Below are 69,359 nucleotides of genomic sequence, written 5' to 3' on the forward strand. Positions count from 1 at the left end.
CCCCCATGCAAAATGAGATGGTTCTATTTCTCCTTCTTGGGGTTGAAATGAGGTAATCTTAGGTGATGCATGTACAGGAGCTGACACAGAGTAGGCACTTAATAAATATATGTTTTTAAATGCCATCAGTCCTGCCGACCGGGGGCATGTGACTCACCAGGCCTCTGGACAGCCAGCGTGGGAAAGGCACCTTGGAGGACAGGTGAGTTCACCACCACCTTATTTACAGATGAGGAAGCCGAGGTCCAGAGAGGGCCAGGACTCATACCCTTGTACACAGCATGTAGGAGAGAGTAGGCCTGGGAGAAGAGCCCAGGTCTTCGTGTCTCCCGTCCAGGGAGCTTTCAGACCCTCCACTCTGGGCCTTTGGACACCGTAGGTCTGGAGAGCCTGTGGGGACTGTCATAAGTCACACAGGTGTCAGACTAACAGGAGTCTGACTATTTGTGACAATATCTTATACAAATCGGCTCTGGTTTCAGATGGTCAGGCAAATAATTTTTTCAATGCTTTAGTTGTCCTGAGACCCAGAGCCCCATGTTTGCTTCCAGTTTAGCCTGAACCCGGCATGGGAGTCACTTGCTTCTAGATGCTAGAGTGTGGCTTTCACCCTCAGCTGGGTCCAGTGTGGCTCATTGTGGCTGAGCCCTTCAGGCCTTGGGCCTGTCCCACTTGACCAAGCATGGTGGTGACAGGGAAGGTAGAGAAGCCACATTGCCTGGCCCTCCTCCTGGGCAGATGAGGTTAAGAGGGCTTTCCCAGAGTCAGCTGGCAGGTCTGAGTCCCAGGATCACCACACCATAGCTGTGTGACCTTGGCAAAGTCTCCTCACTCACAGGCCTCAGTTTGCTCATCTGTCAAATGGAGGGGACACTGGACTTTCCCTCAGAGCAGTGTTGCTGCAGGGACAGAGTGAGCTAGAGCAGGTAAATGGTAATCACAGTCATCATTACCATCTCATTTAATAACAGCCCTTAAAACTGGCATCCAAGGGCCCCCAAGCACCCCCTGGTACCTTTGACCTGAAAGAGGGCACGTTTGTATTGCTGCCGTGTCTCCCCTTGGCAGGCCCGGTGCTGTGCACACTCGGGGCGTTCTCTTGTCCTAACGAAAGGCACAGCCCAGCGGCGTTCTGGTGTTTGCGGAAGCAGGAGTGATGGGCTGGGTGCAGCGCTGCACAACACACAAAGCCCCTCTTCTCCGCAGTGCGTAGCTGCCCCTCACACACCTCTAGGCTTTACAGTTCAAGCATCACAAAGCACCGGCTGGGCTTTAGAGAAGCTGGCCCTCTGCTTATGATGAGGATGTGGAGGCTGAGGGAGTCCCACTTGGGTCCAAAGCCCTGCCTCTGGGGTGACCCTGGGGGAGTGGTCCTGGGGAGGCGGTGGTGGTTCAAACGGACACTACAACCCCCCTCCCAGTCCCCTGGGCTCTGCCTCCTTGCGCTCTCTCTCTGCATCCTGCAGAAGATGGAGTCTTCCTGAATGAGGCTTGGGAACGCTGCCACTGTTCAATGAGCTGATGGCGAAACTGGAAACTCAAGGGCTGGTAGCAGAGGGAAAAAAAAAGAGACAAGCTTTGATTCATGGGCAGGAGGATCATTGAATGGGGAAGACTCATCCTGCGGTAGTCGTAATGCGAGGAAATGCCTGAGTGGCACGTCCTTCGTCCTTCAAACTGAGTCCTTCCCAGAGAGAGGAAGGTCACGCCGCTGGGGACCTCTGTCAGCGTCGGGGGCGGGCAGGAGTGGCGAGGGAGCCCTCTGGTCTTAGGGCAAACCGATCTGGGCTCACATCCCAGCGCTGCCATGGGAGCAAGCCTGGCGAGCCTCAGCTGTGAAGTGGGGGTGGCAGTGCTCGCCATCACAGGGCTGCCTTACGCAGGCTGTGTGAACTGCCTGTCGGAGCGGGGCACAAAATAGGGGCTCACGAAATAAAAATGCCTGGAAGCTTTTTTTATTTAATTAGGGCAGAGTGGAAAGAATTTCCTGTGTCTTTAGAAGAGGGGGATAAATTCTCAGCTGCCTCCGTTGGTTCTGAATGAATGAATGAGTCAATTTCTATGGCATCGGATCTAATTTCTGGGGCCAAGGCGGGTGCAGGGGGAGGGGTAAGTAGCTGAAGTCATAAAAATGTTTCTAAAGGTAACAACTCACACTTCTGTGGGTTACCGCTTACAGGGGCTTTCCCATACTGTCTGTCTCATCGGCTCTTCGTAAAGACTCAGTGAGCTGGGGGCTGTGATCTCAGTGCAGGCGAAGGCTTAGGGATCAGAGAGGGGCAGTGATTCGTCCCACGTCACACAGCTAGTAGATGGCAGAACTGGGCCTCCAGTTTGGACCTGCTGCTTCCAAATCCCTAACTCCATCTTAATTTGTGAGGAAATGAAAACTCCTGAGAATAGAGGAGGAGCAATTACAGTGTGAGAAGGAGAGCATTTTGTTTCTGTGATCGGTTATAGAAGTTCCTTCAAACCTCCAGACTTGTGGATTTCTTTGCAAACATATTCTGTGATAGGAAAGCAGCTCAGCTGCAGCGAGAAAGCCTTCAACTTACCAATTTTTGGTTCTCATGTCAAGTTCCCAAATTAATAGAGGCTTCCTCTGAGCACGGGGAGGGTGGTGAGAAAGCTGCCCAGCCTGAAATGGGGCGATAATAGTAATTAATGAAGCCGGTTTGGGTGAGGAGCCTCGGCTTGCAGGGTAAGCAGGGAAAGGTGATATTATATATTTTTTTTTCTAGTAACTGCCCCCACTGTGCTCCATTGAATTTCGTCTTTCTTGCTGGGTAGCTGGAGAGCACCGCGGGCTGACTCCATAATTTTCCAATCACTTTCAGTTATTAAAAAAACAATTTCATCTTGGTTATTAAGACTCAATCCTTTCATTTTAAAATGTCAATCTTGTGTGAAACTTGGAGCTCCCCTCTGGGGTTGTGTGTGTGCATCCATGCCTGCACACATGTGCTTTGTGTGTGCACGTGTGCTCGTGCCCACACATGTGTGTGCGCTCTCTTGGGTCCAGGAGAAAGTTGCCTCCTCATGTGCTGCCTCTGGAGGGTGGGCTGTGCCGCCGGCTGGCTCGGACCTGCTGCCCCCTCGGCAGACAGCCCTGTGCTGCGCGGTTTTGCCCGTGTTTCTGTTCAATGCGCGGTACCTGTGAGGCTGATGCCCAAGGTCAGGCTCTTTGGGGAACAGTGTTGGTCAGATGCAGCTCGGGCTCAAACGCCCCCTTCTCTTGGTTTTAACGGGTGCCTGGGGACCCATCTCACAGCTCTGACCCCAGGGCCCCTGCCTGGTCTTGGGAGTGGGCCAGGATGTTGACGTCAGTCCTCTCTGCCTCCCTGGATGTCCACTCAAGCTGTGGGAAACCCGCAGGGCCTTGCCACACCTCTCTGTCCCTTTCTCCAGGCACCATGGGGTCGTCCAGCCTGGCGGCATGGGGTGTGTTGCAGTTTCACTGGCAGTTTGCTCGCCAGTGCCTGATGGGGGAGGAGCAGGCGAGGTGGTTTTGGGTGCTCCTGGCTGAGTAGACAGACAGCTGGATGTGCCCTCTGCCCTCCTCCCCAGACTTCTCACTGGTGAAGGCCGTCTCCTGCCCCTGAGGCTGTGGGAACTGCCAGGACTCCAAGAATCAGACCTTTCTCGAGATGGCCACTTTGTTCTGTGCAGTGAACCTCTGCAGCCCCTGCGGAGGGGGGAGGGGAGGGGAAAGCGCAGACTTCCCGTGAACAGCTAGAGCACAGCTACTCCAGCCCTGGCAGCTGGGCCTCCCCCAGGGTGGGGCTCCACAGTCTCAGTCCCAGCCGCGTTCTCCAGCCGGCCCATCCCTTAGCAAACTGGCCCGTGTCCTTCCACAAATCCCCTGCCCCCCCCTCATTTGTGTGCTCCAGTTGGACACAGTTTGCAGTCAAATAATCCCGCCTGCTGTCCTAAGCAGTGTCAGGGGTCTCGCTCTTTGCCCGATGGCAGCCCCGCATTCTCGGCGTCTCAATGCATCGTGACACATAAAGCACTCAGGACGGGGCCGACGCAGGCTGGCCCCCACAAACGGCCACTGCCCGTCATCGGGGCTGTTCTCCTCTTGGGCTCTGGTCCACATCAGGGACTGGGCGGGACGATGGCCACGCCTGGGCCTCCCAGGCCTCACTTGGCCTGAGCTGACAGGTGTTGGTTCCGTCCCTACCAGGCAGATGCTCCTGTCGTGTCAATTGGTCGCTCACCAGAGCTGGCCCTAATGGACCAAGTTACTGCATGGCAGCGGGTGCCGTCGGTAGAGGGCGGGCCGTGTTTGTGGGCTGCGGGTCCTTCTGCTGCCCGCGCTGTGGCCCGGGGCCCAGCCGGGGCTGGTCATCCCGTCCTGCACCCTGCAGCCTTTCCCAGGTAGGCAGGCGGGTGGGGTCTCAGCGGGAAGAGGGACTCCCCATTCACCTCATCACCAAGGTCAGCCTCTGCATTGTTATTAAGAGCGAAGCGACAATGACTGCTGTTCTGAGCACCTTCTCTGTGCCAGGCCCTTTATGAAAGCAAGAGCAAAATACACCATCACAGTTACTCTTCTCAGCACTCTTCCTGGGAAGCTTACGCCCATTTCGTGGATGGGTAAGCTGAGGCTCAGGGGTGTTGCTGGGGAAGCATGGAAGGTGCTTGGGTTCCACTCAATGTCTCCCCTTCAGCAGGGCTATGCTGGTTTTTCCTGATTTACTTCAAGGCAGACAGAGAAGTTTTGATCCTTCCAGAGACAGCCACTTGATTTACACAGAAACACATGCACTCTTCTTGTTAATACGGGTTTGATCCTGCTCCTCGTAAGCATAGTCCTGGCTCTGTGACACTAATGGGGACTTCATCTCCTTCCCGGGCCACATCTGGGTCCTCGGGGAAAAACAGCATCACCTCACAAATGCCCTCTACACATGGAGACCCCCAGATTTCTGCCCCCAGGCAGCACCCGCTCCTGCAGTCCAGGCTCACTCCTACACCAGCCTTCTCACCTCCACTGGTGTCGGGTGGACACTTCCCACTCTGCGCATTTAAACCCTCGGCGTCCTGTATCCCGCAGCTTCCTCCCCCGTGATTACCAGGGGCGCCATCCTTCCAGTGCTCAGCACAAGCCAGGGAGTCATCCCTGACCCCTCCCCCATCTCCCCTCCCCTCTAATCCATCATTCAGAATCGACCACTTCCCCCTGCCTTCCCCCTAATTTGAACCACAGTCCTCTCCTGCTTGGACGATCCTATGAGTTTCTGACTGGTCTCCCTCTCCGTCCATTTCCAGTGCGATGGCTGGAAGGATCCTTCTAAGACACAAGTCTGACCATGTCACCTCTCTGCCTAAGTCGGGGCGGTGACTCCCCACTTCATTCTGGCGAAAGTCAGAGGTCTAAGGAGGTCTCCAGGGTTCTCCTGACTTGGCCTCGTATATCACAGCTCTCCTCTGCCCACTCTGCTCAGCCACACCTGTCACCTGGCACACCAGGCACACCCCTGCCTCAGGGCCTTCACAGGGGCTGCTCCCCCGGGCCCCAGACACACACACAGCTCACTCCCTCACCTCCTAGAGTCTCTGCTTCTCCCTCCCTGGCCACATTAAGACCGTACCACCCAGCCCCAACCCCAACCCCAAACTCCCAGTCCCCCTTACGCCACCCCCTTCATTCTTGTTTCATACAAGCGTCACCGTCTGACATCCTATACAATTCACTTAAAGAGGTTCAAATTGTTTATCGTCTGACTCCTGACACCCCATGTTGGCTCCACAGGGGGAAGCTCTTTTCCTGGTTTGCTCACCCACATGCCACAAGCTCCTGGAACCCTGCCTGACACACAGTGGACACTGTATGGATGAATCCCTAATAGCTTTCCTCTGATCCTCAACTTTCCCCCTGAAACTGGGGACAGGAGAGCATCAGTTCATTCCACTGTACGAGGTATTGTTAAAATCTCCAGGTGGCCCACGTTGCTGACCTGCCGCCTGCCCCCACCTCCAGGCTCATCGCATTCTGCTCTTGCTCTCACCTTTAGGCTTCACCGCTATCAGAGCCCTTGTAGGCTCCTGCTCTGTCCTACCTCAGGGCCTTTGCATGTGCTGTGCTTCTTTCTGTCTGGAGGGCTCCTGGGTGTCATTCAAAGCCCTGATTAGGGGTTGTCTCTTCCCTGAGGTCCTCCATGATACTCTCACCCTCCTCAGTCCTGAGAGATGCCTTTCTCCCTTCCTTGGAATGACTTTTGTCTTCTGTGCATCTTCCAGTGTGTGGGTCCCATTGTCTTGCTGGGGCTCACATCCAAGTCCATTGCACTGTCAGACTCTGAGCTCCTTGAGGGCGGAGGCTGGGCTCTGACTCTGTGTCCCGAGCCGACCCAGGGCCTGACACATGGCAGTTGTTCAGTCAGTGTTTGTTTGTGGCTGACAATAGAGCAAATCTGAAATAAGCCAGGAGAGAACAAAGACTGTTCTAAAGACCCTTCAAGATCACCTACTGGCAGGAGCGAACAATGTCTCATTATTTGATCATTTATTTATACTCTATTTTCAAATAGGATTTGAGGCAGCCTGAGATGAAAGGCACAGACACGGCAGACACAGAGCCCTGTGTCTCGAATGCCTCCCCCTCCTTCTACGCCTGGCTCTTCCTAACTGGTGGATAAACATACCCCAGCCTCTGTCATCTTAATAAAAGCAGCCAAACCCTCCCACAGCTGGGTCCCCTGCAGCTGTCACCCTTCAGCCAGGCCTTCAGGAGTGTCTTCGCTCAGAGCCACTTCCTCACGCCACCACTCTAGCCAGGACAGCAGGGCCTCTGCGATACTGAATACAGGGGACACTTCGGACCTAAGTCACGGGAGCTCTGGGTAGCGCTAGACCTTTCTGCCCCTCTTCCTTTCTTGAGCACAGGGCAAGTGGGGTGGCTCTGAGTACCCGACCCAGCCTGCCCACTTCCTGTCCCGCCACTGGGGGCAGTCACCCTGCCTCTCTGAGCATCTTTTTTCTTGTCTGTCTGGAGGGCAATGGGCCACCCACCTGTAGACTGCTGTGCAGCTGCAGGAAGGCCTGGCCCCCCTGTGATGCTGATAGGGAAGTCCTTCCTGGACGGGGAAGGCTCCCCACCCCCAGTCCCACATTTCTTGGACCCAGGAGAGACCTGCCAATTGGCTGAACCCAGGAGTTGGGCATGTGGTTGGAAGGAGAGGGAGTCAGGAACCAGCCATGGGTGGCTTGCTGCTGGGGACTGTGCAGGGACACCTGGGCCAGAGGGCACCTCTGTGACTGGCTCCTCCTCTATAAATCTGTGGCCAGAGCAGGGGGCCTCACCCAGAGAAGTGACTGAGGCCCGAAGCTGGCGCTCAGAGACTGCGCTGGGTAGGGGCAGGGCTGATTGGCAAATCCATCACCCACAGTCAGCGGCATGACAGGGGGCACATGTCACTGGCTCTTGAAGCTGGGCAGGCTGGACCCTTGATCCGCTTCAAGGGAAGGAGAGCTCACAGCAATTAAGCACCTACTGTGTATCAGACATCCTCCTAAGTGCTTCACTTCTGTGATCATCTAATTCTCACAAAAGCCCTGGCAGGAGGGGCGGGTCACTGCCTCATCTCACAGATCATGAAACCAAGATTTAGGAAGCTTCACATTTGAAACATTCAGCAAAAGCACAGTGGCAGGGAGGGTGCTCAGAGACTGCACATTTCAAAGGCCCAGCAGCTTATTTCTGAACTCTGTTGACCCCTATCATCAACGCTGCCAGGCCCTGACCACAGAAAGGAAGGAGGCGTGGACTGGGAGTGGGAACACCTGGACCCGAAGTCCAGCGCCCCGCACTTACTAGAAGAGTCGTGTGATACAGGCCACTTTCACCTGTTAAAGACTCAGTTTTCTCATCTGTCAAATGGGCACAATCATGCTGCTCCCTCAGGGGCAAGTGAGAGAGCTTTACAAACTGTAAAGGATGGAGCGTCTTCTTTGGTTAAGCTGCTGTCATCTCTTGCTTAGATGTTTCTTTGGGGCCTTCTCCTATTTACTCCTGCTCCTTCCTCTCTGGCCTCTTCTCTGCACAGTTGCCAGAGGGATTTGGGGGAAATAGAAGTCAGTTCATGTCACTTTCTTGCTTAAAATCTTTAAATGGGTTCTCATACATTCCTGGTTTTTGTCTCCTGTCTCCCTAGGACCCACCTCTTGCCCTTGCCCCTGTCTTTGGCTCTCTCTCTTCAGCTCTCTGGCCGCCTTCCAGGTCCTTCATTACACTATGCTCTTTCCTGCCCCAGGACCTTTGCACATGCTCACCCTGCTACCTGGAATATGCTTTTCTCATGCTCTCCACCTGGACAACACCTGCTCCTCCTGCAGATTGCAACAGAAACCTCACTTCCTCAGGGATGCTTCTTCCTGCCTCTATCTAACTGAGGCTCCCGGTTTCTCTCTCCTGCAGCTGTGTTTCCTTCACCCTGCAGTCTGTTATTGTGTTCTTGCTTGTGTGCGTGTGGTTTCGTTTTGCTTCATTTTGTCTTGTTTTGATGTCTGTCTCCCGCTTAGAACGTGAGCTTTGTGAGGACGTTTTGTCGGTTCTGTCCACCCTCACGTCCCTGTCGCCAGCACAACCGTGCCTGGCAGAGAGGGCACGTCAGTTGCAGGAGTGAAGTTTCCCGCTGTTCCGGGGATGCCTGCACCTGCTAGTTCAGTCCAGGAGAAGACGCCCCCAGCAGCAGCTGCTAACTGGTAGAGCTCTTTTCAAGTCCTGATCTCACCGCACCCTCAGCCTCGAGGCCTCGATTTCTTCATCTGTAAAATGGGACTTGCTGCAGCTGCCCCACAGGTTGGGAAGTTAGCTGGGATACGGTATGAAAGTGCGTGGCACAGTGAAGGTATTCAAAATGTGCCATTTCTCCCCCACTTCACTAATGTCCTTGCTGTCTCTGTGGGTGTTATTTTTCCTATTTCATAGACAGGGGTGCTAAGGACCAGAGAAGTTAAGCAGTTAGCCCAAGACACACAGCCCAAGAACTGGGCACTTTGTGCGAGATCAGGCCAGCATGCAGGAGTGGTCCCAGCATCCTTTCTGAAGAAGGGCCCAGAAAAGGCCCACCTGTGCTCGCAGGCCCCGCGGAGGAGCAGCAGGAGCTACTCTCACCAGGGTCCTCTGGTTCCAGAAGAGCGGCCCCCCATCTCCTCCCTCCAGGCCCACTCCTTGCAGCCTCCCCGAGACCGCAGTGTGGCCACCTCTACCGAGCAGGCCCCAGATGAGGCTCTCCTCTCACGGGGACCCCTGGGATGCTGCTCAGCAACTGACCTACATTAACGGAAAGCGCTATTCGTCGTCGTTGCGGTCCCCTCCCACCCAGCACGGAACCCCACCCTGTGCTGACACCTCCATCCATCCAAGGACGTTGTAAAAATAAAATGATCACAACTGGCCCTCCGGGAACCTTGGCTTCACAGCGTGTCCTGCTCCGTGGCGGCATTCACAACCCAGTTTGACGAAGAGAAAATGCAGGGAGGCGGTGGCCAGGGGGAGAGAGTGGGGTGGATATGGATTTAAGGGGAGGGGTGGACAAGATAAGTAAGATGAAGGAGAAAGGAGCCAGGAAACAGAGAGACCGAAATGGGGACGAGGAGAACAATTAGCAAAAGAAATTCAGCAGAGATCGCAGGGTGGAAGGGCCTGAAATTCTCAAAGGAGCAAATGGAATCTGCAGAAAGAACAGCAAGTGCACGGGACCAGAAAAGGAACGAGTCCGGGAAGGAAACTGGTGAAAGGGGAAGAGTGGGGTGAGGAGGACGGAGGAAATGCGGAGCAGATTGTTGAAAACAGGCACAGAGAAAGTGGAATGGTACGAGAGGATGCCAAACTTAAAGGCTGCAGAGTTGGAAAGGGTGGGAGGGTTGGTGGGCAAGATGCAAAGCAGGTTCAGGCAGGTCCGGGTGTAGCTGGGGCCCCAGGCAGTGACTGGACCAGCCTGGGAGAGTGGGGGCCCCAGGCCAAGTGCATCCCGCCTACGAGCCCCGGCTCCTCAGCAGGGCCTCTCCCAGTCTGCAGGCCGGTGCCCCCCACCCCGCCCCTCTGTCCTGCAGGGCTTCCAGTCCTGGGAGTCCTCAAGAGCAAACTGAGGCTGGGGAAAACCCACGGATTCGATTCCTCTCTTCAACCTTCAAGCAGAGGATCTGGTGCGGCCAAGGGTTCCGTCTGGGAACTTGCAGTCTCTCCTGGGTCCATCCTGAATTTTGTCCTCAGACGCGCATTAAAAAACTCAGCGGCCTCAGACTTACAGTTCCTCCTTCTCCCTTTCCTTCATTTTTCACTAATCAACAAGTGTTAATTGGGCAGCTACTATGTGCTAGACTCACAAAATCCCTTCCTCGTGGCACTTCTAGTTCCCTCTTTTTCTCCCCCCTCCCATCTTTGCCTCCTCTCTTCTCTTTCACTCTCATGCTCTTGTTCACCCCCAGGTGCATCCGCTATTTTTGCTAAATTGCAACCTGTTCCAAATTTAATGACCAACAGCAATCACTTATTATTGTTGTTATATCTCATGGTTCTAGGGGTGACTGAGCTCAGCTGGGTAGTTTCCACCAGGGAACTCGCTTGTCTGGTGGCTGTGACCTCGTCTGGAGCTGGCAGTGGCCTCTCCCTGTGGTTAGGGCTTCCTCACAGTAGGGTGACTGGGTTTGAAGAGCTGTTTTGCTAAGTGACCTGCCTTCAGAAGTCACTTAGTGTCACTTCTGTTGTCCTATTGGCAATAGTGTTATAGTCTGAGACTGTTGGGTGCAGGTGGGGATTAAACCCTTAGGTGGAGTTCTTCGGGCATAGCTGCTTGAGAAGCACCCCTCTCATTAGCAAGGTCTGTGAGCTAAGAAGTGAGTTCCTTGCCCTGTCCCTGTCCCAGCAAACAGTGGTGGGACAGGCACAGGATACCCTCCACAGGCATTCCCACTGAAGGGGGAGATGAGGGAGGCATGTGGCAGCCACCGGCACACAGCGATTCTGAATTCCGCCTGCAAACGTGGGGTCCATTACTTGATTGGTAATTAGTCCCACTGCCCTCTGGGGTTTTGCTTCTCTCCTCTGAGTCACCCTGTTATTTCCACCCAAAATGACCAGTGTTTGCAGAGATCTGAGGGTCCAAAGGGCTCTCTTTTCATTTGGTGTTTTTTCTTTTTCATTTATAGCCCAAACAATTCCTTTAAAAGTTTCCTGGGTTTCTTATGAATCAATTTGTAATTCATTCCATTTGACAAAAGCTACATTCATAAATTTCTCTCTTTTTTTTTTACCTTGGGCTCCTGGCAAGGCTGCTCTTAAAAGTCTTCAAAGACCAACTGTTTAAAAGGACAGGTATTCAGCACCTGCTTGTCTGTCTGAGAGGGTCTATGGGACACTTGTAGCCTTTCTGAGGTCTTAACAAAGCTTCATAGTCACAGCCTTGGGGTCACCTTTAAGCCATTGTGCTGCCGGTGGCCCTGGCTGTGATCTCTGCCTGCTAGTCATTTCTTCTTTTAAGAATTGTTTGCCCTGTGGGTACATGGGAAGGAGAAAAGCTTCAAACCCAGCAAACCTTGGCTCCTTTAGATGTGATAGTTTGTTCTTCGGCTTCTCTTCTTGACAGAGGCAGGGTGTGCGCCCGGGGCCGCCTGTTCGGGAAGCCTGCCTTTGTGCGGGGGGCACCACGTGGATGAAGGAACCTCAGTAGAGGGGCACGCACCCGAGAGCGCAGGGCCTGTCTGTCCCTCTCGCCTTTGCCTTATTCTTCATGCACCTAGTCCCTACTGCCGATGCCCTCGTGGCCACCTTTTAGGTTCCTCTGCAGCGTGAGCCCTGCTGTGTCCTGTGTTCTACATGTCCCTCTTCAGCCCGTCGGCTCACAGGGGCCCATCTTCCCTAAGAAAGCCCTTCCCCCTCTTGCCCGTCACCTGGAGATGACTGACTGATCTGTCAAGGCCAAGATGGAATGTTACCTCTGTGTCCTCAGGGAGCTCGCAGTCCGGCGGGAGAGGCCGGGAATGAGCAGAGAATCACAAACAATGTGCCCATAAATTTGAAGTGACTCGGTGATGAAATACGCCAAACGAGAGGGGCAGGAAGGGCGCTCAGAGCATGTCCGAGAGAGAGGCAGTCTCACCTGGGGCTCAGGGAAGGCTTTCTGAGGAGGCAACTGGGCCTGTGGCCTGAAGCAAACCCAGATGTTGGCCAGGTGGAGGAGGGATGGGCAAGGGAGAGTGTGCCACCGGTCACAGCAAACAAGGCCGCTGTTCCTGTTATTGTCATCAGGTTCTCAGTGCGCACTCCGGTGGCTTTTCTCCCTCCAGTCTCACTCCCCCTGTGCTTCTGGGGTCACCTAAGAATAACCATTGGCTCCTGAACGTTTGTCACAGGGGCTCAGGGCAGCCGGTCAAGCGTCCCATTTAATAGATGAACAAACTGAGGCCCAGGTGAGTTAAGTAAACTGAAAGAACTGGAAGACTTTGAAACTAAAGTGCTGGGTGTGTGTGTGTGTGTGTGTGTGTGTGTGTGTGACGGGACAAGCTGGGGCCAGTGAGATGTGTGTGCAGGCCAGGACAAGGACCCGAGGTATTAACTTAGGGGCACAGGGGGCCTTTGAAGGGCTTTATGCCTGTGGGGTGACTCGTTCTGACTGGTGTTGGGACAGCATCACCATGGTGACCGAGGTAAACCTGGATCAGAAGGGCTCAGGCAGATGCAAGGGGATGGTTGGGGGCTCTGGCAGTCATTTGGGGGTCCCTGGGGAGCGACTGGGGCAGGGTCGCTGAGGTCACTCACAGGTGTCCAGAGCTCTGGGTGGCATACGAAGGCCAGGCAGTACCTGGGCTCGAGTGGGGCCCCGTTCCCTGCACGCAGCCAGCGTTCCTCTCTCAAAGGGGGACACACACTGGTGCTGCTGCTCCTCCCTTCCCAGGCCCCTTTCCCACCCTCTTAGGTCACAGAGTCCTCCCTTGCCCCCACCCCTGGGACCTCTGTCAGGGAGTGTGTGTGCCTGCAGCCCACACCCCCGCTGGCCAGCAGCTCTGGCAGCTGCCGTGGGAAGGCCAGCTAGGCCTCCTGACCCCGCGGGCACTGGAGGCCGGCACGTGGCCGGCCGGGTGCTGGCTCTTCCTGCCCCCGCGCCGGGTGCAGTCCGAGCCTGCCTGAGCAGATGGTCTTGGGAGGGAGTGGTGTCTGAGTGGGTTCAGGAGGGTCTGTTGGCTCCACATTGTCCTCCTCGGCCTCTGCTGGGCTCCACTGCCCTTGTCGCTGATCTGGAGGGGTTGATGAGCTCGGTGGCCAGGGGCACCATGCAGCATGGTGAGGAGTGATGCGCTGTGGTCGGGCATGAGGAGAGCCGACTTGTGAGATGGATCCTGGGTCTCTGGCGCAGCCATGGCAGGACTGAGGGGTGGGTGGGGGCAGGAGGGTGCGAGGGCTCCGGGCTGCTCTGCAGATGCCTCAGGGGCCCTGCTGGCACAGAGAGCCATTCATTGGGTGGCGTGTAGTGGCTGCAGGACCTCCACCGAGGCCCCAAAGGAGGCAGCTAAGGGCACTCACACTTGCTAAGGGCTTACCATGGGCCTGGCCCTCAGTACCCGTTACCCTGGACTATTGATTACCTGCCCCTCCTTGCCCCTTGCCAGCCCCTCCTGGGGAGTCTTTCTCTGGCTCCCAAAGTTCGGTGTTTATTACGTGGGTTTCCCCCGCTCGCCCTGTAGGACAGCTGCTTCCCTGCAGGTCTGTCCTCTGACGTTCCTGGCCATGGTGTCCTTCCTGGGGGCCTGCCTGCCTACCTGGACTGCTTTTCAGGGACCCGAAGAGCACAGGTTCTATGTGGGATCTACTTCCTGACTAAATGGAGTGACTGGCTTCACCTCTCTGAGCCTCGGTTTTCACATCTGTAAAATGGGCAAAGTCACGCCCACCTGGAAAGGTGGTTGTGAGGGGAAAAGAGGCGAGGTCTGTACGATGTCTGCACAGAGGAGGTGCGGGCTAGGGGCTCTCCGCCTTCCCTCCTGGCCGGCCGTGTGGCTGCGGCTGGTCGGTTCGCCTCCCTGGGACTCTCATCCTCGGCCCTGGAGTGAATTTGCCCTGTGCTGTCACCGGGTGGGGAGGGGAGAGATAAAGGGGAACGTGGAGTGTGAGCTGTGAGGGCTGTGCGCTGGGACATCCTGTGCCTGTAGGTTTCTGTCCACATGATGAGAAGTTGGGGTAGCTGAAGGTGCCTCCTCGCCCCGCCCAGCTACAATTTGAGGGCCTTAGGAGCCTCCCCTGCCCCATGTGGCGCTCACTCCCTCTCACCTCCAAGGGCCAGTGGAGGCCTCCCTCAGCCTCTGCCCTGGTTGTGCAGCCCCTGGATGGGCCTGGTGCTGGGTCAGTCCTGCGTGGGGCGCCCAGGCTGCCCATGCTGTGAACGGGTGAGCTGGAGCCCCATGCTAGCTCAGGGCTCATATCTGACGCCCCGTATGTGGGACCTGCTTCTCCCTCTGGGGTCGGTCTTCCTGTGCCGGGGAGAAAAGGTCCATGTGGGACTCTTGGGAGAGTGAGAGCTCTGTTCAGATCTGCTCAGGGATGGGGGTTGCTGCCTGCCCTGCCTCAGGACCTTGGAATGTTCTGCTTCCCCTGGCTGACACACAATTTCCCCATTTCACTGCTCAACCCCTTCCTGTCCTATCTCAACAGAAAGGCCTTTGCTAGACAACCTCCGCTCAGTCTAAGAGAGGCCTCCTTTGTAGTCTTGTTCAGACGGCTCTGGTCTTTTCCTTCAAGCAGCTTTCGGCTTGGCTACGTGTGTGTGTGTGTGTGTGTGTGTGTGTGTGAACTTGCTTCTTGTCTCTCCCCCCCACTGCACTGTGTGCTCCATGCGGCAAGGAGAAGGGTGTCACCTCTCTTGTTTGGCCCTGAAGAGCTTGCACCCAGGACAGGGCTTGGTACCTGGCTGCTGCTCAGAAAGTGGGGTGAATTGAGACACCTCTCCTTTGCACCCGGAGCAGCTCACGAAACCCTTCTTGCCTGCCTGCTTCGAGTGGAGGATCAAAGAAGTTTCATGTCTCGGGATTCTTAGGGATTGTGGGTCCGACCTTGTCATTCCGGAGGCCCAGAGGCAAAGGCCCTGCCAGTGTGACAGGGAGAGGTGGGGACTTGATCCCAGATCTCCTGGGCCCCAGTCCGGTCTCTCCCCAGACTTCTCTGGGGCCATGGCAAGCTACTTCCCAGGGGTCACTCACAGGGGACCCCGGCCTCCCAGCCCCAGAGCTGCTTTGAATGAAGGGAGGGGGCACCAGACTCGACTCCTTGGGACTGTCCGGGGTGGGGGCAGCAACGGCAACAATGATGCTGAAGCACGAACACTGACTGCCCCAGCATGGGCTGAGCACCCGGCAGCACTGCCCTGCTGGGAATCCTCAGCACCCACCTGAGGGAGGAGACATCAGGGCCCAAGTGACACGCTCAAGGTCACTCAGTGAGGACGTGGCCACGTGGCGACCCTAGGCCAGAGGCTGTTTGACTCCAGCGCCTAGACGGCCACGTGCAGGCACAGAGCTGACGCTCTGCTCCGAGTTGTTGGAGCAGGAAGGTGCAGAAGGAAGGCTGCTGGGAAGGACCCAGTCCTCCTCTAGGTGTTTCCTGAGGTTCACAGATCCTGCGAGCAGCGGAGGGCGTTCCTGGAAAGCTGCAGGGAAGGAAGGTCACAGCCCGTTGTGTCCTCGGCTGTGAAACAGGATCCTTGCCTCAGCCTCCTGGGTGGTGAAGGTTGAGAGGAAATGGCCTTGAAGGGGCCTTGAGGATGTCCTGGCCCAAAGAGGGGCTCACAGGGGACCTCCACTCAGCTCCTGAGCCCCAACACACCTGAGCAGGGGAGCTACTGTGGGGATCTGCAACAGAAAAGGCTCACAGATGCCGAGAAGGCAGGCAGAGGTCTGGGGAAGAGGCCTGAGTCCCAGGGAACCCAGGGGCAAGACCTGACCTTGACCAGCCAGGTGAGTCAAGTCACCTGCTCGGGTGAAGTCGGGAGCAAAATGCCCACTTCAAAGGGTTGCCACACAAATTAAATAGAGGCATATGTGAATTGCTGTGACATTATTCGTGAAACCGATCTTGATCTTCGCTCGAAAACTTTTCCTTTATTTTTCAACTACAGTTTCTATTCAACACTATTGTGATTAGTTTCAGGTGTTTAGCATAGTGGTTAGGCAATCATAGACTTTACAAAGTGATCCCCCCACTATTTCCAGTACCCACCTGGCGCCACAGATAGTCATTACTAATTATTGACTGTATTCCCTGCGCGGCACTCCTACATCCCCGTGACTATTCCGTAACCACCAACCTGTACTTCTCAGTCCCTTCCCTTTTTTTGCCCAGTCCTCCAATCCCCTCCCCTCTGGCAACCACCAGTCTGTTCTCTGTAGCTATGAGTTAGCTTCTATTTTATTTGTTCAGTTATATTGTTCTTTACATTCTGCATATAAGTGAAATCATATGGTATTTGTCTTTGACTTACTTCCCTGAGCATAATACCCTCTGGGTCCACCCATGCTGTGGCAGATGGTACAATTTCATTCTTTGGTATGGCTGAGTACTACTCCATTGTACAAATGTATCACAGCTTTTCTATTCTTCTGCTTATTGATGGGCACGTGGGCTGCTTCCATATCCTGGCTATTATAAATAATGCTGCAGTGAACATAGGGGTGCGTATATTCTTTTGAACTAATGTTTTTGGTTTCTTCGGATGTATACCCAGGAGGGGAATCGCTGGGTTCCATTTTTAATTCTTTGAGGAACCTCCACACTGTCGAAAACTTCTGTTAATACCAGCAGGACCCACCTTGAGCTGGGTCCCGCGCGCTCGTGGTATAGACATCGTCTTACAAGTGTTGCAGCTGCTAAGGGCGTCCTGGACTCAGCACCGTGAAATCGCCGGAGTCCGTATGTTTCCCCAGCCAGTGCTTACGGCTGGAACGCCTTCGTCAGCTGGAGACTGGACTTCGCTTCTGTGTCCGAGCCAGGCCCCAAGTGTAGCTTGATTTTATCTGCTCTCCTCAAACCTGGAATACATTTTCATTTTAAAACTATAGCAAAACAACAAAACAAAAACGAATACGTAAAATGAAGAAGCAGCAAGGCATACGCTTGCCACGTGTCCCAGGTGGGTCTCTTTCTGCCCCTCTCCTGCTGCCCTCAGCAAGAGTGAGAGCAGAAAGTCCCCAGCCTTTGGTGCCGGGGAGCCTCACCCCAAGCCGACTTCCACAGCCTTCAGCACAGCGGATGGAGCTCTGGCGTGGTGGGATTTCAGGAAAACATGCTTCGAGCACAGCTGGACTGCAGCTTTTTTTTTTTTTCCTGCCTTCAGCGCAGCAGCCTGCTCCTTTGGAAAGGCAGCTCCTAATTAGAATGGATCGAAGCATCTTTGCTCTGGCTTTGTTCTCGGTCTCCATTGAATGGTTGCTTTAAGACTTAATCTGGTGCAGTCGCTGGTGGGCTGAGCTCCTCTCGGGCTGGTGGAGGCCGGCACCTGGGGTGGGGGGGGGTGCTGCCCAGAGCTCCGCAGTGCTGCTCTGCAACCCCCACTGCAGGCCTCTCTTCCTTTTCTCTTTTTTTTCCCCACCTGCTTTCTCTGCCTTTAATTTTCATTCATTAACAACCCGAGGCTGCCCAGGGTGCCAGTCCCTGCTGGTGGGAGTATAAATTGGTACAATTTCTCTGGAGGGCAATTTGTCAAATGGTATTAAAAGCCTTAAACAAGTGCATAGGTTCTGACCTGGAAAGCTCCCTTCTAGGAATTGTTCCTGTAGAAATAATTGGACAGGGGTCCCGCACATGTGCAGAAGGATGTGGCCCTCAGTGTTTCCCATGAGTGACAGCTTGGAAACCTGGTGTCCAGCTACAGGGGGGTCATTAAAAATGATCATGTGATAAACCAACCAGAAAAGAACCTTTCGGAGCTAATTGGGGACATTTGCATCTGACTGGGTGTTAGATGCTCCTGAGGAATTACTGTGAATCTTTGTCAGGTGTGATAATGGCCCTGTGAGGTTGGTTTAGACACGTGACCGAGGGCTGGTGTTTGGTTTAAGCTGTTGTAACAGTAACAGTGATGGAAGGGGAGAGTGTGAGGCAAGGTGGCAGAATCTTCCAAGTTCTGAATCTGGCTGATGGGTAAATGAGGGTCCATGGCACCATTCTGTTTTGGGGTATGTTTAAAATTCTTCATGATTTACAAAGAAATGAAATAACCATGTAACACTGTATTTCTTGACTTGAAATGATGTCCACGAGATCGGAAGTGAAAGTGGCACATATGGCAGCGTCGTATTTTTAGTGTAAAGAGGATGTACCGAGTTTCATGTGCAGAGGAGAAAGGATAGAAGTGCATATACTAGAAGGCAATCAGTGGCTATTCTGGGTGGTAGGATTTGAATAATTTCCATTTTCTTCTTTATATTTTTTTGATAGTTTCTGGCTTTTTTTTTTTTTTGCAATAAGTGTACATCACTTTTAGGCTCATAAAAAAGCCATAGTTACTAAGGAAAATTTGGACATCACTAACTGCGCATTAGGCCGTGCCTGGTGAAAGGAGGTTTTACATCTCTGAATCCACACACAGGCATCAGTAACGTTGATGCTGTTGTGCCCACTGGATAAACGGGGAAGCCAACCATCAGAGAGGGCAAGTGACTTGTCTGCAGATGCACAGCTGCTCTGCTAATTCCGCCCTTCTGATGTAAAGCCACTGCTCTCGTCACCAAACCCCAGCTGCTTCTAGGGGACTTACGAGAGTATCAGATGGGGTCCCTGCCCTCCAGGAGCTGACGACAATGCTGTCTTTGCTCTCCTGGACACGGAGAGCAAAGAGTGTGCTCTTTTTGTCCACACTCATGCTGGGGCCACCTCCCTACTCCCCAAGAACCAGTTATTAATACATACAGCTTGGGCCAAAAAAATGCACTTTTTCTTCACATCACAGGCACAACTTGGACACAGCCCAGTCAGTATTTCCTCCTGATGAGCCCTCCCGGTCTTCTTGCCTGTCTGTCAGGGGAACGAGCTCTACTTACTGGCAGAGAGGGGGAGTGGACGGACGCTGTGTCCACCATTATCAGTGAACCCACTGAGGGCGGCGGGCGGGGTCCTCAATCCCGGCTCCATCACCAACAATTTGCAACCTAGCGCAGTTACTTGCTTTCCGGTTCCTCTGTCTCTAAAGTGCGTAAAGAATAACACCTTAACAAAAATCAATTGGTTTCTGCGGAAAAGGGGGGAAGGCAACTCTAAATTGGGCTGAAAACACGCTTCCCCAGTTTTTGCTAATGCCGGAGATGATAAAGCCTTGTTTCTGCCTCACCCCCTCAGCTCCTGGCTTTCTTATCTGGGATCCTTACCTCCAGGCACTTCCTCTCCCATCTGTCCTCCAGTTCCCCCAGGTTAATCTTTCTAAAGCAGAAACCCAGGTGAGTCACCTCTGTTAAAACCCTTTATTGGCTCCTCACTCCCTTCTGGAAAAAGTCCAACTCCTGCTCTGTGTGATAAAAGCTCCCTGCTTTTGCTTTGGCCTTCTCTCCAATCTCTCTCCTGCTGGGCACCCCAGACTCCACACCCTCCACTACATGCACAGTTCCCCAGGAGGGCCCCCAGCTGCATGCCGCAGGGCCTTTGCACATGCTACTTCCTTTGTCTGGAATGCCCTTCCCCCATTACCATCCACCAGACTTGAGCTCCTCAAGGGCACAGCCTCAGCCATCCCAATACCAGCTGGGCCCCTGCCCAGAGATGGACACAGGAACAGGGCGACACGTACAAGACCAAAGGCTTCTCTTACGTCTCTAGGGTGCAGTTAGTAGAATTTAGTTTGCATTCTGGGCTCAATGGAATCTGTGCTTCCTAACACCCCAGTTTGGGACAGGAAATTTTTAGTTTTCGACATTCCATTTTTAAAGACACAACATTTTAGCACCGAGACAGATGTATTTTATCCTAGACGCTGACGCAGGTTGCCTCCTGTCCCCGAGTCTCCTTGCAGAGGACAGTCTGACCAACACGCCGCCCGGGCCATGCGAATCTGCAGGGCTGGCTCTCATAGCAGGGGTGTCACAGTGAACCTCTGGGCTGGGGACAACCTCCAGGGTCTGCTCCCACACTGCCTGCATCCGAACAGGGACCCCCAACTAAGGACAGTGCCTCAGTGTCACAGAGCTGTCATGCTTGAACTGGGGAGCCAGTTTACCTTTCCGAACACCCACTCCAAAATGGGTCACCCTCTGCGCCTCTCCCCCACCCACTCGCCTGGGCTTCCCTGTCCTTCTGGCGGGTGGACCCAGCACTGTCAGCAGGCAGCCAAGGACATTGGAGAAGGGTCACCAGCACAGAGCCAGGGAGCAACCACTCCTCCCAGAGGGAAGGAGACCGTGGAGGACAGTGAGCAGAAGCTTCCCCAAGTCCCTAAGGAGGCAGCAGGAGAAGCTCTCAGCTCCCATGCCAACCTCCTTCCTGCAGCAGCTGGGGGACCCTGGCTGGGGTGCTTTCTGCGTTCCGCTGGGGTGTAGACATCCAGCTTTCTCCTCTATGGGTGGTAAGTGATTCTAGGGCAGGGCCTGAGTCCCACCCAGATCCATAACCCCCCGAAGTCCACACACGCAGGTATGTTGAACTTCCGAGTCCCAGTGCTGGGTGCCGGGGAAAGTGGAAGCTGGGCCACCGCTGCCACAGACCACCTCTGCGGGGCCCATGGGCCAACCGTGCTGGGGGTGCCAGGCACTCTGCCCTCTCTCAAATCTTAAATGTCGCCTCTTTGAGGGAGGTCTTTCCCGAGCTCTTTAGGGAAGTACAGTGATTGTTTCCTTCGGAAGTAATGAATAGCCACTGACGTTTCCAAAATCGTGCCAGGCGCTACAAGGACATAAAAGCAATGCTGTCTTTCCTGCACTGGCCTCCTGCAGCCTTTGTAAGAGAATCCAGATTCCCCCCAGTGCGGCCCTGCCTGCCTCAGCACCTCTGCTTCTCCCGGCACACCCCGACAGCATCCTCTGGTCTGAGGCTCCTGGACTCGCCAAGCTCGTTCACGCCTCAGGGCATTTGCACCCGCTGTCCTTGCTGCTGGGTGGCTTGTGCCCCAGGTGGCCACGTGGCTGTCAGACCTTAATTTCAATGTCACTTCTCCTTGGATCCTTGGAGTTCTTCCTGCGCACTGAACTTAGTGACCCCACAAATCACCGCCCGTCCAGGTTCACTCTGTTGTCTGTACAGCCCTCAGCACAGCCTGCAGTCACCTCCCTGGTTTGTTCACGGCAGAACCAGTTTGCAGGGGAATCTTGACTCAGTGGGCTCCAAGCCTAAACCATCTCTCTTTTCCAAACTGCTTCATTCCCTCACACTCTGCCGAGTCCCCTCCCAGCCAGGCCCTCAGGCTGGCTGACTGGAACCCTTTCAGGCATCCCTGGTTGTTGGCACTCAGACCAGGCTAGCTCAGAGCTCCCCAGAAGTGGGGAAGGGGCAAGAGCTTTCTCTCTCTCTCTTTCTCTCTCTGGGGTGCCTCCCCAGGGCAGGGTGCTTCTTTTTCCCTTGCAGGCCTGCTCCTGGTCTGGTTCCTTCTCTTGTGATCTCCCTGGAGATGTGGGTGCCTGGCAGAGCCTTCTTCGTGGCTGGCATTCCTGGCAGCTGTAGTCTCTGACCCTTCCAGGAAGCAAGCAGCTCCCTTTGCCCAGACCTGTCTGGAGAGCCCCCTGACTCCCCTCTCTGGTGGGTGAACCCCTTATGAGTTGAGAGCACATGTGCTCCCTGCTGGTGGCACAGGCTTCTCCCCATTGAGTCCCCCAGTTCCTAGGCCTGCATGCCAAGCTCCCCCGAGGACACCCTCATTGCCCTGTGCTTGCAGTTGGCCCCAGGTTCCTGCAGCTCAGTGAGCATCCAGCTGGGGCATGAGGTGCTGGCTGCCTCTGCTGGGCAGCAGCCTGTCTCAGAAGGGGTCTCATGGGACCTCCTTTGCTTGGTTCTGGGGGTGGGGCAGGGCAGGGAGCGGTGCCCACTGACCAACACCATGACCTGACCACTCAATGTTCTGATATAAACAAGGAAGAGCAGGGGTGAGAAGCAGTTGGGGGTGGCTGCCTATGGCAGGGACAATGCCACAGGGAAGGCACCTGGCCCCAGGCTCTTGTGATATCTTTAGGAAGTGGGTTACTTCGCATCTCTTTGTCCACAGCTGTAGTTCCCAGTGACCAGTTCTGGGGCAACTGGAGATGTCCCCTCCAAGTCTCCTTGGTTGTTTTTGCAGGTCTTCCCTTCAGGAGCACGTGACAGGGGACTGGCAGCTCGGCAGTGCTCGTGCTCAGAAAAGTGCCGGGCACACTGTCGGCCTCGGTGCTGTCTTCAGAAAGGATGACTCAGTGGGAAGACTGCTGTGGCCACAGTGAGTTCACGGTGAAAAGTAACCAGGGGAAGGGAGGGGCTGATGCCTTTTACCTGTCATTTCACTTATCACACTGACCTTGAGGGCAGCCTAACTATCCCTTTGCGGATGAAAAAAGCTCCACCTTCTCCAGGCCAGCTCCAGCTGTGGGAGGAGGGGAGAGGGCGGCCATGGGGACGAGCGGCTGTGAGCTGGGCTTGGCCATCCCTTGGCTAAGTCCCTCAGTTCTCTGACGCGGGTTCTTCATTTGTAAAGTAGAAGACTGTTGTACAGATTAAACGAGCCAGTTAAGGTACTTAGCTCACGTAGGGACACGGAAGGTCACACACAGTGACCAGTGCTATTCCCATTACCATCACCTCATTCAGACACACCCAGGTCTGCCTACCCCCACGCCTGGCTCTGTCCGCACGATGTCCCCACTCCCACCAGGCTAGAGATGTGGGCACTGAGGGTGACGCAGCCCTCTGGGCTCTAGAACCCAAAGGAGCCGAGACCCTCGGGGGAGGGCGACAGGCAGAGGCAGCCTTTGATGCCAACCCTCGGCCTGCATGCGGCCTGGTGCAGGAGGCAGTGAGGGGCCTCCGTGGGTCTTTAATCAGAGGAGTGGAAGCGGTGTTTTAGGAAGATTAATCTGGCAGCAGAAACAGGATGGAAAATGGTCCAGCTCGGTACAAAGAATTATGACTACTGCCTGGCTGTGAGAGGCGGGTCACTGAAGGAAAGTGGCCTGGTTCTGGGCTCCCTGGCGCTCAGGGTTCCAGGCAGCTGGGAGGGGCTGGCGCCTCATTAAGAGGCATCAAGGGAGGCCGGCAGAGGGCACTGTTCTATTCTGTGGGTGACAGTGGGCCCTGCGAGGGAGCTCTGGCACCTGCACAGTGCAGAGGCAGCAGAGCCTGGTGTGTGAGAATCGGGACTGGGCCGTCAGCCCCGAGCCCTGCAGCGAGTTCCAAGCCGAGCATCTCCACTGCGGCAAATTGTAAGCAGTTCCATCCCATTGTGGGGTGTGTGCTCCATGGAAGGCCCTTCAGGGAGGGTGGGAGCGCCAGTCCCCCAGGAGGTGGCCCACCCAGGTCCCCAGCCTGGCTCCCAGGGCTGCTCAAGAACCAAGAGGCAAAGCGCAAAGTGGAACCAGGGCTGCCCTGGCCAAGAATGGAAGGAGCTGCTGCTTCTACATGTTCTTATTTTATTTAAAGCTGTCATGGTAGGTGGGCAGGGACAAGGCAGCTCTGCCTTCTCTTGGCTTCCAAGGAGACTGGGGGGAGGGGGACACTGCCAGACCGCCAGCAGCACCCAGCCCCTCACACGAGCGTGCGGAAAATCTCCACCTTCTCCCGGTATAGCTGGTGGAACTGCTGGGCCAGATGCTGGAAGGGGGCTTCATAGTTCTCCATCTCCTTCTGTGGAGACAGGTTGGAGAGGCCGGCCTGTTACGTGAGTCATCAGAGGGCCAGCACGCACCCACTCCTACCTCATGTCAGCGGCCACACTCACTGCCCCCGCTTCCCCATCACACCATGTGGGGAGGCGCTGTCACTGTGCCGCGTTATCAGAAGGAAACTGTGACGTGGAGAGATTAAGTAACTTGGCCAAAGCCACACATGTGTCAATCATGGAGCTGGGTTTGAATCTAGATCTGTCCCTAGGGAGCCTATTCTTTCAGCCACTCTTACTCTGTGTGAGACAGGCTGTTACAACACTTTTTTCTGGCTTAGCTTTGACGGAGGCCCCAAAGGCCACAGCAAAATAACAGACAGCAAGGACACTCACACTAGAGGGAAGGCCAGACAGCACAAGCCACGTGCCTCGAGGGGAGGGTTGTGCTGTGGCATTTCCCTCCAAGTGGGGTGCCCCCTCACCTCTCAGTGGGAGGTTCCACGAGAAAGCCTAAGGCTGGGGGGCTTAGGGAAGAATCGAGGGGTGACCGAGGCTGGCTATTCTGGTGTCCAAGCCAGGAGTGGGTTCACTGGGACGGTAGCATCGCTCCTCTGTCCACCTGAGGCTGCAGCTGCCCTACCCTGGGCCTGCTAGGCTGGAGCTGTCTTGACAGGATTCTGCAGGGACAGGCTGTAGGGGGGTGCTGGGTCCCAGCAAGGACAGAGGGCCAGGAACCACAGCTGCAGGAGGAGTGAGGCGATACCCTGGCCTGAGGAGGATCTCCTGCCACAAGGAGACTGCTGGCAGGAGTGCCCTGCTGAGGGGCCGCAGCGGGTCCAGCAGAGACCCAGCTCTCGCGCCTCTCCCCCGTCCCTGCAGGCTGCGGGCTAAGCTGGGGGAGGCACAGGTGCAGGAATGCGGAAGCAGCCAGCCTGGCCGAAATAACATTTTTGTGACTAAAGGTGCCCAAAGGACTTTCACTCTGTGGGTGCAGACACATATTAAAATTTCTTAATTCAATTTATTTAAACTAAAAACAAACAAAAAAAAACCCCCAACCAGTTCACCCATTTCTCCCTCCCCTATTTGAACAACCATCAGTCTGTTGTTCTCTGTGTCTATGAGCTTTTTCTTTTTAAATTTCACATCTTAGAGAGATCATATGGGACTTATCTTTCTCTGACTCATTTCACTTAGCCCAACGCCCTAAAGTTCCATCCACGTTGTTGCAAATGTCAGGTTTCTTTCTGTTATATGGACGGGTGATATTCCGCTAGAGCGATCCCAGTTTCTTTGCTCACCCATCATCGATGGGCACGCTGCGCACAGTGCCGCCGTGACCGGGGGGCGAAGGTGTCCTTCCGGCTAGTGTTTTCATTCTCTTAGAGGAAAGACCCGGGAATGGGGTTGCTGGGTCATGTAGTAGTTCTATTTTTAGTTTTTGAGAAACCTCTATGTTTTTCCATTGTGGCTTCACTGTGTACACATATTTTACATTTTTTTTAAAGAAATAAGCTGGCAGAAGAGCCCACTGCTTGCCAGGCAGCAGCTCAGCTATGAACTCACGAGGACCCGTTTCAAACAGAAGTGCAGCCTTGATGAGAGGCGATGAACTATCCCCAGTATACGGAAGAATTTCCAAACCAAAGAATGGAACAAAGCCCTCAAGCCCAGGGTTTTACAGACAGCAGTCTGGGCCCCGGGGCGGTGGCCCAGCGGGTTTGTGCAGTGCTCAGCCTAGAATTCAGAGTCTGCAATTTGAGAGGAGCGGCCTCTGGACTCTGCCAGCTGGTGACAGAAATGCACCAAGCAACCAGCTCCGGTGGAGCCAGTCAGCTGGACCTTGTAGCAAGGGAAGTCCCAGGGCACAGGAAACAAGCTGGCCAAGGGAGACGGAGATGGCGGTCAGCGCTGAGCACGATCAGGAACGACAGGGTGGTGAGCAGCCCAAGGAGTGTCCGCACCACGCCCTGACTGCAGAGGCCAGCGGGGCTGTCACTCTCCCGCCGACATCAGAGAAGAACTGTGTCACACCTGCCGGGCACCTTGTGTCGGGCAGAGTGTGAACTCCTAGGCAATGCCAATGTCAAACAGTAAAACTGGACCCCGGTTTTACACCGCTTACAAAAATTAAAACGGAGTAGACTTGAACTTAAGACCTGAAACCAAAGAACTCCCAGAAGAAAAACACTGGGAAAAAAGGTGCTTGACATTGATCTTGGCAGTGATTTCATGGCTCTGACACCAAAAGCACAGGCAGCAACAGCGAAAACCAAGTGGGGCCACATCAAGCTAACAAGCTTCTGCACAGCGAGAGAGATGACCAGCGAAGTGAAAAGTAACCGTGGAACGCGAGAGAACGCCTGCAAGCCACACGTCTGGAAAGGGGCTAGTATCCCCCATGTGCACCTCAGGCATCTCAACAGCAAACCCACAACTAGCCTGGTAAAAAGTGGGCAAAGGACCTGAGTAGACTTTTTTTTTTTCAAAGAAAATATTCAAATGGCCAGTAGGTACACAAAAAGGCGCTCAGCATCACTAATCATCAGGAAAATGTAAATCAAACCCACAATGAGTTAAAACGGCTCATCAAAAGACAAGATACAACCAGTGCTGGCGAGGATGTGGAGAAAAGGGAACCCCTGTGCCCTGCTGGGGGGACTTCGAGCAGTGCGGCCACCATAGAAAACAGCATTGTGCCGGGTGAAGTCAGAGAAAGACAAGTTCCGTGTGATCTCCCTTGTGTGTGGAATGTAAAACAAAGACCTGATGGGAAAGAAAGCAGACTGGTGTTTGCCGGGGCAGTTGGGGGGGTGGGGGTGAAGTGGGTGCAGCTGGTCAAAGAGTACAAATTTCCAGTTTTAAGATGAGTAATTTCTGGGGATGGAATGAAAAATAAAAAAATCCAGCCAGGGAGCCATGTAGGCACCACGGTTAGGCCCACGGGACCCGTGCGCTGCGTTCAGTGGGGAGAGAGGAGGTGAGCCTGGCGTCAAGGCTTGGCCGTGTGTCAAACAGCATCTCACTATGTTGCCTTTTTAATTACAGCTTTCTTAACCCAGCTGCCGCAGGGGGACTAGTGAACTTGCAGTTCATACCAAGTGCTCCACCGAAGCCTCCTCCAGCACAGTTTATGCACCTGGGTCAATAGTGCACCACAAACACTGAACCCAGTTTAGCACCCGCAGCCCAGGAGCCTCTGCTGACCGATGAGTTGGGGTAGGTGTTAATTTGGGGGTTCCACCAAGAGTTCGGGGTGTATGGGATATCAGGGTGAGGAGGCAGCTGTGCAAATGTGAAAGTTGGAGGGAAACACGGAAATGCCGTTTGCTGTGGGTAGTGCGGCTTACTGCTCCGCCCAAAGGCGCACTGAGTGCAAATGTTCTATGCAGCAAAAGCTCACTAATCTGAACATCGTGAATTTAGCATTTGTGATCGTTGGGCCAGAGGCGAGAGTGGCTTTTGTCTTTGAACAATCTGTGGGTTCAAGGATTTAGTAAATATTAAAAGTATGAATAAGATCGCTAGGGGGAAATATACCACATTTTTGGACTATAAGACGCACCCTCCCCCCAAATTTGGGAGGAACGTGGGGGTGCGTCTTATAGTCCGAATGTAGCTTACCTGACTTGCAGGGGCTGGGGGTGGGGGGTGGAGTGGGGTTTTTTTCTTTTCTATTTTCCTCCTCTAAAACCCAGGTGCGTCTTATAGTCCAAGGAATGCGGTACTTTAAAAAAGCTGACATATACTGAGTGCTTACTGTGCACCAGACCTTGAGCTAAGTGTTTTCATATTCACCATCTCACTTAATTTTCCTACCTGCCACTCAGTGAGGGCCATGGCTTACTATCCCCACTTTACAGGGGAGGAGCCGAGGACCTACAGCTAATGCTGCCCCTCAAGTGGGGCTCAGGGCGCCTGCCTCTCCTCGCTATGCTTTCCTTAAGTAAGAAGCACGCCTTCTTGGGGGGATTCTGAAAGTTCACAACCATGCAAGTGAACAGCAGCATTTGTCTGTCAAGTTTTACAGATGCAACAACAGAAGTGTTGCTGCTTAATTTAACCTTCTGCAGCTGAAGTAGATTTTAAGTGGTGAATGAGCTCCAGGCTATCTACTAGTTAGCCCGCTGGCTCTTTGGGAGGGCCAAAGACTCAGGTCCAGAGGCTGCACGGCCAGGAGCGAGGCCCTGTTACAACCACGGGCGGGCCAGGCCCGCAAGCCTCCCCAGCAGCCCTGGCCAGGGGCACTGCAGCCAGCACCTGGGCCCCCGTGGCTCTGGAGTGGACGTTTCTTGGCTGCTCCCATGGGGCCTTCACTTTACTCCCCTCTGGGAAACTGTCACACAAGCATGTCTGATGGGTACAGCCTGGGTCACACGCCTGCACCCTGGTGGCAGGGAGGCTGGGACCTCAAAACCCCCAACATGGGAAGGGTGCTCACCAGCACTAGACGGCTAAAATCGTGTGTACTGAGGGTGCCGGGAATGAATCACCCGGGTTGGTCCCCTCAGTGAGGGCTTCTGCTGACTCTGCTGGAGCACGGCTTGTGGCCTGGGGTCCCCCATGGCTGCGGTGAGGTGGGGCAAGGAGCACTGAGGGGAATCAGATCCTACTCCTGGCTCAACCCTCCACTAGTCATGTGACCTCGGGCCAGTCACTTCACCTCCTCAGCGTGGAAGTGGGATGTGGGGGACCAGCTCCTGCTCACGGGACAGAATGTGAGTGGATGTTGCTGAAGTAATGTCCCAGCAACATCTAACCCGCATGCAGAGGTCAAGCGTCACTGTAACCGAACACAACCCACTTGTGTTTCTCCCTGGCTGAGACGCAACTCTCCCCAGGGCTGGCCGGCTGACCCGCTTTACTGAAATGCGTGTGTGACTCTTGCTGTCACGAGAAGAGGTCTTGGGCTAAGGGTGCAAACATCGGTTCCAAATCAACTCTGCAAGCGGCGGAGCAACAGCTCGATCAGAGCACGTGGGGTCACGTGAAGAACCGCTTCCCGCAGAGGCCCGCTCCAGCCTCGGCTACGGAGCCAGTGGAGACACTTACCACTGATGTTTCAAAACATTCCAGGCCTTGGCCCAGTGCCCAGGCGCGGGCCTGCGCCGACTGCACCGCCCGTCTGCTGGCCAGGTCTGTCTTGTTGCCCACAAGCACACCTGCTCGGAAGAAACAACCAAAGCACCGCACTGAGCTGGCAGTCCGGGCGGACAGAACAGGGCAAGTGGGCTGATTCTGAGGGGCGTAAAAGGTCGTGTGACAGGGTGCCTGGTTTGAGATGGTGCGAAAGACAGGGACACCAATGTGTTGACCCCCCAAGGGCCACAGCAGAGTAGGCTTTGCTTTCACACAAGCTTCTGCTTGGCCCTTTTTCTAGACTTCCCCTGTGTCTGCTGTCGCCTTAAGGCTGCAAAGTCCTGAAGGGGAGGGCCGAATCTATGCGAGCATCTGTGGTAAACTCCTAGCTCATGGAGCGAACTTTAAAAATGGTCATTAATACTAATCTAAGGACTGGGCTCAGAGTCAGGGATCTGGAGGTAATTTCGTTCTGTCCCCAGCTGCATGAGCTGCAGCTGATTTTTGAGCCCGTCTCTGGAGACCGTTCTTCCTGGTCTATAATGAGGAGAATTTGTTGATCTCACAGAAGGATGAAAAACAAACTGATTTAAAGCATTCAGAGGCGGCAACAGCACTTGCCTGTTTACTTGTGCCCCCACACAGGAGAAAGCGAGGCACTCGTTTGGGTCAGCTTCCCAGAAATACCAACCCATGTCCCCGCCACAGCCCCTCCCCTTGTTGCCTGAGTCCCCCCACTCCCTGCCAGGTGGGCGTCCTCGTGCTCATTTGACAGACTCAGAGGTGTGTGGGTACTTGCTGAGGTTTCTGTGTACAGGCCAGACCATCACCCTCAAAGCCCAGGGCACCCCTTTCTGCACCCACAGCCAGCTGTGCAATGACCTTGTGCTTTTCAACTTGAACAACAGAGGTGCTGCTGGCAAAACTGGGCACCCGCAGCTCCTACCTGGGAGGAAGGCGCCTGCAACCTGCAACTGCACCTTCTCCAGCCACTTCCTGCAGTTGCCGAAGGACTGCTCGTTGGTCACGTCGTAGACGAGACACAGGACATTGGGACTCTCCCACTGTGTAAGAGGGACAGGAGGAGCACATCAGGGACAGAGAGAGTGACTTCTAGGATAGGAGAGAATTGGGCCAGTTTTCTGGGAAGGGACCAAGGGAAATTAAAAGCCGTAAAGGTGACGAGAGTCAGGAAACTGAGCCCTGCCCACGGAAGAAAACAATTCACCCACAGGAGTGAATGGGCGGGCTCACAATGGGAGGTCGACAGCGAGAGCTCACACCTTAGGAGGCTCTCTGGGAGGGGCTCTGGGCATCGGCGTGAAACCTCCCAGTTTTGCCGGCTGGTCTCAGGGCCCCTACTGTGTAGCAGCTGTGCAGGGTGACTGACCACAGCTTCTCTCTCCCAGCCAGGGCCTCAGCAGTCCGTCCCTGCGCGCATTCTCAGTGACAGCCCGCTACGATGCGAGCTGGTGCGCCTTCCTGCTCTGCGGGCCTAGGACAGCAGCACCCTTTCTTTCCTCAGCCAGCCACTTGGATGCTCGTTTGCTCGCATCTCCTTAATAAGGGCCGGCTTTTCACAGTGCAGAGGGCGCTTCCTGCCTCTCCTGCAGTGCCTCGGCCCTAATCCAAACCAGACCACTGGACAGGGCCCCGGTCCCAATTAAGAACCAGTGCTCTGCTCACGGGGCCGTCACCTTCAGGGGCTGCTCAGAGTCCTGGGACATGCTCTCCTCGGCACAGGGCCAAAGGGCAGCACTGCTCAGACAGGCCATGCCCTGGTCCCCACAGACCCCCCACCCTGCAAAGTGAGAGTCTGGGTTATTTCTGGAGTGTCGTGACCTCCCAGGCTGTGAATCCTTTTCCCTCCAGTTGTCCTTGGAAGGAGCCCAGGGTCGCTCTGGAGGGCTCACCTCACTGCCCCCAAGGCCACCCTGGCTCTCGGAGGCCTCCTGGAGAGGGGAGCATGGACTACAGTGATGGTCCCCTCACATCTTCACTCCGCAGACCATCTCAGAGCTCACGATAGAATCACACTGACCCTGCCCCCCATGTGCCTGCAGGAGACACCTCCTTCCTCCAGCCTCAGTGAGGGACCCAGGCGAGTCCTAGGGTCAAGCTGGAGCGGGAGCAGGGAGCCTGGAGTCAGGGGGTAAGCTGATCACGGCCCTGACCTCCTGCCGGGCAGGGCAGCACCCAGCACCAGGCTGTGCACATAGTAGGTGGGCATAGGGTGAACATGAACTTACCACCATCGGATCTGTATCTCTTAGACAACAATAACAAAAAAGGGGGCAGAAAACAGTTTCTATTAAAATGTAGCTGTTCTTGGAAAGGCAGGGGAGGGCTCTGGAGAACGAACCCTTCTAATTAGCTCACTGGCCCAGATTAGTGCAACTGTTACCTGTGAAGGCACGGCAGGCTGGAGCCTGAGAGGGTGGCTGGCTGGATGGGCGTGACAAGCCCTGGGCAGCAGGGGCATATCCCAGAGCCAGACCCATGGGACCAGGAGTGGCCCAGGAAGGTGAGACTCATGAAGGGGCCTCTGGGGCACCTCACCCCCTGGACGGGGGTGGGGGAGGAAATGTTGGCCCCTGTTCTGGGAGGTCGGAGGTCTAGGAGGAGGGCTGAAAGGGTACCATCAGGAGGGGGTGCTCAAGAGAAGGGAGGCCCCAGAGAGGGCGGCTACGAGGACTGAGCCACCCACCTCTGGCACATTTGGGACCTGGCCATCCAGAGCTGGGGGCCAGTGTGGGGGCAATCACATGTGTGAGCCACTCCCACTAGCCAAGGGGCCACTAGTCCCAAGGCTGGGAGGGGTGCCCCTTCCAGAACTTTGCCACGATAGCCTCTCCCAGCAGCCAGAGCGCAGTGAAGTCCCCGTGGGGGTGTGGTAAGGGGCAAACCTTTTGGCGGGAGGTGGTGGCGGAGGTTAGGAAATAAAATGACAGGCTACTTGCCAATTTATCCAGCATCTCAGAAAACAGCTCCTTGCCGGCGGAGTCAAAAATGAAGAGCTCCTAGAATCAGAAAGGCGTGACCCAAGGATGTCCACCCACATGGGGGCGCGGGGGGTGTGGACCACTAGCGGCCTGGAGGCTGCACCTTCTCCAGGGGCACAAGGTAGATGGTGGGGAGAGGAGCGGCCTCCGGAATGCTGGCGAGGCAGCACAACGGCTTCCCGCACCTCCCAGCACTCTCTGTGCGGCGCTCACCTTCCCTAACCTCAAGAGCAAAAATACCAGGAACAAGCTGACTTCCCACCTGGCAGAACAGAATGCTAAACAGGCTGACAAGTGCTCTGGTTTCCAAAAGGTCATTCTGCACTTTGTTAACCAAATTGATTTTCAAGTCTTAAAACCATTCTTTCAAAGGAGGTCACTGAGAAGGCCTGGGAGGGAGTGTAAAGTAGGACAGTCTGTCACCATCCTGGATGGCGACGGTGCTGTTCCCACAGAGGATGCAGGGTGACCCTTCCCACCCAGTCCAAGCCTCAGCGGGCCTGCAGCAGAGCCCCTCCCCAGGACTGATGCCTCGGGGGTCTCCCCTAACTTTCCCCCTAAGCTCCCTCCAGACACCGGAAGCTCCTGGCTGGCTGCCAACCCCGGCCCTCACTGTCTGAACCTCAGCACCCTGACCTGAGTCGCACACAGGTTACCAGGGCATCATCTTGTCCCTTCTCCCTGCATCACGGACCTCTTTAACAATCTGGTGACCCTTAAATCTTCTCCCCAGGAAAGCACACGCAAACAACACCTTGCAATTCAACTGCAGGAGTTGTGGGCTCCCAGAGAGGGAGCCAGGTTAAGAAAGTGATGGGTGAGTTCTGTGAGAGCAAAGCCCCTGTTCCAGCCTCACTTCTTCTTCGTCCGCCCTCCCTAGGACACCTCCTCCCCGGCTGCCCCACAATTCTGTCCCCGATGCTGAGGCAAGCCCAGGCCCAGTCCTGGCACTGCATCTCCTGTAGGGAGGGGGATGGTGATGCAGGGATGCAGGGACCCTGGGCCCCGCTGCAGCGGCACTGAGCTCCCTCGGGGCAAGGGCACCACTTACCACACTGTCTCCCGTGTCAGGAACTGGCACCGTCTTCACCACCAAATCCGCCCCTGTGGTCTGTCGAGGAAAACCAACACCGCGCATCAGAGGGCCCCACGGGGCGTCGCGCAGGAGGACACGACAGGCACCAGCACCCAGAGACGTGTCCCAGTGCAGGCGTTTGTGTCCTGGACTCCCTGTTGGTGCAGAAGGCAGAGAGGACCAGCCGGTCTCGCCCAGCTCCCAGCCCAGGAGCGAGCTGCGCAAGGTGACAGTTGCCCACTGGCAGGTCTGCCCTGAGACTTGTGGGAAAACACTTCCCACGGGGTCATCCCAGCAGCCTCTGGGCAGAGCTCTCGGGGCTTCTTAGGGCCATTTGAAAACGTGTGCTATCACCTTGCTGCGCGCCTCGGCCAGGCCCTCGGCCCCCACGGCTCACCAGGGTGTAGCTCTTCTGGAAGTGGGCTCCGTCGCTGCGGAACATCTGCGCCAGGGCGGTCTTGCCCACTGCTGGGTCTCCTGGGGGGACAGAGTACCGCACAAACATCACTTCGTCTTCATCTGACCTGAGCACTTCCCACTCCAGAATGCTAGTCTAGAAACCACAAACTTCACTCAGATCTCTGAGAAAATGTGCTTGATTCCCACAGGAAGTTGCTGTGAGGTCGCTGGCAGGGCAGTGGGTGCCTGAGACCAACCTTCAAATCTCACAAAGGCCAGGGTCACATTTCTTCAAGGCCAGTCCTTTCACCCACAAGAGTGGGCCCAGAAGGTAACAGAGCTGGAGGGTTCTAGAGCACTGGAAACAGAACTGCCACTCTTCCCCGAAACGTCCCCCATGGGGAAACCTGTCCCTCTCAAACCAGAGTTTACTCTGAAGTCCTGGAGGTGAACAGGCGTGGCCAGGCCCACTGACAGGCTCAGCTGACTGACTGAACCAGTCGAGGCTAGAGCTTCCATGGTGAGGACCCTGCATACTGTTCTTCTCAGTGGGGGAGACAGCTGGGAGGGTTTCTGCATTTAGGGGAAGCAAGAGATGCCACACTCGCCATCCTGAAATCCACTTCCAAGTGACACACTGCCCTCCAGCTGGGTGTGCCGCTGCGACCACCGGTGCCCACCTTCCCAGGGGCCAGGTCTGGCTGCAGCAGCCGCTGTCTTCTCCGGGCTCACCTCCCACCTCACAGGCTTCTCTCCGCGGCATTCCTTTGTTGGTCGAGGGCCCCATAAATCGGTGCCTCAGAACTGAAGGTTTATGCCACAGTTCCAGCCTGAGATCTGGACTTCTCACAGGACTGCTGGCGGCAGTTTAACCTGGAGTGCCTCCCCTGTCCCCAAGGCTGCCGGTGGCTCTCCGTGCTCCCCCTTCTTTGCCCTGTGTCCTTCCCACTTCCCCGCTCATGGCCCTGCTCAGCCTCCTTCCACTCTATGCTCTTTCTATTTGCAAGACCTTCTGCACCTTGAGAGTCTTACATGACTTTCCACCGTCAGCCAGCGCCCCAAACAGGAGACGTGTTTCCCGCTTTCTCCCCGCGGCCCCACCGCGGCCCCCGGCTCGCACCCTCCAGTGTGACCCCTTCACTTTGCTTCCCAGTTTACAGTCAGCGGGAACACTTCTCTTTACCTGATTTCTCGATAGCCTCCCGCTCTGTTCACTTTTCAGTTTTGACTTTTCTCGCCTATAATCTTCCCCCGCGAGACAATGATCTGACTTATTTGTGGCCTTTCATTTCATGTTAATTCCTCTGGGTTTAAACGAGCTATTCAGGTCTTGCTTTTCTAATATTTCCACCACATCTTTTTTTTTTTTTTTTTTTTTTAATATATTTATTGATTATGCTATTACAGTTGTCCCATTCCCCCCCCACTCCACTCCATCCTGCCCACCCCCCTCCCTCCCACATTCCCCCCCTATAGTTCATGTCCATAGGTCATACTTATAAGTTCTTTGGCTTCTACATTTCCTACACTATTTTTACCCTCCCCCTGTCTATTTTCCACCTATCATCTATGCTACTTATTCTCTGTACCTTTCCCCCTCTCTCCCCCTCCCACTCCCTTAATGACAACCCTCATGTTCTAGTTGTTTGCCTAGTTTGCTCTCGTTTTTGTTTTATGTGTGGCCGTTAATAACTGTGAGTTTGCTGTCATTTTTACTGTTCCAATTTTTGATCTTCTTTTTCTTAGGTAACTCCCTTTAACATTTCATATAATAAGGGCTTGGTGATGATGAGCTTCTTTAACTTGACCTTATCTGAGAAGCACTTTATCTTCCCTTCCATTCTAAGTGATAGGTTTGCTGGATACAGTAATCTTGGATGTAGGTCCTTGCGTTTAATCTTGGGTAATGTAATTATGATGTGCCTTGGTGTGTTCCTCCTTGGGTCCAGCTTCTTTGGGACTCTCTGAGCTTCCTGGACTTCCCGGAAGTCTATTTCCTTTGCCAGATTAGGGAAGTTCTCCTTCATTATTTGTTCAAATAAGTTTTCAATTTTTTGTTCTTCCTCTTCTCCTTCTGGCACCCCTATAATTCGGATGTGGGAACGTTTCAAGGCATCCGGGAGGTTCCTAAGCCTCTCCTCATTTTTCCAAGTTCTTGTTTCTTCATTCTTTTCTGTTTGGATGTTTGTTTCTTCCTTCTGGTCCACACCATTGATTTGAGTCCCAGTTTCCTTCGCATCACTATTGGTTCCCTGTACATTTTCCTTTGTTTCTCTTAGCATAGGCTTCATTTTTTCATCTGTTTTTCGAATAGATTCAACCAAGTCTGTGAGCATATTGATAACCAGTGCTTTGAACTGTGCATCCGATAGGTTGGCTATCTCTTCCTCGCTTAGTTGTATTTTTTCTGGAGCTTTGAAGTGTTCTGTCATTTGGGCCATTTTTTTTTTTTTTTTTGTCTTGGCGCGTCTGTTACTTTAAGGGGCGGAGCCTTAGGTGTTCACCGGGGCGGGGTAATGCTGGTCGCTGCGCTGTGACGCTGTACGTGGGGGAGGGGCCGAGTGGGAGCAATGGCGCCCGCCTCACTCTCCTCCGGATTTCAATCCTTCACTCTGCTACCCACAATCAAACTGGGCCCCTCTGGTGCTGGTTCCCGAGTGGGTGGGCCTGTGCACACTCTAGGCCCCTGTGGGTCTCTCCAACAACCTCTTCTGTGATGCTTGGAGTCTCTCCTGCTGCTGCCCCAACCCCCAGGGGCGCTTTCAATCAGAGGTTTGAGGCTTTATTTCCCGGAGCTGGAGCCCTGGGTTGCACGGTCTGCTTCGTTGCCTGCCGTTCGTCCGGTTTATCTGTGGGCGAATTTGGTGCCGCAGGGTGCTACCTGCTGCTCTGCCTGCCCCACTCTCCGCCACTCTGAGTCCGGCCCTCTCGGTTTATCTGCGCAGATGTGGGGCCGCAGGGTCTGCCAGTGCTCGGACTGCCTGCGCCATTTGTCCCACACTCCGCCAGTCTCAGTCCCGCCACAGCCACGCGAGTCCTCTCCACCCCGGTGCCCGTCTCCGCCCCTCCTACCAGTCTGGATGAATGGTTATTTTCTATTTTCTTGGTGTTGGTCCCCCTTGCTGTTCGATTCTCTGTCAGTTCTGGTTGTGCGAGGAGGCGCAGTGTGTCTACCTACGCTGCCATCTTGGTTCTCCCCCCACCACATCTTATAAGGGAACTAACAGGTGGGGCCTGCCTCCTGAACCCACTCATACAATCTCGTTCAACAACTCCCCAACCCCCGCCCCTGGACCATCCTTAACCTCATTTGACAGATGACAATCTCCCCAGGATTCCAACGTCACTCGCTCTCGGCCAGACTCCGCTCCTCTCCTCAAGCTCAGGGACCCTTCTGACCCATTTTGAACACTGCCCCTCCAGGCCCTCATCGCCACAGCCTCCATGACACTGGGGGCAGCCACCGGCTGGAGTGCCACCGGGTACCCACCCATCTCCCAGTACTGTGCACGTACATCACTCTCCTTGCCTTACGATGGCTCCCACCCTTCAACTCCCATTTGGCTTCCAAATCTAGTAGGAAATTGGCTCTTCCTGCTTGTGAAATTCCCCACAGATTTGCTCTGGTTAATTTCATAAATCTTCCTTCCGACTGCCAGTTGCAGTCACCCACTCTCATGGAAAACCTCCTGTGTCAGCTGGGGAGGGAGCCGAGCACAGGGAGGGGAGAGAACTGATAAACACGTTTGCGGAGCAACAAGATGACAAGTGCAAATTCAAACAGCACAAGCTGAGAACCCGAGCGTGGAGGGCGCATCGAGGAAAGAATGGATGAGTCGTTTCGTCAGTGGGCGGACGGCCCAGCGGTGACACTGAGCCTGGGGGTAACAGCTGGGAGGGGCACTGCTTCAGCGAGGGTGACATCTAAGAAGGCACCGTGCAAGGGTGACCTCAAGAAGCGCCAAGTCCAATGGCCTTTTCTCAGTCCTCTTGCTGTCTCAGAGGATGAGTCAGCCTGAAACAGTCTCCTCCTTCCTGAGCCCTCTGGCCTGGTCCTCTTGCCTCTCTGCCTACTCCTGCCTCCCAAACACGGGCACCTCTGTGGGTCTGTCCTTGGCCCTCTGCTCCCATCTACTCTGTCCCCTTTACTTGCTACCTTGATTACCACTGTGGAGTGACAGGCCTCCCCCCAGTCTGTTGCCTGCAGCCAGGCTCAGGGTCCTGAGCAGCCTCGCCTCCACTCATTAGTTCTGTTCATGGTGTCCCTATTCACTCGCACTGTCCTTGGACTCCACCCAGTCACCTCTGACTCTTCTCCTTCCTCCCATGCTCAGTCGGCCTCCTCGTCACTCCTGACGCCCACAGGTCCTTGGTGTCACTGCCCACGCTGCCCTGGTTACCTCATACCTGGGCTTCTGTGGCAGCCCCGAACCCCCCAGCCCTGCGGGGAGGGTCCTTGCTGCAGGGATTCTCCGGGCTGCCCTGCTGTCCCCTTTCGTCTCCCCAGTCCTCCATGTTGGGTTACCACCCCACACTAAACGCTCACCATCAAAACACCTAGTGCAGCTGCTGCCTTGTGCTTGGCCCCTGACTTCCATAGCACTCGGGTACCAGGAGTGGCCTCAAGACATAGGTCCTCCGGCTGATCTGAAATCGCCTGTGTCTTGCCCTCAACCCAGGGCTGAGATCCCGGCTGGTGGGCAACAGGTCCTAGTGACCGGTGGCATGGGACAGCCTCACATGCTGGGGACAGGATCCCTGAGGCACCGCCCGAGCTGGGCATCCTCCTCAGAGGTCTGGGTCCTGCTCCGTGAGGCTCTTCTTTTCAAGCTTCCGGCAACCACCCCTCCACCTACCGGCTCTGCGTCACTGCAGAGTTTTCCTCCTGCCCTTTCGGCCTTCAACCCGTCGGACCGTCGGAAAGTTCTGTATTCTCAACCTTCTCTGCTGAAATGCCGAGTGTATTTTCTGTTTTCTTCACTGGGTCTTGCCTGACAACACTTCCCAGCTGGCCCTCTCCTTTTCCTATCCTCCCTGTTCCGACCCACCTGAGCTCAGCATCACAGACGGCCCTTCAAAACACGGCCCTTCATCCCGTCACTCTCCCATGGAGCCCGCCAAGGGCTCCTCCCGCCGTCCGCCTGCTCCCCGGTTGTCCCTGCCCCTCCTTCCCACTAGCTCTCCAACCATCCCTCACACAACATCTCCACTCCACACTTCTACTGTCTGTGTGTACCTGCAGTAGCAAGTACATATTTTCCTTTTTTTATTGAGGTAACGGTGGTTACTAACATTATATACAGGGCCCAGCAGAAGTAACGTCTGCTTGAGTGTGGTTGGCAGGGTAATAATATGGGTGTAATAATTTATAGTTTTAATTTGAACATTTCACCTAAAATTTCCTATACTGTGCTTGAGTGTGATATTGTTATGTTATAGAATTACACGCTTATGATTTTGTAATAGAAGGGGCGTTATTTGTGCCGCGCCCTGTATGTTTCAGGTATATAACATTATAATTCAGTATCTGTACACCAATCCTCTTGATCTCTGAAAACCCCTCCTCCTAGGTCTCCCCAGTCCAAGTCCAAATCCTGCTCAGCCTCTGAAGATCATCTCTCCCTCCTCCATCTCCCTGTGCTGCTCCTGTAGCTCAGTGAGACCCGACGTCAGAACAGACTTCCAGGGAGGCACGACCGTCACCCCCACGTATACTGAGAGGCAGTAACCACAGTACTCGGGGCACTGGCTCCAGCTCCGTCACTTACAAGCTGTGCAACCTTGGGTCAGCAACCTCTCTGGGCCTCTGTTGTCCCGTCTGTAAAATGGGGATAACAGCACCTATTTCATGGAATTTTTGAGGATTGAATGAGCTCATCAGTGTAGCACCTGATGGATGGTAAGTCATAGTTAGGTGATCTTTAAGTAAGTAACGTGCAGGTAAATGTCAAGGGCGGTTCTCTCTCCCGACCCGAGCTGGCACAATCAGCCGCTGTGCCCTGAGGTACTTCTCCTGGGCCTGCACACAGGGGGCGCTGCATTGTTTGCCACACCGTAAGTTACTCTGTGCATCTCCACGCTTCCTTGCGTGTAGGGGCTGGCTGACTCACCCCTCTATTCCCACCGCACCTCGCATGGTGACTCACACTTAGTAGGTGCTCAATCAATACCTGGGGAATAAGTAAGCGCTTGCATCGAACGCAGGTCCTTTAATGACTAGTTATGTGAGAGCAGAAAGGCAGATTAACTCAACTGAAACAGCAGGCCTGCGAGGGGAAAGGAAAACCAAAACCAGAGACGAGTGTATGTGAGGTGGGGCAGTGCAGATGGAGCTGATTCACTGTGCTGCCATCTTCTGGTCCCTGGAAATTTCCAAGAGGAGATACCCTGAGGCTTCGAAAGGAGGCTGCAGATTGAGGGCTGGGCTGGAGTTCAGCACTCACTCAGGCAGCGGTTGAAATCAAGTGAAACAGTACCTGAGGGAGGGGTGCAAAGGGCAGAGTCCAGAATGGAGGCTTGAGGACAGGACAGCTCGGGGCTAAGGACGAAGCCCTGGAAGTCAGATCACCTGGGTCTAGAGCTGGGTCTAGATCCCAGCTCTGCCACATCCAGCTGTGTGGCCCAGGGCAGGTGTCCTGACCCCCCTGGGCCTCAGCTGCGCCACCTGTAAGTGACGATGGCAATGATACTGACCCCAGAGCTGTGCCAGGACTCAGCGGGACGACTGCGGTGAGGGTCTGCACAGCGCCGGCTGTGGACAGTGCTCAGAAGTGAGCTCCGTGCTGAAAGGTGGATTGAGGAAAGAAATAGAGAACGAATGGTGGAAGAGAAAAGCCCATTCTGGAAAAATGTAACTTGAGAAAATAAAAACCTCCCCACCTTACCCGTGAGGAAACTGAGGCTTAGAGAGGTGTTCCAGAGGACAGAGCCAACGAGAGACAGAGTTACTTTTGTTGCGCAACACCGCCTCCCCTGGCGCTCCGGAAACCGGAGACCTCTGTTGGGGACCAATCATTTCTTTCGCTCCAAGATGATTTGAGTTACTGCTGTCAGTCATCTTTCTGTGTGACCCTTTTATTTCCAAATGAGAAAAGTCATTAAAAAGATCATCTATTTCAGTCTGGAAGAGATGAATCAAAAAAGAAGAAGAATCTCTTTTTGCTCTTTATGCTTTCTCCCTGCTTCTTTCCTGAGCTGGTCAAGAAGCCCTGGAAAGGTCGCGGGTTTCAGGAGTAACACAGGCAAAGAGTTGTGGAGTGGGGCTGATCTGGGGGTTGAAATCCTGCCTATGCCCTTCTGGTGACCTTGGGCAAGAGACTTGACCTTTCAGTAAGATCAGAAGAACACAGCACCCACCCCAGGGTGCTCCTGTGAGAGGGTGAAATGGAATGACCACACCCGGCAGGAAGTAAGGACTCAGCGAAGTACTTATGTGTTCTGTGGTCCTAGGTCTATAATCCAGGCAAATGTTGTCCTAAATGTTCAGCCTGGTACAAGACAGCACCACCATTGTGAATGCCACGTATTCATCCATTTGCAAATATTTACTGAGGACCTACTAGCTTCCAGATATCATTGGGGTGCTTGGTATGCATCAATTAACAAAACAGATTCCTGACTTGGGGGATTTAACATTTATGACCTCCCCAAGCATGGTGGCCGCACAGTAACTTTGGGCTTTAAAGACAACATGTGCACTTTTTGTAAACTCTGGCCAAGGGTACCGTCTCTAATCCCTGTTATCAGAGGGGGCAGGGTCAGGAAAACCCCCCTAAGAAAAGATTACCGAAGTCGTCGATGCCTAACACGTGGTTTAGTGGAGGGACCTTTGCTGTGCTTAGCCTGAGGTTTGTGGAGTCTACGCCTCCTGAGCACAGCTCACACTGGTGAAGGCGGCCTCAGAGTACGACAGGGAGCTGGGGAAATCAGCCGGAGCTACCGATGTGCTCTAGAAGACGGTTCTTTCACGCCTAAGGGAGTCTACACTATTAGCAATTGCATTAACTCGCTTTTGGGAATGAGAAAGGGAAAGAGGGGAGACAATTTACGTGAACAAAATCTCTCGATAACTTATGAGTCTCTGGACTTAGGACACTGTAAATTTCAGACTCACCTGCCAGAATGCATTTGGCTGCCAGCTTCACCATGGTGACCAACCACCTCCACGGACCGGAGCGGCCGCTAGAGGCCGTTGGGGCCTGTGGCCGCGGTGGGGACGGGGACAGTTGGGACCTGGACCTTCTGGGCAGGACAGGGGGCAGCTACGGGCGCTAGGAGTGGGCGAGGACGCAGCTCCAGATGGGGCCCGGCTCAAGGCCTCAGTAGGCAGTCTGGAACGTGCCAGCGAGGTGACGCGGCTCTCGGCTCTCGTTCCCGGCCCAGTCCCTGCCAGTGGGGATCATCAGGAAGAGTGACCCCGCAACTCCAGGTCCCCAAGCACCGCGCTGAAAGAACTAGCCAAGCAACCGCGCCCGCCTGCCCCGCCTCCTCGGCCTTCCCGCTGAGCCTGGATTGGCTGCCACCACAAGCTCCCTCCCAAAGCTTTCGGAGACTGGTGGAAAGGGGAGGCGGGGCTAACAGACCTTCCTTGTAAGACAATTCGTAGTAATGTCTGCTTTTCAAGCTGATATCGCTTGGCTAATGGTTGAGGAATTGTCATTCAATTCAATATCTTAGTCCTGCGCACAGCCGGAAAAGTTCAGTTTAAACGAGCTCCAACATCTCGTAGCCAAGCAGTGATAAAAAAGCTTTCTGATTGGCCAGAGGCTGGCTTGGCCCATCTTCAGCAGGAATGGGTATTCTCCGTATCCCCGCCTTGCTGGATGTGGATTCGCCCACTAGTGGCCCGGTGGAGAGCGCGGGAGACCCGAGCGGCGCCTGCGCAGGCCGCAGTTACTGAAGCGGAGCTTAGAGCAGGCTCGACGTCGCAGAGGTTCTTGTGGCTCCCCGAATTACCACGTAAGGAGCATCAAGAAATCCAGTCCTTGCTCCGTATCCCGCAGGGAAATCTCATTTTGAAAGCCGGTGAATGTTACACGCTTTAAAATCTAAAGTATGAAAGGAAGTGTTTAAAGTGGTGTCAGTGAACAAACGGAGAACAAGCGAACTTTGATGGGGGTGAGCGATTGGACCGAGGAATTTCAAGTACCTTTCTCTGGGCGCATTTCCTCCCTGGGAAAACGGAGGATGTATCACACATTGCATATTGAACGAAAGTGAGCATCCAAGACGTTGTGGTCATGCAAGGGAGGCCCCACTTGCTCCGTGGTTAGGAAACCCAAACTGAAGTCACTGCCATCTTGGCCCAGGCAAGTCACCTCACGCCTGAGCCTCTTTCCTCCTCTGTAAAGAAGGGCTGCTGAACCCACTTTAGGGGTTGTCCTGAGGCTTAAAAGAGCGAGTATGTGTCTGGGGACCCAGTAGGGGCTTGACACTCAACCGCTGAATGAATGCACGAGAAGAAATTTATCTGGTTGGACTGGTTTCTCATCGTCATCATAGGTTGGCCATGCACCCCTGTTCTCACTCCTGCTCCACCCCCACCAAAGGCTGATACTGAAAGGGAGGAGCAGCCTCAGGGATTTGCCACCGCACACCTAGTTACCTGAAACATTTTGCTCTCTCTCAGCTGCTCTGGGTCTCAATGCGGCCACCACCAGCCTTGTGCAGGGGAGTGAACCCACACTCCCTCTCTAAATGGCTGTGAAGGTTTCAGCCCTGAATCCGCAGTGAAACACGCAAATTGTCTGGAATTTTCTTGGGAAGCATTCCTGATATTCTGGTTCAAACCTGTCTCTCCTTCATCCCCTTACCCACTTTTTCCCTTGGAGACCTCATGCATGTCTGTCTCAGACACCCCAGGCCTGGGCAAATCAGGAAGCCTCTGCCCGGGCTTCCCGCCCCCCTCTAGGCTGTCCTGTTCACTGAGACCCCATTAGTCCCCTAAAGGATTTTATGGCTGAGTCAGCCTTCTGAGGCAGCTCCATGGAGCTGAGACACTGACAGACATCTGGAGACATCCTCTGGAGCCTCAGTGTCCCCTGTGAGGGGGGTGGCAGCACGTCCCGCATAGGGCTGCGCTCCTCTGCACCACGTCCACTCTTCACCTTCCATGGCTGCCACTCTGTGTGACGTTAGTCAGAACCACCATGACAGCATTCTGTCTTTCCAGGGAGATGGAAACCCTGTATGCTGAATTCTCTCCCCGTTCCAGGGACTTTCTGTACATTCTTGATGACTAGTGACAGCTGCATGACTGAGATTCACTGGCTGTAAGGTGGCCAGAGTGTCGGTTCCATGAAAGGCCTGGAGAGATTCTAACTAGCCCCTCTCTGAGCGGCTGTAAACAGTGACGGCGGGCATGTGTTGAGAGCATGCTGAATGCTGGCCCCATTCTAAGTGCTTTAAAGGACTGATTAATTTAATATTCACATTCATACTTGATATCCACAATAACCCCTATGAGGCTCTTATCATTCCCATTTGATAGATGGGGAAACAGACCCCAAGGAGATTAAGTCAAATGCCCAGGGTTGCACAGCTTGTGAAAGGCAGAACTGGTGGTCTATCACCCCATAGCCCCAGCAGGGACCTCCCCTGCCTCTAACTCCTCTCCCGGGTCCTCCCATCCTGGAGAGTAAACATGGTTTGAGTTCCTTGCCATCATAGCTCATGCGGATTGAGCATTATATGCCAGGCGTGTGCTAAGCACTTTGCATCCTCTCTTGTTTGATGCAATGACCCTGGGAAGTGAAAACTATTATTACTTCAATTTAAAGGGCAAGGAAACTGAGGTCCAGAGAGAGCTCAAGGTCATGCAGCAAGTCAGCTAGAATCAGAACCAGCCTCTGGTCACTTACTTTTGAAACTGACTTTTTTTCTTTTTAATTACTTAGAGTATTCTTTTCAGTTTCATTACTAAGCTTTTCCTGAGTGCCTATCCAGGACCGGGCACTGTGCTGGTTGATAGGGACACCAAATCCAAAGTGACAGCATCCCAGGCAGCTCTGGCAGATCACGGCTGTGTGAAACTGCCCGCCCTGACTTTTCTGGAGGAGCCCAGGATCTGGACTTTTGTGTGAAATCCCCCGACTCTCGAATGTTGGCAATGAACTTAAACTGAAAACACTGCCGCCACAGTAGAACACCTCTGCTGACTTATTCGGCCGGGGCCGGGGGCTCCTCAGTGTGACCTCTAGTCAAGAAGGGAAGGCAATTGTATGAGCAAACCCTGTGACATGAGTGAATACAGGACCCCCAGGGGCCCTCCTAGCCCTGGGTAGGTGGGAGGGCGTTGGGGGGAAGATTGTGGACGGAGAACCCTGAGGAATGGGTAGGGGTTTAGGAGGTGGGCAGAGAGGAAAGGCGTGCCGGCTAGACGGAACAGCATGTGCAAAGGCACGGAGTTGTGGGAGGGGAGTGCACTGAGCCTCTGTAGGACGGCAGGTGACACTCTCTGCTTGGGTGGGAGGTTGGTGAGTAATAGGTCTGACCCAAGCACCTGCTGGGAGCTAAGTACACAGCCGAATGACAAAAGAGAGCAGGGCAAGGCCTGGCCTGAAACCTCTGAGGAATTCATGCAACAAATATTTTAGTGAGCACTCTTGGGGCACTATGAACGGGACTGCCATCAGTTCCCAGGGCACATCCGACCCAGTGGGGAGGCAGATGAAGCGATGAGACCTACGACCGCTCTTGGTGAGTGCTGGACAGGGAAGGACTCGCTGCGTTGCGACTACACGGCCTGGGCTGTGGCTGCTGGACTGGTGGCACCCACGGCACACACTGACCGGTTAGAAATGCACATTCCTAGGCTCCGGCCCAGACGTCAAACCCTGGGCTGGTGACCACAGTCTACGTTTTCATAAGCCTTTCTGGTGATTCTGATGCCTGCTCACGTTTAGGAACCGCTGCTGCGAGGTCATGCCAGGACCCTCCTTTACCCACTTTCTCTGGCTGTTTTACGGTAGCTCAGTCTCCCCCAAGCCCCTGCCACCCGGGGCCTGTGCGCTTGCTGTTCTCGGCATGGCCGTTGACACTTTCCCTCAGGACCTGATCTCTGTCCAAATGCCGTCTCCGTCTCCGTGGAGAGGCCTGCAAACCCTCAGCGCGGAGACTCGCCCCCGATCTGTCAGCCTCAATCTCCTGTCTCACTTTTCTTTCTTCCCGGCGCCCACCGCTGCCTGACCGTGTACTCCAGGTCCATTTGTTTCTTCGGATCGTATCTGTCTCCCTCCGCCACCAGGGTAGCTTCGCGAGAACAGGGGCTTGGTTTCTTTTGTCCTTCAGCATCTAGCACAGTGCGCAGCATGGCGAGACACTCGGTAAATGGTTCTGAATGACATCTCGTGGGGTTTACCTTTCTGGACATTTCACACATTCATTCATCCAACGAGCGCCGATTCTTGAACCCCAGTTCTTGGGTAGGTAACGGGCTTACTGTGGGAAGGGGTGCCGTGGCCGTTCAGATAGGGGCATGCCCCCTCCCTCCAGGGCACAGCCAGCTCCATACCCAGAGAACCTCCAGACCCCTGTGGGCTCCACGGAGGAGGAGGAGTTAACAGCGCTGCTCCCCAAAGCCAGGGCCGGGCTGTTAGGGCTGGTTAGGAAGTGAGGGCTTTGAGTAAGAAGGAAACGGAGAGGCAGCTGCTGACGATTTGTTCCCAGGGACTGTTCAATCATCCTGGGGTTGAATGCCTCCCGACTGTGCTGACGGGCAGCATGCGTTCGAGCTGCGTGCGGCTCAGTGCCAGGGACAGCCGTACTATTCCATGCCTGGCGCCGGGCTCGTGAGGCCCGCGGCAGGTGCGAGTCCCTCCGCCGTGCTCCAGGGGCTTCTCCTCTGCCTGCGCTGCCCCTGAGCCCACCCCCTGTGGCGTGCAGGAGCAGACTTGTTGGACGCACACGATCCCTTTTGGTAAATAAGAGGCTTTAGGGGAAATGAGTGGGAGAAGACCTGTGTGTGGATCCTTAAGGATACCTTTCACACATTAGAGCAGATTTGTGCGAATGCCCTCATGTAAGAGGGCAATGCAAAAGAGAGGGCTAGCAGATTCACGGGAATTTTATGTAATTAGATCAGGGTTTCTCCACCTCGGCACTACTGACGTTTTGGACTGGGTAGTTCTCTGTTGTAGGGGGCTGTCCTGTGCCTTATAGGATGTTTGGCAGCATCTCTGGCCTCTACCCACTAGATGCCGGAATCGTTGTCCTCGTTGTGACAAGCAAAAATGTCCCCAGGAATCGACAAATGCCCCTTGGGGGTCAAAATCATCCACGGGTGAGAACCACTGACCTATGAGCAGGAAATATTGATTTTAAAATCGAAATTTGTGAGGACGGGGGCTCAGGCTGCCTGGGTTTGCAGCCTGCTTTGCCACTTAGGCTCTCCCTGTGTCTGTTTCCTCATCCCTGCCCTGTGGGTGCCCGAGGATCGAGTTAACACAGGTAAGGGGGCTAGAACAGCGCCCGACAAATATAATAGGCAGGCCCAGTGAACTCCAGCTCTTATTAACGGCCTTTGGGATGCTGTTGAATCCCCTGAGGGTGATCTCCACTGCGGCCGGTGGTGGCATCTGTTTGACGATTTTCCATAAGGCACTGTGTCGCATCTGCCTTCTGGTGCGCTGCCTGCTCATGGTGATGACTTTGCTGTTCGGTTTCCACGGTTCACGTGGGCCTGGTTGTTTGTGCCTCCGCTGATGCAGTGTTCGGCGTGGCCATCACAATAAAGGGCAAAGGAAATGTGACTGACTCACCTCCCATGCGCCCGGAATGCAAAGTGGAGCCCTGCGCTGTGGGCTGGGAATTGCACGGAGGCTGTGAGGTCCTCATCCCGTCAGCAGGGGGCAGCAGCTGCCGGGGAAAATGTCTACTGCGGGAGGGAGCCCGGGGCGGCCGCATTTTGATTTACTTTGCAGCTGCATGTTATTTAAAGTTGAGCAAATCATCCCTCCAGAGCCACCGGAGGCCTCCTTTAACAGCCTGCAATAGCTCATCTGCAGGATCCAAGAGCTGCTTTTCTAGAACATTCCACACTTAGCATGTCTGTTCATTTCTGGCTGGTTCAGTCTGAACCTAGGCCAAATTCGGCTAAGGGCAAAGTGAAGCTGGTTCCTGTCGCTCTAGGTTCCTTTCCCTGCTACTGCTCACCCCCCACCCTCACCTCCCCACCCTCCAAAAACCCCTTAGCAGTCAGTCCCAAGCCTCATTGTCTAATTCCCCCAATACGGTCTTGCCCCCTCCACTGCATTTTCCTCCTAGCAGCCAGGTCATTTTTTTAATTTTTAAAATTTTGAATAGACAGTCTCTTCCCTAGGTTTAAAATCTAAAAGAAGGCGAATGCACAGAGAACCTTCCCCCTCCCGACCACAGGCCCGCAGCCCCCACCTCCAGGGGCCACGACACTTGGCGGGGCGCGCGCATCCTCCCGGAGAGACTCTACACCCGTCCCACGAGCACGCGTGACGGCCCCTCCTACCCCTTCTCTCCTTCCCTCTAACCGGAAGCCGCCTCCCACACTCTTCTGCACTTCGCTGTTTCAATCGAGTGATATCGAGCGATATGCTTTGGAGAGGTTCTGTGTCAGACCCGTGATCCCCTCATTCTCGTGGGGTTTTGTTTTTTTTAATGGCTGTGTCCTGTTCAGCTGCAGAGTGTGATGCTTTTATGTCTCGTCCTGTGTCCACTGCAAACCCTCAAAGGCTTCCTGCAGTCCTTGGGCGGGGAGTGGGGGTAGGGTCCGCTTTTCTCAAGAAGCTGTGGCGCCTGGTGAGCAGGCCTTGCCCGTCTCCAGCTCCACCCCATGCTCTGTGCCTTGGGCAGGCTGGCTTTTTCCATTCGCAAACTGACCTGGCTCTCCTGCCCCAGGGCGTTTGGCCCTGCCAATCCCCTCCTAACCTGGTTTGCTCCTACTGCGCTTTCCTCAGCTCAGGCTTCGCCCGCTCCGTGGGTGTTGTACGTGCCATAGCAGTGCGGCCCATCACTTGCCCTTGCTGGCAGTGTAGCCAGCAATGTAGTGTAGATGACGGCCCGGCCTCGAAGGCCAGGCTGTTGGGGTTCAGATCCCAGCGTGGCCACTTTGTAGCTGTGTGACCTTGGGCAGCTTGCCACACTTCTCGCGACTGGAATGGGCGCGATAACAGATCCTTCGGCCTGGGCTTTTGGGGTGAGGATTCAAAGCGTGGTGAGTCAGCACAAAGCCAGCCTCCATGACCCCGGTGATCGGAGACCCCCCAGGACAGGGTTCCTCCTTTGCAGGGGCCCCATCCCAGTGCCTGGAGCGGAGGGAATTCTATAAAGATGGGCCAAACCTCCACATCAGAAAGATCTCTGGAGGGATAGTTGTCCTAACCCAGCAGCCTTTAAAGGGTGTCCCTTGTGATTGACAGTAGCTAAATAATAGCCAATGGTGACTGACCCCAGAGCCAGGCTCACCCTTAGGTTATTTCACGCCATTCCCACGGCAACCCTGACAGGTGGGTAGCATCATTATCACTGCTTCCCGGGTGAGGACACTGAGGCACAGGGAGGTTAATAATTTGCCAGAGGTCACAGAGGGGCAGGGCTAGCAGTCAAGCCCTGGGAACCTTTGAAGAAACAATAAACATTTCAAAACCACTGTCTTAACTCAAGACAGTGATCTCTGTGGCTGAGGGCGGGCTGTGCCCAGGCCCCTTCTCACCCATCTTCGCCTGTGTCCATTCTGGACAGGTCTGGATGTGCCCGGGGCCCCTTCTCACCCGTCTTCGCCTGTGTCCATTCTGGACAGGTCTGGATATGCCCGGGGCCCCTTCTCACCCGTCTTCGCCTGTGTCCGTTCTGGGCAGGTTTGGGGACCCAACTCCGATACCTTGTCCTTCCTCCAGCTGGCAGCCCACATCCCCATCTGTCTCTGCACCCTCGAGAGGGGCGGTGGCCGGTCCCTCCACCTGGGATCGGGCTCCCTGCTCTCCCCTCTCGGCCCTGCTCTGGTAGTTACCCCCTCATGCTCCCCGGCCTTCCACTTCCACTGCCCACTTGCCCCCGCCCCTGGCCTCTGAACCATGCTACCTCCACATGTTCAAGTCCTTCCCCACGCCTCCCTTCAAAGCTTGGCTCCTCCAGGGCACTGGCCCATCCCTCTTCCCTTCCCTCACCTCCCACCTACTCTACTGTCTACTGCCAACACTCTTCCCCTGAGCCTGGGTCAGGTCGCTCATGGCTGAGTGGCCAACTCCAATGCCAGGCTGCAGGAATCAGGGTCACTGTGCCCTTACGATGCCCCTAAGCCTCGATAGGCACTAAGCCTCCCGGTAACCTCGTGAGTGGGGACTGTTGTTATCCTGTCCTATGAATGAGGAAACCGAGGCACAGAGAGGTTTAGCCCTGTGCCTGGGATCACACACTTGGAAGAGTGAGACAGGATTTGAGCCCCACTCGCGGCCGCTCTGCTGCTCTGTCTTACGTGGGGCATCTCCGTTGAGTTGGCACGGCCTGCCTCTCCTCCCTTCTGGCCTTCTCTGCACCTTGCCCAGTGACTTCCCTTCTCCTGGTTCTCCTCCTGCCCCCAGCTGGCCTGTCTCCACTGTACTGGAGGCTGCTCTGCGCCCTGCTCCGGGAGTGCTGGTCCCCTTGGGCTCCCTGCTCCACCCCCTTCCCTCGGGCTCCCCCTGGCGAGTGCACTCGGGCCCTGACTTACTTCCCACAAAAGGCCACTTGACATGGCTGGACTTGGGAACAACAATGCCCCACTCCCCTTTCTCTCAAAGAGTTAGAAAAAATTAACACCACGTGTTGCCTAATATATGCCTTGTGAACTGTGAAGTGTGGGACGAAGGTAAGGGCTGCCACTGTTACCATGATTAGCTCTGCTCCAGGTTGGTTCCCTGCCCCCTGTCCAGGTGTTCGTGGAGCATGCCGTTGGCCCCGAACGTGGCGTCCATGAGCTGGGATCTGGCAGCATTGAAACATACTGAAAACACCCGACCGCTGTTTGGAGGGAAAAGTCCAGGGGCCTCTTCCAAATAGAGCCACGAGAGGAGCCCAGGCTGGCCCAGCGGGTTGCCTGCCCGTGTGGCCCCTGGGAGCTAGGAGCAGGCATGACTGCTTCTAGACACAGGCATGTCCCAGATGACGAAGAGGGAGCTGGTGAGACACAGGCAGCGCGCACAGCCTCTGCACTTGTCACCCCAGAGGGCAGTGTGCCCAGCAGAGCCACAGCAGCGACACAAGGGACAGTAGGACTGACTTTTAAGTCAGCAGAGTCTGACTCTAAACAGCAAAACAGGCGTCTCCAGTCCCCCCCTCTCAGTGGGGTGATCCTCTGTCTCCCGAGAGGGGTTCTGGTGTCTGACATCTCACCTGCTGGGAAAGAGTTTTAAAACCCCACCAATTTGATCTTTGCTGGGGGAGCATGGGACCCCAGTTTGGGGATATGGGGAACTGAAGTGCAGACACCAAACTGTGTGAAGCGGTTCCTCAGGGTGCCGGCGCTCCGCCTCTGCCAGCTCCGTTCTGTTCTCTGCAACTTGAACGGCCGGCACGCCCACGCTCCAGTGGGGGAAACTGAGGCTCAGTGCAATGCACGGAGGGTGTGTTCGACACAGCAGGGGCGGTAGGAAGGGACAGAGGGGTTCGAAGCCAGGTCTTCTCTCTCCGCATCCCCTTCGCTGCTTCCTGGCTGGGTGGCCCTGGAGGAGCCGATGAACTTGGCTGAGGCTGTTTCCTTGTCTGTGAAATGGGACCAGTGAGCTACCTCGGGGAGCCGTGAGGATTAAATGCACGTCAGGCAGTTAATGCAGCCACAGAGTAAACACCCAAATGCAGGCAGCCGTTACTACTCTGGGGCACTGACTGACTGAATGAATGAATGATTAAATGGATGAATGAATGACTTAAATGTCCTCCTACCCTCTGCCAGGAGAGAAAGCTTTCCTTGCAAGAACCCCAAGAACCGAATGCAATTCCCTTTGGATGGAAATAAAGTGCCCATTGAAGCAGTTTCCTGTGGCAGGAGATTGGCCACCAGTTCCTCCGTGCCATTCACATCGTTGAAGGGTCCTCCCCAAGCAGAGAAAGGGCTGCACTGCCCCCCGACTCCCAGCAGACCATCCACCAGGATCTCTCTGGCAATGCTGATGAGGTGGTGTTTTGTGACGATGGTGCAAGAAACCTCCCAATAACTGACCCTCCACTCCAGCAAAAAGCTCTGAATTTTGCAAAACTGCTGGGGCGTAGCAGTTTCTCATCTGCGCTGGCTCGCCGGGCGGGCGAGGCCTGCAGCCTTCCCAGAACTGGCTCCAAAGCACTCTGCCAGACTGACGGCCCTCTGCTGGTTCCTCGAGGGTGAACAGATGCGAGCTTCAGAGGAGGGGTGACAAATGTCTGGGGACCTGGAGGAGCTGGAGGGGTGCGAGAGGGCAGCTCTCTCGCTGCAGCAAGTCCAAGCAGGCGCCGCGGGCGGGCACCGTGGTGAATACAGACAGCGTTCGGACGAACTCTGTTCCGCAGCACCGCCTTCAGTAGCGGCCTCAGCGTGGTCCGCTGGCTGCTGCTGCCCCACTGCTTCCTGCTCTCGGCTCAGCTGGCTGGCTGGCTCTTTCTAGTTTGTGTCCCTAAACGTGGGATGCACGTCGGGCTGTTATGCATATAACCCCATGGGCAGAGGAGTTTAGTGGGTCTGAGCTTAGGCTGTGAGGTGGAATAAGCCAGGGGTGGGCCTTGACCCCAACACTGTCCTGGTCTGGGGCTCGCCCAGAGCAGACACTGGCCAGGACCTGCGGACCATGGTTTATCGTGAGCTGGTTCCCGGGAGCACCACTCGGGTAGTGGGGACGGGAGCCAGGGACGGGGGAGGGACCCGGAGGGCTCACCACTAAGTCATCTGCCGCTGTGGGCAGCTCAGCTCTGCTGGGGTCCCGGGGCGACTGCATGGGGAACACCCGGAGTCACCCCAGCTGAGGGCAGAGGAAGCTGGCGGGTGTTTATCCCACTCAGCCTCCGGCCCTGGCCGAGGGCTGCGCGGTGGTCACCCTCGGCACGAGCGCCTCCCCCTGTGCAGGGCTGGACACCCACAGCCAGGGACAAGCCCCCTTGGACAGCGGGTCTCGGGTCTTTAAGGCAAGGGGGTAGGGGACGCCGCAGCGTCTGCTTCAACGGCTCCGACCAATCCCCCCATCATGTAACCTCTGCCTCAGTCTCCGGAGCTGCTGGAAAGGGGTCGCATATCCCTCACTGGGCCTGGGCTGAGGACAGGGGGAGGGGGTGTGGGTGGGGGGGTATGGAGCGCACACACGGGGGGGCGCCCAGCACATGTTGCTATGGTCACAATCATAGTTGGCTCCTCCTGCTTCTGGAAGGCCCTTCTCCTCTTTATTTAAGTATTTAAATGTTTTTCAGTCACAGTCTCAGTTTCAGGTACAGTGTCGTGGTTGGACAGTCTTGTACCTTACAAGGTGCCCCCCGATGTCTCCAGTCCCCACCTGGCGTCGTCCGGGGTCATCGCAACACCACTGGCCTTCTCTGTCTTAACCACAGGACTCCCGCTTATCTTTCAAGCGCCCAGCTTCCGCGTCACATCTTCTACACACCTACTTTTCTGCATATGTCAGAGTCCCAGGGCCGCCATAACGAGTGAGCACTGACTTGGTGACTTCAAGTGACAGGAACTTATTCTCTCACCGTCCCAGAGGCCAGAGTGTGGAGTCATGGCGTCAGCAGGGCCTGCTCCCTCTAAAAGCTCTGGCTGGGGGGTGTGGGGGTCCACCCTGCCTCCTCTGGCTTCCTGTGGCTCCTGGTGTTCCTGGGCTGGTGGCAGCGGAGCTCCAGCCTGCGCCTCCATCCTCACGTGGCCGTCTTCCATGTGTGTCTTCTGCTTTCTGTCTCCTATGATGGCACCTGTCATGGGCTCAGGGCCCACGATAATCCAGGACGGTTTCATCTTGAGATCCTCACCTTAATTACATCTGCAAAGACCGTTATGCCAAATAAGAACACGTTCTGGGGTTCCCAGAAGGCAAGCCTACCCAACCCACTACACCACACTGTACGATTCTTTAACCACTGTCGCTTCGGTTAGAATGACGTTTGTTACATGAACTAACCACAGTGACTTAAGCCAAACAGGGGCTCTTTTCCTCCTGTCACGAGCTCTCTCAGAGATGGCAGCTTCCAGGCTCCATCAGGGACTGGTGTCCTCTAGCTTTCTCATGGCGCTGTCACCAGCTGCCTCTTTAATCCCCATGGCTGCAAACAGGCATCCGTCTTTGGGCTCCCAGGCTGCATCCTAGACAGGGTGAGGGGGAAGGACAACGGGGGGTCTGCTTCTCTACCGGCTTCCTGCAGCCCCGCCCAGGGAAGCGTGTTCACCTCTCACAGACCAGCGCTGTGCCCCCGGTCAGGTGCTTGGTCCTTGCAGGGCACGTTGTCGTCCTGCCTCTAAGTGGGACCATGATAGAAAGAAAGGGGGAGAATTAGTGCTACATAGGCCACTATAATGGTGAGGAGGCAAACTTAATATTATAACATAGTATACAATGTATATTATGTATATAACACATACATTATAACATATACATAGTATATAATATATACAGGGTATAATACAATATAACCTGTAACAAGTTGAAACTCACGTCATAGGTCTTTGCCACGTCCTTATAGAACATCTGCAATGTCTCGCTTGAAGGATGATAGTTCTTCATAGTTCATCTATAGATGCCCCGTAACTTTTCTCAACCTCGTCCCCTGCCACATGGCAGGAACCTCTATCCGGGTCACCAGTGCCTGGTCCCAAGGGAAAGTGGTGCCAGCTGAGCGGCAGCTGGTGGCAATGCTGCCAGTAGGTGTCAGTGCCGGGGCAGGAGTGGTGAACACATGAGAAGGACAGCGGAAACCTGCAGTGGGGACGTTAAATGAGCCTGGTGACATCAGCACATCAGAGCCTTCCCAAGTGGTGTTCTGAACACTGGGTCAGGCGGGAGGGGGGGGGGGAGAGAATGAAAGGAAGACCGGACACTCCTCTGACTTTTCAGGACATGGCACCCTCTTTGGACCCTCCCATGTGACATCTGTGCTCAACAAATAACTGGCGGGCGGTTGGTTCAACAAGGGAGCAGGCAGCCAGCAGGACGCTAGCCGGATTTCTGAGGGGCTGCAAGTCGGCTCAGATGACGGCATCTCAGAGCTGGAAGGGCCTCGCTGTCTAGGGGAGCGCTCCTGCTGGTGCACGGGGTCTTTCAGCAAGTCCCCTCCTCTCCATTCCGGGGCCTCTCCCTCCAGGAGGCTTGCCCCTGTGCAGGGCAGCCGGTCTTAGTGCGCAGCAGCCGGAGGGCAGACAGAGCTCCCGAGGTTCAGGGCTGAGCTGCGGCCTCGCAAGCCCCTGGCTGACTGTGGTCTGGTGCCTGCAGAATCTCACGGAACACACCCAGCTCCTCTTCAGGCTGCTCGCCCTGCCTTTAATTTGGGAAATTAATCACACAATATGCCACCTTCTGTGTCTGGCGTCTTTCATGCGGCATCGTGTTTTCCAGGTTCCTCCGTGTCGTAGCCGGGGTCAGAATGTCACTCCTTCTGCAGTCGGAATAACATTCCGTCTATAGGGACGCACTGTGTTTGGATTATCCCCTCATCCGCCGACGGACACTGGGGCCGTCTCGCCTTTTGGCTGTTGTGAGTAAGGCCGCTGCAGACACTCGTGACAGGTCTCCGTGTGGACGTGTGCTCTCACCGCTCCCAGACGCAAGCCCAGGAGCGGGCTTCTAGGTCAGGGGCAAATTCTGTGGAGCCACCAGGCTGCTTTCCACAGGGACTGCACCATCTTAGGTTCTCACCACCTGGGCGTGAGGGGACCCTATCTCCCCATCCCTGCCGATAATTCTTCTTTTCATTTTTGGGGTTATAGCAGGTGTGAAGTGGTGTCTCCCTGCGGTTTTGATTTTTCATTTCCATAAGGAGCATCTTTTCCTGTGCTTGTCGGACATCTGTACATCTTCTTTGGAGAACTGTCCGTTCAAGTCCATTGTCCATTTTTAAATTGGGTTGTGTGACAGTTAATTTTATGTCAACTTGATTGGGCCATGAAGTGCCCAGATATTCGGCCAAACATTATACTGGGTGTTTCTGGGAGGGTGTTTTGGACGAGCATAAGGTTTAAATCACTAGACTGAGTCAAGCAGACCGCCCTCCCCAGTGTGGGTGGGCCTCATCCAATCAGTTGAAGGACTAAATAGAGCAAAAAGGCTGACCTCCCCAAGTGAGAGAACTCTTCAGCCTGACCACTTTCAGACCGAGACATTGCTGTTTTTCATGCCTCTGGCCTTGAGCTGGAGCCCCACCGTCCGCTACCCTGGCCTCCTGCTCGCTGATCCACCACACAGATTGGGCGGGGACCTGTCAGCCGCCACAGTCATGTCAGCGGATTCCTTATAATAACTCTCTCTACGTAGCAAAGACCTGCATTTGTATGGCTTCCTTATACACTGGCATATACGTCCGATCGCTTCTGTTTCTCTGGAAAACCCGACTCCCACCAGTCAGTTGTCTCTTTGTTGTTGAGTGGGAAGAATTCTTTACATGTCCCTGATGCTGAACCCTCACCAGATACATGATTTAAAGTTATTTTCTTCCGTTTAGGAAGATGGATTACTGGAGAAGCAAGACGTAGGAGGCAGAGCGGGAGTTGAAGGAAGTGCAAAGCGCAAGCGAGAGCCGTCAGCATGGGAGCTCCGTGAGAGAGGGTCTCCTCTTGCTCATTTACTGTGGGACCCTCACTGGGCCTGGCACATAGTAGATGCTCAATAAGCAGTTAGAAGTGAAAATGAGCAACTAAATTGGGGTATCAGTGGGAGTGCAGAGAGCTTCTCCAAGTCAGCCTTGTTTAGCTGAGGCTTGAGCCTTGCCGGGGATTAGCTGGGTGGGGCAGGAACAGCGGTCTGGGTGGAGGGAATACCCCAGTGGGGGCCCAGAGGGAGAGAGAGGACAGGGCATGCGGAGGGCGGGAGCATGTGATCCATTAGAGCAGAAAGTGCTGGGGATGACGTTGGGTCTGGGGCGGAGAGGGTGGGAGCGAGTAGCACACAAGCAGAGAGGTGAGAGGGGAATGGTGAGATAGGAAGGCTCAGACCTTAAGGGCTTTGCAGGCTGTTAGGGGGTCTGTCTGGACCTTCTGAGAAATAGCGAGGAAGCCCAAAGTGGTGCAGGGTTAATGAATGAGTGGTAGGTGCAGGAAGGCCCAGGGACGCTTCCAAGGCACCCTGAAGGGTGGGGGGGAGGCAGAGGGAGCACATGGGGATCTGGCTCAGGCCCAGGTTCCTTGAAGTCTGAATCCTGTCTCTGTCCTCATCAGGGCCCCTGTCCACCAGGGGCCCTGGGGTGGGGCGACTGTCACAGTCAGTGGGAGGCAGAGAGCGAAGCCTGATCTCTTTGGGGAGAATTCTCACAGTTGCTGTGACGGCCCCATGAGGCAGTGCTTCCAAAGCGCTGAGCTTGTGTTGGGTGTGTGTAAGCAGTCAAAATTATTTGTTGCATGGGTGAGTAAGTGCGTTCATTTTCTGTTTTCATTTTGACCAGCTGTGCAGTTTGGGCAAGGTACCTAACCTCTCTGAACCTTAGTTTTTCCCACCTGTAAAAATAGAGACCGTTCTCTTCCTTGGAGGGCAGGGTGTGGATTAAGAAGTGGCACAACTAAGCACCTGGCAGACGGGCAGGTGGTGGCGCTCTGAGGAGGAAGAGGCGGTGGACGGGGAGGCAGCTCTGTCCTGCAAGCCCACGCTGCAAGAGGAGAAGGTCCCCACCCGGACTTTCCTCGTCCACTCTTCCCACCTCTGGCCCTCCCCCGACCGCACTGCCTCCCTCCTCCTCCGCTCCTCTGCATCCTCTCCTGGCTCCTGGACTGGACATTCAATCAATCACTCAGCCCTCTGCCCCCTGCAGCCTCATCCCACTCTTATCAAAAGCCACTCAGGACTTGATTTGCCCACTCCTCCGGGCCCCAGCCCCCGCCCCACCACCCAGCTGCTCCCAGCCTCTCCCAGACAGAAGGGGACTGAGATGACTAATGGTGCCCCTCTGAGCATGACAACAAAGAGGAGACTGCTCAGCTGCTGAGCAAACCCAGACGGGGGTGTGCAGTGTGGGGCCAAGGTGCTGGGGGACGGGGGACTGGAGGCCGGTGGGCGCTGGGGACTGAGACACTGGGCCTGCAGAGGGCGTGCTGGGCCCGGAGGCTCCCCCGTGCCCCTCCCTCCGTGCTGGGTCTCTGTGGAGTGGGGAGCAGGAGGTTGGGGGTCCAGTCCCTGACCTGCTGTGTACTCCTTTTGTGGCCTTGACTGAGTCCTGGGCCACCTTGGGCCTCTGCGGCCACATGGGGGTCATGTCACCCTTTTGTGCGCCTGGCTCTGGGATCCAGCAGGGCACCCCCGCCCCAGAGATGCTCTGGAGCGTCTCAGGGTCTCTGGGAGACAGGGCTGGGAATCAGGTTGTCACATTCTTTCCTCCCATGTCACCTGCAATGAGTACTTTCCAGGGGAGGGCAAGTTCAAGGGCTCAACAGGGGACGTCCATTCTAGGTGGCTTCACTGAAGACAGACGGGATGGAGCCAGGGAAAGGGGGTAGGAGGCGGGGAGCGCAGGAAGGTCCAGGCTGAGGGCACAGAGTGGAGGGGGCCGTGTTGGAAGCTGGGTGGGAGGCGGAGGCTGGGCCGGCCCTGTGGGCGAGGAAGGCTGTGCCTGGGTTTTTATGCTATAAAATGACTCGTAGAATAAATTATTATAAATATATTATTAAAAAATAAATAAAATAGAATTATTTTATTCTTTAATAGGGCAGTCCCTGGACAGCTTTAAGCAGGAGAGTAACAGATGTGTTTGGAGAGAGCCCTGGATCTGGGAGGGAAAGGGAGGCCAGGGACTGGCTAGGAGGCCACACACTGGCCCCGGGGAGGGGTGGGCCGGGGCAGCACCACACCAGCATCTCTCGGAGCCTGGCTGAAGCCAGGGCACCTCCACCCAGTCCCAGTCCATAGAGATGCCAAACCTGAGTCGTGAACAGCGGCCGGGGGTAACGCCTCAGAGGAAGAGATGCCCAACGTCTCCATACAGGCTGTGAGGGGCCTGGGGCCTGGAAGCGGAGGTGGTGGAGAGGGGACAAGGGGAGGGGACAGGGCGAGTGGAGAACCACCTGGGAGGCAGGAGGGGAGGGCGTGGCAGTGACTGTGGGTGTCAGTGTCACTTGCCATCACGCACCCTTTGACCACACCGAGGTTCCCTTCCCACCCCCAAAGGTGCCCCCACCTTGTCCTGCCCTTGTCCTGCCCAGGCTCCAGGTAAATTGTTTCCAGATCGGGGGGCTCTGGATCCAGTGTCCTGTGTCCCCAGAGGCCCTGCTCTCAAACACACGGGGCTGCTCGCTGGCGCCGCCCGGAGTCTGAACCGTCCTGTGGGCAGTCACGTGGCTGTGGGGCCCTCAGGGCCGCCCAGGCCAGCAGGCAGCAGCAGCTGTCACTGCTGTCCTGACCTGCCTGTCCTGCTTGCAGGCCCTGAACTGGTTTCCAGGGGAGATGCTCTGGCTGCCCAGCGCCACCCCGTCCTCAGTGTCCACAGTCCCGCTGTCAGACCCCACGTGAAACCTCCATCAATCCCGGTCCTGCCTGTTGTCATGAGCACAGCACTCCCGCCCGCCTGCTCAGATACAGCATCTCCTGCAGACCGGCCTGCAGCCTCTGCTGGCTGAGCCCCAGCAGGGGCCGTTCCAGTCCCCTGTTCCGGTGCCCAGGCCCCTCCCAGGCCTGGGCTGCGGCTGCTATCCAGGGAGGTAGCCTGACCCCTGACCCCTGACGGGCAGGTGGGCTGTGGGCCTTGCCCTCCATGAGCGCCTTTCCTGGCAGCCTGGCCAGGGCAACACCTTGGGCCTGGGGAAGGCTCCAGGGCACCACTCTGTGTGGGGTCTGGGAACTGACTGACTGACTGTGGGAGGGAGAACGCCACTGCCGCTCCCACACCAGGCTGCGTGGGGACAAGCAGAGGCCACCCTGCAGGGTTGCTGCCGTATTTGCCACCAAGCTTCCATCCCTGCCTCTGATTTCCGGAGGGACGTTCTCCCCAACACTCAGGCCGTGAGCTCCTGGAGTGACTGACACTGCCTGTCACCACAGGTGGCACCCCCAGAATGGGCCAATCGGGGCCCCAATCTGTGACCTGCTTGGGGAGGGACACAGGCTCTGAGGGGACTGTGCAGTGGGGTCCTGGCTCCGCCCCTTACTCGCAGAGCAGTCTTGGGCAAAGGTTTAACTTCTCTGTGCCTAGGTTTTCTCGCCTGTGAGATGCAGACAATGGCGGTCCCCACTTCACAGGGTGGCTGTGCAGAGGGAATCATGGGAAGGGCTCAGCACGGAGCAGGTGCTCAATTAACATTAGCTGCGGCATTAACGGGACTAAATTCGGGGCCTTCTGGTGCAATGAATGGGAAAGAGAACTCTTATTTTTTCACTGGTTTTGCTGAATGCACACCCAGAGCTGCTGGGGGAATCTTGCCACCATGGTGAATCCTGCACAAAGGAAAGCAGTGCCCAGAGGAGGGGAGGAAGGACTGAATACTGGTGGCATCTTCGAGTCCCTTGATCCAGCTGTTCCTGAAGACCTACACTGGACTATTTGGGTACATAACCAATCAAGTCTTTGTTTTTTCCTTCCTTTTCTGCTTAAGTCACCTAGAGTTGGGTTTCTGTCATTTGTACCAAAAGAGTTTTAATGGGTGTCCGTCCGTCCATCTATCCATCCATCCATCCACAGGTCCTAGCTGTGCAGCCTTAGACGCATCACTTCCTCTCTGAGGATCTGTAAACTGGGAGGTTCCCCACCAACGGTAGGCAGTGGCTTCAAGGACTAACGGGCAACCCCTGTGGAGGGTGGTGCTCAGTAATAACTGCAGAGGAGGGGCTCAGGTGATTCCCCTTCCATCCCATGTCTCTGTCTAAATCCTGCCCCAGCCCTGCACTGGCGTGTCTGGAAACCAGGGTAGGCCCCGTGCCCCCTCCCCGCCAACCCCTTGTCCTGGGTCTTTCCGAGCAGCAGAGTCCAATTGGTACAGCATTTATTGTTTCTCTAGCATTTTCCAGAAGAACGGTGTCATTCGAGGGCCAAAGAGGGGCAGGGGGGAGTAAAAAATAACATAAACAAACCGAACAGAAACGCAGGAGGGCAGAAAGAGGAGCTGAGATCGGGGTTCGGGGTGGAGAGGTGGGAGACCCGGGGCAGTCAGGGCTGCTTAGCTTTCGGCCACCAGAGTGGAGAATTCTGCAAAAGAAAATGACAGAGACGTGAGTCAGAGGTGGGTCCCACAGGAAAGACTGGCGTGGCCGACTGCCGGGCCCCCGCGCAGAGCTTTCGCTTGGTTCTCACATCTGCTGCGGAAGTCCTGGTGTGATGGGCCGAGTGAGTGCAGGAATGAATAAAGGAAGGAAGGGAGGAAGATGGGAGATGGTGAGCCTCCCGTACCTGTTGCTTCATGATGTCACGCAGCCCACGAGTTAATGCTAACTGCAGGAGTAACAGCCATGAGGATTTTCTGAAAGTTTATCACACGCAAGTAACTGCGATGAGCACTGTATGTACAATACCTTGTCTGACCCTGACACTGACCCTTCAACATGCATTTTATCATCATTCCCATGCTGCCGACGAGGAAACTCAAGCTCAGGGGCCAGCAGTCTTTACAAGCTCACGAGAAGCAGACCCAGGTCTGTGTGACTTCACCCGAGTCCTTCCTTGGCCACCTGTTGAGCTGTTCCCTAGCTGCCCATCGGGGTCATCGGGATTGCCAGCAGAATCCAAGAAGACAGGCCCTTGCAGGCCCTTGCCTTGGAATTTCTGACTTAGGAAAAGGAGGAGTCATTTTATTTGTTAAGAGGCGATTCTGGGAAGCAGCCAGATTTGAGAACTACTGTGTGCTCTTCTTCCTCAGGGGGACACAGCAAGACCCTGGAGGGCTCTGAGCACGGGACATCTCCTCGCAGCTCCGAGGAGCGAGTGCACACAGGTGCCCACTTACCGTCCTGAGCACTCAGGAAACAAGGGGGTATCACTCCCATTTTACAGAAGGAAAAACTGAGGCCCGGAGAGGGAAGTGACTCTGCAGAGCTGCCGGTCTCGTCTGAAGGAGAACAACACATGGCAGGAAGTGCTGGGGGCTGCGGGCCTTTCCTCTGCGTCTCAGGGCGCAGAGGGCATTCTCGCTTCGGGATCTTTGCACCTGCTGCTCGCTCAGCCAGGCACACTCTCCAGACTTTCCCATGGCTAGCTGCTTCTCGCCTCGAGACCGCCTGTCACTGCCCCAGGGGCCTTCTCTGACCCTGCTGTGGAAGCAGCAATGCTCTTAGCAAGCACCTTTTCTCATCATGGGCTCAGCACTTCCCCCTCAAAGTACTTCGGAGAATTTCTCGCATATTCCCTTGCTGTCTGCTTCCCCCATTGGAACATACAGCTCCAGACCCCACTCGCCTTGCTCACTGCCCCATCCCACGCCCAGGCTCAGCGCCTGACACTGAGGGGCCACATGTGTTTGTGAAAGCGTAAGGCAGGCACGGAGATGTTGCCGTCACAGGGAGAAGGGGGGTCTACTGTTGCTTCGCCACACCTTCAGGGGGAAGGTGGCTTTTGACAGAGTCCTGTGCACAGGTGCAGGGTTCCCACAGGAAAAAGCAGATGGAGGGGCTGGATTGCAGGTGGGGGCTCTGAGGGCAAAAACAAGGGGCGGGGGGTGTGGGAGAGGCCCCGTAGCCGACCTGGGCTCCCAGTCTGGCTCTGCCACTGTGGGCGGTGTGACCCAGCCTCTGTGAGCCTCATCGCCATCATCCGGAATGGGAAGACAGGCATGGGGGTGCTCAGAGTCCTTGGTTCCCTCCGAGAGCCCCTCTGCCCACGTTTTCCACATCCTCCCAAGTGTGGGATCCTCGCTGTGCTGGTCACAGGGGTGCTGCCCAGCATCCATCTCTTCCGAGGCCTTCATTTGACACAAAGGGGCCCAGCAGTGTCTTCTCTGTAGTTTTTCTCTCCAGGAGACAAGAGAGAACAAGGCGTTTGCTACCTTCTGCCACAGGGGGTCTCTGAGATGCCATGTCCCCAGCCTGCCAGAGAGGGGCGCCCCAGGTGAGTCCCTGCGGCCTCTGGGAAATGCAGTATGTGATTGGGGGGGCAGCATGGGCGGGGAGGAAGGGTTAGGGTTCCAGGCCCAGCCTAGCCCTGAGAGCTGGGAAAGGGCATCAGCCCCCACCATGGGAGCAGGGAAGGGAGGGCAGGGCCAGTTCCTGGGGAGAGAGAGGAAAGACTGATGGGAAGGGGCTTCAAAGAGGCCCGAAGAAATGTCTGCCCCGCCCACCATTTCTGCCCCGCCCCCAGGTCTGCCCTGCCTGCCTGGACCGTGGGTGAAGCACCCAGGGGATCTCTCACTTTTCACCACGCTCCACAGTTCGTTAGATGTTAGCGTTGGGGGCACGGGGGGGAGGGGTCCACGGAGCCGAGTTCTCGTTTTTGCAACTCTTCTTTAAAGCTAGAATTATTTCCAGATAAAAAGTGAACAAACAAAAACCAACCACACCAATCCGTGCTGTCGTCAGGGAACTAACCAGGCACCTGACCCCGGCCAGGTGGGAGGACCTGGGTCCTTCACCTTTCTGGATCTGGCCTGGGAGCTGCGCACCAGCCCCTCCTGTCCCCAGGCTGCAAAGGCAGGGTGTGGAGGCCTGTGTATTGACTCAAGATCGGGGAGCAGCACGGTCCTCCAGCTGGTCCTGAGAATCCCCAGGGTCACCAGCTGGGCGGTAACAGCGGGTGGCGGGTGGCGGGGACAGAACTGGAACACTAAACACTCTGAACATCCCGTCCCCCCCCCGGCCCCCCCCCCCCCCGTCCCCCCGCATGTCCCAGGTGTCAAAGTGTTCACTTCCTCAGTGGTGAGCTCCTGCGACCCTACAGCACCGGAAGGAGGTTCTTTTGAGATGTCTTTTATCATCGGTACTGTGATTGACACTGTCCATTTATATAGAACTTGAACATTCTTATTTATTCAATGCCTACAGGGCAAGTGCTTTGCCTCTGTTACCTTATTAAATTCTCACCACTACCCCGCGGGAGAGATGCTTTGGATGGCATTTACAGATGGGGAAACTGAGGCCCAAGGGCGCAGGAGCTCGGTCAAGATCGCATGGCGAGCATGATTCAAGCTGCGCTCGCAGGCTTCCTTCTCCACCCGGAGGTTCCCGACCTACTTTGACTTAGGTGTAGAGTGACACGCAGGCCAGCTCAGATATCGCCGCCCCCAGGACTCTGCTGGGTCAGCCCTTTTTCATTCCCTTCTTGGTTCCTAGCACTTTCTGGAATGGTCTTATTTATGCACTTATTTTTATCAGTCTCCCCCTACTAAAGTGCAAATTCCAGGAGGGTAGAGAGCCCTGTCTTGTTCTCCACCTTCTGAGCAACAGGACGGAGCTGGCACACGGTGGGTGCTAACGAACAAATGCCAGATGGAGGGATGGGTGGATGGATGGGTGGATGGGTGGATGGGTGGATGGATGGATGGATGGGTGGATGGGTGGAGGGATGGAGGGATGGATGGGTGGGTGGGTGGAGGGATGGAGGAATGGATGGAGGGATGGATGGCTCATGAGTCCTCCTTAGGGGTCAACAAGTACCAACTTAATTCAGATAATTCTCACAGCAGCCCGGGGAGGGAAGTGGGATGATCCCCACTTTACAGATGGGAAAACAGAGGTCCGAAGAGGGGAAGCATCCAGGCCATGCAGAAAGTAAGAGGCAGATATAGGACTTGGCCTGGGCTACCATGCGAACCCCCCACATGAGTGTGGAGAGGCCATTCCCAACGGGCCAGTGTCGCTTTGGGGTGGAAGCATGAACTCCCTCCAGCTCCAACCTGCCATTTAGTCTAGAAAACTGGCCCAGCTAGCAGGCCCTGACCTTAGGCGCTAAGTTGCTCTGTCCTGGGGCAAAGGAGGCAGGGTCTGTCTGCTAACACCGGCTCCTGGAAGACTGCCAACAGGGGATTAGGTCCTCACCGTTTCCCCACCTGCACCGACCTCTCTGGTCCTTGTCCTAGAAATGACAGGTTGGTAAAGAGCCCTTTACCACCTTCCTCTGGACGGTGCTGGGTGCCGTCAGAGTGAAGGGGACCAAGGAACTCTGAGCGAGGGTCTCTCTGGGGGTGGGAAGTCCAGCGTTTTGGAGTCTGACTATGGGAGAGATTTTGGAGCCCTGGGTGTTTTGAAAAGCCTCTGAGAAGACGCCCCTCTGCCCACCCTGGGATCCACTCTGACGCAGCTGGGATGTTGCGATGGCCCAGTGCCCCGGCTCTCTGCAGAGAACCCAGGATTCTAATTTTATCCTCCCAGAGCCCAGAGAAGGGCACTTTGCAGACGAATGGAGGGCGGGGGTCACCTCTTCTGCTCAGTGTGCACCTCCCTCAGGGCAAAGCTCTCAGGAACCAGCCAATTAATGAACAGCCCTCCCATCAAAAGAGGTCTCCTCTAAAGCGTCCACAGAGTGAGCAAACACGCAAAGACCTTGTAAAGTCCCAACCTGCTGATTTGGAGGGAGGATGCCGGGATGGGGAACGGGTCATCAGAGGATGGGGTATCTGCCGTGATGCCTGTCCCTGGGCAGGACCCCTCACCCCTCCAGGTCTAAAAGACTCATTTCCTGCTCTCGCACAGCCTTCAGAACAAGGGAACTAGGAGTTGACACCCAGTTCCCACCTCTTGCTTCTGTGACCTTGGACTTCACCTCATCGTGCCTCAGCTTTCCCATCTGGGGAATAGCGCTCCTTGGGCTGCTCAGAGGAACCAGCGGTAAAGCTCTGGTCACAGGCCTGGCCCGCGGCCAGCACCCAGCACTTGGTAGCAACTGTTATCGAGATGCTTCTGCAGCTCCAGCTACCTTAACCACAAGCCTACAGAACACTCAGCTGCTGCCTGTGTGGATTCTCCAGTGGCCGTAATCTCTGTTTCCCGGCCCTGTTATTGTCCCCACCATTTCTTGTCCCTGCCCGGCACCTGTACTCAACCTTCCAGCAACTCTGGAGCTGGGTCTGAATCTCGTTCTATCATATCCTGGCTAGGTGGCCTTCCGTCGCTACTTTCCTCTCCGAGCCTCAGCTGTCAGGTCTGTAAAGTGGGCGTGATAACGTCTACTCGCATAGTGGTTGGGAAGACCAGCGCAGGAAAACTGAAGGAATCCGGCACATGGGGCGTGGCCTAGCGAGCTGGCCCCACCTCCCTCTGAGCTCCTCAGCACAACTGACACAGGTCCGAGCTTTGAAATAACCACATTTAACAGCCCCCCCAAGACTGGACACTAAGACAAGGGAGATGTAAAGTGACAGAGGGCACGGGAAGCCTCAAGAGCAAGCGGCTGACCTGGCAGGAGTTTCTGACACTATCTGTCCCATCTGAGTTAGGGTCCCAGCTCCAGCAAGCCCACCCATGGACTCGGCCTCTGACCCTCCAGCTCTGCATCTGTACAGTGGGTGCTGGAGTATCTCTTCACAGGACAGGGTGACGGCTTCATGGGAGAATGGCTGAGAGGTGCCTCCTGCGGCAACGCCTGGCACAGCCACAGCACAATGAGATCAGTCTTACCGCTGAGGGAGAGTGTGCCTGGGGAGGGGCCCAGAGTCTCTCCTCCCATGCAAACCGGCTCTGCCTTTGCTGTGGAAGCCCCCCACCCCCACCCCAAAGCCCCTGGGGCCAGCTCGCTGGGTTCTTCACTAGCCAATCCCAAAGAGACAGGGGCCGGGTTGGGGTGGGGAGCGGCAGACACTGGGCCAGAGGATGGGAGGACTCAGTTCTGTCCTTTCCCTTAGGAAACTGAAATTAGCCTAACTAGGTCTGTCCCAGTGCTGGTGCTGTGGGGACTGGACAGATTTAGAAGTCATTGACAGATGAGACCAGCACACGCTGACAGCCCCGGGTGAATCTGAGACAGGCATTGAGTCAGCGCCTGGAAGGCTTGCTCCTTCCCTGCGTGGGGACCAGAGGAAGGCTCCGACCTCCCGGTTTATCACCTCACCTCTAAATAGCTCCCGGCCGGGTTCCTTACAAATTGCTATGGCAAACAGAGATCGCTTTCCAAACCCAGGAGGATGGGGAGGCAGGGCCATCCAGGGTCACACTGGATGGACGGTCTGCAAGGAGCCGTCGTAAACAGTTCGGGGGGGCCCAGGCTGCACGGGTCACTGCCCCGGGTGCCATCCCATGTCACCCTCGCCTGCGCTCTTATCCCCATTTTACTTACAGGGAAACTGAGGCTGGGAGTCACTTAGCCAAGGGGATTCTAACTGAGGCACGGCCCAGGCCAGGGCGCATCTCCGTCTCCAAGGCTGGAGTCGCACATCCTGGCTTCTGACTCAAGCTGTGGCCCAGGAGGGTGGGGAGGGGTTGCACACTCCTGCTCCTGGTCACAGGAGCGCGGTTACGTAAGATACAGCGCTTCCTCTCCCTCCCTGGCCAGGTCCTATCTAGTGCAGCCTGGGGCCGGCCTTAGGGAGGTCCATGAGGGAATTACAGCCGGAGTCTTGCTAAGCACAGGAACCATTTATAACTCCAACTTATCAGCCTGGAGGTGGGAGGGGCAGAGTCAGGAGACCCGGTTCCCTTCGACCAGGGATCTGCCTGTGACTTTGGCACTTCATGTCTGCCGGGCCTCAGTTTCCACATCTCTCAGTGCGGGTCACAGACCTCGTCGGGCTGCCTGAGGATGCACTGAGATGGGATAAAATGTCGTGTGCCCGTCAGGGCTGCGGATGGGCCCGATAGGCACACCCCACCTGGCTCAGAAATCCAACCCCAGCGGGACTGGAGGGCTGGAATTACAGGAGGTGGCAGCAGGAGGCAAGTGGGGGAGGACTTCGTCCACCCACCCCACTTCCCTCCTGTCTTGGACTCAATTTCGTCTCCTTTGAGGACTGGGGCTCCACTATTTGCAAAGTGTTTCGAGGTGGCTCACAAGACAAAGCATTCCCGTAAAGTAGGAGGAAGGAATCATTTCCAGACCACTCCCTCTGGTCCAGCTACAGCCCGTTGAGGCGGTAGGTTCACCCCGGCGGGTTGTAGTTTCTGCCTGACTGCAGGTGTTCCGTCCGGGCTCCCTCCCTCACTCCCACCTCCCCTGTGAAATAGGCTCCTCCAGGGTGAAAGAGAGCAGGTTTTGCCAGGGGGAAGCAGAACAGACAAATGCCTGGAGGCACGGGAACGGCGGGGACTGCGGAGGTTAGGCGACCGTTACCACTACATTTTTTAGCAACAGAAGCAAAGAGCAAACCACAGCCTCTTGTGTTAAACAGGCCTGAAACATAGGAGACAGGATGGGGTTTCAGGGAAGAGGCAGCCGGCTGTGCCCAGATGTGTACAGGTGTGTGCAGGTGTGTATACAGGGAGTGCACACGTCCTCTCCGGCGTGGTGGGAGAAGCGGGACACTGGGAGTCAGAGTGGCAATGTTTGGAGAGCTCAGCCCCCAGACTGATAGCCGTGCGATCCCGGTCCCTGAGCCTCAGTCCCCTTGTCTCGTGCAGCTTTGGGGACTGACCGAGCTACAAGAGGGAGGGCCCATGTGCCGTCACCAGGGCCCAGGAAGTGCCCCACGGATGGTAACCGCTGCTGCTGGCCACCTGACTGGCCTTCCGTGTGGCAGGCACTGAGTGTGCAGAGGCCGGGCTGGGGACACATGCCCCTGGGAGAGGCAGGGTGGCAGAGGGTCCTGGCTGGACTGGCTTTGCCACTGAGGGGCCTGGGCCACGGCACTGTCAGTGCCTCTGCTTCCACGTTTGTGAGACGGGAAGAGGAATGAATGGCGCCTACTTTCTAGGATTGCCTGAGGCCGTGGTTCTCCAAGCGTGGTCCCTGGCATATCAGTGCTGCTGGGGGACTTGGCAGAACTGTGGCTTGTGGGCTCCCCCGCCCGCCCCCCCTGCCCCCAGACCTAAAGAATCAGAAGCCCAGGGGACGGGGCACCACCTGCTGTGTCATAGGAAATGCTCCCGGTGACTCTAAGTTGCGACCCCCCATAGCTCAGGACAAGAACTTGAGAAGGACTCTGCCCCTTACTGTCATCGCCAGCTATTTGTGCCCGGAATTTGCAACTGCGGCTGGGTTTTTGGGCAGCTTCCACCTCTGTCCAGCTTCTTTTCTGCCCCAAACGCCCCCTTTACCAGCCCCGGGTTTGGGTGGCCTTCGAGAATCAATCGACCACATCTATAAAAGTCTGAGATTCCTGGAACTACTTGCTCAGAGACAGGAACGCAAAGCGTTATTATTAGAACTTTGTCGTTCTGTTCCCTCCCTTCAAGCTGGGATTCTGAAGACCGTGGTGAATATCGCTCACCTTCGGGAGGGCAAACGGCGCTGGAGACCGAGGCAGGCCGGCCCGCATCTAGAACCTCCTGCACCCACTACGCACAAGCCCCTCCCCCCAGCCTCAGCTGGCTGACCTCTCGCAACAAACTGCGCTTCCTCGTCACTGCAGCCCAGAGCTGGACACACGTCCATTCACTCGCTCATTCATTCATTCAACAAACTCCTCTTGTGCCCACACTAGGTACCAGGCCCTTTCCTAGGTGCTGGGTCAGAAACGAACAAAACAAAGGTCCTGCCCTTGCGGGCTGGCATGCCAGTGGGGGAGACAGAAGCAAACAATGAGTCAATAAACCCAGCATCTTACGGTGGAAGCTCTTTACACTCTGAATGAGTGGATGAGGCAGGCACCACGGGCACGTGCTGAAGATCCAGACACACCTGAACTCAGACCTTGACCTTGTCTCTTCCCAGGGATGGAAGTTTGGGCAAACACTCAGCCTCCCTGAGCCTCAGCATCCTCATCTATAGACGGGGGTGGTAACAGCTCATGGAGAGCTGGGGAGATTCAGCAAGTAAAATGCTCAGCACTGTGCCTGGCACACAGCAAGGGCTCCGCGAGGTTAAATGTCACCGTGACTGTGACTCAAGGGGGCACAGCCAAGCCTGAGAGCCGAACCGGGCCTCTTCGAGAGGCTCACTCACTGGGACGCCCAC

At 55.5% G+C, this 69,359-nt stretch overlaps 2 protein-coding genes across 12 annotated transcripts in view; both read right to left on the bottom strand.

The window, feature by feature from the left end:
* Nucleotides 1-16,095: 16,095 nt before the first annotated feature.
* IFT27 (intraflagellar transport 27) lies at nt 16,096-41,795 on the bottom strand. 9 transcript variants are annotated; one of them, XM_045186961.3, is made up of 8 exons: nt 41,425-41,795; nt 33,310-33,389; nt 32,889-33,067; nt 31,796-31,855; nt 29,782-29,899; nt 28,809-28,918; nt 19,033-19,175; nt 16,096-17,022 (listed from the first exon to the last, which is right to left on the bottom strand). In XM_045186961.3, the coding sequence occupies exons 1-7, from the start codon at nt 41,436-41,438 to the stop codon at nt 19,074-19,076; spliced, it is 663 nt and encodes a 220-aa protein (XP_045042896.2). In that variant the 5' UTR covers nt 41,439-41,795; the 3' UTR covers nt 16,096-17,022; nt 19,033-19,073. The 9 variants fall into 9 exon arrangements, with proteins under 9 accessions (XP_045042896.2, XP_045042893.2, XP_045042900.2 ...); XM_045186958.3 differs by having other exon boundaries at nt 33,267-33,389; XM_045186962.3 differs by having other exon boundaries at nt 16,100-17,022; nt 32,889-32,948.
* An 18,566-nt stretch (nt 41,796-60,361) lies between these two features.
* Nucleotides 60,362-69,359, bottom strand: part of PVALB (parvalbumin) — a 17,443-nt gene continuing 8,445 nt past the window's right edge. For all 3 annotated transcript variants that reach the window (XM_045187239.3, XM_024579558.4, XM_024579559.4), the window contains exon 5: nt 60,362-60,581. In XM_045187239.3, coding sequence (XP_045043174.1) covers nt 60,553-60,581 — 29 coding nt within the window. In that variant the 3' untranslated portion in view covers nt 60,362-60,552. The remainder of the gene's footprint in view (nt 60,582-69,359) is intronic.

Source organism: Desmodus rotundus, chromosome 3 (assembly GCF_022682495.2).
Source record: "Desmodus rotundus isolate HL8 chromosome 3, HLdesRot8A.1, whole genome shotgun sequence".
Lineage (NCBI taxonomy): Eukaryota > Metazoa > Chordata > Mammalia > Chiroptera > Phyllostomidae > Desmodus > Desmodus rotundus.

Excerpts from the sequence above, each read along its gene's own strand:
- IFT27 (XM_045186958.3), bottom strand. The coding sequence starts at position 41,458 with ATGGTGAAGCTGGCAGCCAAATGCATTCTGGCAG. Across the intron at positions 33,068-33,266 it reads TGGCCGAGGCGCGCAGCAAG|GGAGTCCAGGACACAAACGC; the intron begins GTGATAGCACAC and ends CTGCACCAACAG. Across the intron at positions 31,856-32,888 it reads CTGACACGGGAGACAGTGTG|GAGCTCTTCATTTTTGACTC; the intron begins GTAAGTGGTGCC and ends TTCTGATTCTAG.